This window comes from Gossypium arboreum, chromosome 11, assembly GCF_025698485.1.
Source record: "Gossypium arboreum isolate Shixiya-1 chromosome 11, ASM2569848v2, whole genome shotgun sequence".
NCBI lineage: Eukaryota > Viridiplantae > Streptophyta > Magnoliopsida > Malvales > Malvaceae > Gossypium > Gossypium arboreum.
Window position 1 is genome coordinate 7560310 of NC_069080.1, and position 71064 is coordinate 7631373.

At 34.1% G+C, this 71064-nt stretch overlaps 10 protein-coding genes and 2 pseudogenes across 12 annotated transcripts; 5 read left to right on the top strand and 7 right to left on the bottom strand.

The window, feature by feature from the left end:
* Nucleotides 1-8591: 8591 nt before the first annotated feature.
* On the bottom strand, nucleotides 8592-9239 carry LOC108459086 (pectinesterase inhibitor 9). The gene has a single exon (XM_017758451.1). The coding sequence runs from the start codon at nucleotides 9237-9239 to the stop codon at nucleotides 8592-8594; it is 648 nt and encodes a 215-aa protein (XP_017613940.1).
* Nucleotides 9240-10564: 1325 nt separating this feature from the next.
* LOC108460487 (protein GRAVITROPIC IN THE LIGHT 1-like) lies at nucleotides 10565-13391 on the bottom strand. Its single transcript, XM_017760004.2, has 3 exons — nucleotides 13183-13391; nucleotides 12698-12754; nucleotides 10565-12233 (listed from the first exon to the last, which is right to left on the bottom strand). The coding sequence occupies exon 3, from the start codon at nucleotides 12165-12167 to the stop codon at nucleotides 10899-10901; it is 1269 nt and encodes a 422-aa protein (XP_017615493.1). The 5' UTR covers nucleotides 12168-12233; nucleotides 12698-12754; nucleotides 13183-13391; the 3' UTR covers nucleotides 10565-10898.
* A 1657-nt stretch (nucleotides 13392-15048) lies between these two features.
* LOC108460516 (transketolase, chloroplastic) lies at nucleotides 15049-19050 on the top strand. Its single transcript, XM_017760030.2, has 7 exons — nucleotides 15049-16132; nucleotides 16364-16454; nucleotides 16551-16656; nucleotides 16737-17019; nucleotides 17289-17437; nucleotides 17513-17666; nucleotides 17787-19050. Exons 1-7 carry the CDS (start codon nucleotides 15638-15640, stop codon nucleotides 18744-18746), a joined length of 2238 nt encoding a protein of 745 aa, XP_017615519.2. The 5' UTR covers nucleotides 15049-15637; the 3' UTR covers nucleotides 18747-19050.
* A 2281-nt stretch (nucleotides 19051-21331) lies between these two features.
* LOC108457841 (UDP-glucuronate 4-epimerase 3-like) lies at nucleotides 21332-23676 on the top strand. The gene has a single exon (XM_017757011.2). It carries the CDS (start codon nucleotides 21998-22000, stop codon nucleotides 23309-23311), a length of 1314 nt encoding a protein of 437 aa, XP_017612500.1. The 5' UTR covers nucleotides 21332-21997; the 3' UTR covers nucleotides 23312-23676.
* Nucleotides 23677-25319: 1643 nt separating this feature from the next.
* On the top strand, nucleotides 25320-27488 carry LOC108460917 (40S ribosomal protein S13-like). Of its 2 annotated transcripts, none has more exons than XM_053021278.1 (5): nucleotides 25320-25467; nucleotides 25607-25679; nucleotides 26333-26471; nucleotides 26558-26744; nucleotides 27130-27488. In XM_053021278.1, coding segments are annotated over exons 1-5 (423 nt in total). In that variant the 5' UTR covers nucleotides 25320-25444; the 3' UTR covers nucleotides 27131-27488. The 2 variants fall into 2 exon arrangements, with proteins under 2 accessions (XP_052877238.1, XP_017616110.1); XM_017760621.2 differs by lacking the exon at nucleotides 27130-27488 and adding an exon at nucleotides 26848-27071 and having other exon boundaries at nucleotides 25321-25467.
* LOC108460916 (pentatricopeptide repeat-containing protein At2g45350, chloroplastic) lies at nucleotides 27183-29430 on the bottom strand. Its single transcript, XM_017760620.2, has one exon. It carries the CDS (start codon nucleotides 29292-29294, stop codon nucleotides 27381-27383), a length of 1914 nt encoding a protein of 637 aa, XP_017616109.1. The 5' UTR covers nucleotides 29295-29430; the 3' UTR covers nucleotides 27183-27380.
* A 141-nt stretch (nucleotides 29431-29571) lies between these two features.
* On the bottom strand, nucleotides 29572-32650 carry LOC108459678 (uncharacterized). Of its 2 annotated transcripts, none has more exons than XM_017759076.2 (7): nucleotides 32502-32650; nucleotides 31390-31741; nucleotides 31145-31308; nucleotides 30987-31067; nucleotides 30406-30481; nucleotides 30228-30320; nucleotides 29572-30027 (listed from the first exon to the last, which is right to left on the bottom strand). In XM_017759076.2, the coding sequence occupies exons 2-7, from the start codon at nucleotides 31595-31597 to the stop codon at nucleotides 29867-29869; spliced, it is 783 nt and encodes a 260-aa protein (XP_017614565.1). In that variant the 5' UTR covers nucleotides 31598-31741; nucleotides 32502-32650; the 3' UTR covers nucleotides 29572-29866. The 2 variants fall into 2 exon arrangements, with proteins under 2 accessions (XP_017614565.1, XP_052877237.1); XM_053021277.1 differs by having other exon boundaries at nucleotides 32450-32597.
* Nucleotides 32651-33088: 438 nt separating this feature from the next.
* Nucleotides 33089-36380, bottom strand: LOC108457978 (probable protein S-acyltransferase 14). Its single transcript, XM_017757203.2, has 7 exons — nucleotides 35687-36380; nucleotides 35031-35250; nucleotides 34838-34929; nucleotides 34476-34599; nucleotides 34307-34392; nucleotides 33944-34009; nucleotides 33089-33574 (listed from the first exon to the last, which is right to left on the bottom strand). The coding sequence occupies exons 1-7, from the start codon at nucleotides 35894-35896 to the stop codon at nucleotides 33449-33451; spliced, it is 924 nt and encodes a 307-aa protein (XP_017612692.1). The 5' UTR covers nucleotides 35897-36380; the 3' UTR covers nucleotides 33089-33448.
* Nucleotides 36381-47465: 11085 nt separating this feature from the next.
* On the bottom strand, nucleotides 47466-47903 carry LOC108459085 (extensin-like). The gene has a single exon (XM_017758450.1). The coding sequence runs from the start codon at nucleotides 47901-47903 to the stop codon at nucleotides 47466-47468; it is 438 nt and encodes a 145-aa protein (XP_017613939.1).
* A 4591-nt stretch (nucleotides 47904-52494) lies between these two features.
* On the top strand, nucleotides 52495-53532 carry LOC108459083 (vestitone reductase-like; annotated as a pseudogene).
* An 889-nt stretch (nucleotides 53533-54421) lies between these two features.
* LOC108457919 (ATP-dependent DNA helicase 2 subunit KU80) lies at nucleotides 54422-59410 on the bottom strand. Its single transcript, XM_017757130.2, has 12 exons — nucleotides 59209-59410; nucleotides 58886-58978; nucleotides 58692-58743; nucleotides 58426-58557; nucleotides 57567-57970; nucleotides 56646-56935; nucleotides 56342-56537; nucleotides 56025-56228; nucleotides 55513-55680; nucleotides 55123-55428; nucleotides 54724-54854; nucleotides 54422-54625 (listed from the first exon to the last, which is right to left on the bottom strand). The coding sequence occupies exons 1-12, from the start codon at nucleotides 59221-59223 to the stop codon at nucleotides 54562-54564; spliced, it is 2055 nt and encodes a 684-aa protein (XP_017612619.1). The 5' UTR covers nucleotides 59224-59410; the 3' UTR covers nucleotides 54422-54561.
* A 4618-nt stretch (nucleotides 59411-64028) lies between these two features.
* LOC108459971 (uncharacterized) lies at nucleotides 64029-65601 on the top strand (annotated as a pseudogene).
* The last annotated feature ends 5463 nt before the right edge of the window (nucleotides 65602-71064 follow it).

Here is a 71064-nt window from a genome sequence, read left to right on the forward strand (position 1 = left end):
CCCATGTTCTGATAGTCAGTCTATACCTAGTATAATGTCAAAGTCGCCAAATGGCATAATTAACAGATCAATAGAAAAGATTCTATCCTGCATCATTAACGAGTATCTTCGACATATTTGATTTACTAACATAGTTTGCCCTAGAGGACTAGATACTTCTACTGTTACTCTAGACAGTGCAGGTTTGAATTTTCCCATTTCAACTAATTTTGTATTAACATAAGAATGTGACGATCCTAGATCTATTAAAACATAAACGAGTTCTGAGTACAATAAAAATATACCAGTCACCATATTGTGATGTGATGATCCTGGATCTATTAAAGCATAAACGGGTTCTGAGTACAATAAAAATATACCCGTCACCATATTGTGTACATCTCCTTCTTCACGAGTTCTTTTAACGCATGCTTTGGCGGGGCTCCAGCTTCTGATTGTTGAGTGACAACTTCACTTGTTCTTCTAGCACCTCCTCTACTAACTGAGCCACCTTTGCTTGACCCTCGACCTCTGGAAGCAGATTAAGATCACTGTGATACTTCTTGTGCTATACTTTTAATCTTTGGGCAATCTTTAACAAAATGATCAGTGGATCCGCAACGGAAACAACCTCCAATTAATTTCCAACACTCTTTCCGATGTTTATTTCCACAGTATTGACAATTTGGAATTTCAGTATTCCGAGTTGGTCCTCTGATGCTACTAGTGGAAACTGTCGTCTGCCTACCACAATTTTTGTCACTTCTATCTAATCTAGAACCAAATCTACAACTGCCTCGAAATTCTTTTGATCTCTTAAGTTGTGGATTAGAACTTGTAGTTCCAGGACGCTTTCCAAGTGAACGAGAAATTTCAAGCTTTTTATCTAATCTCAACACTTGTTCAACCATTTTAGCTCTCTCAATTAAATCTGTTAATTCAGTAATTCGGAGAGACACCAATTGTAATCGTAGTTCATCATAATAACCCTTGTAGAAATCGTTTGCATCTGTCAGCTTCAGTCGGTACAAATTCGGTTGCACATCTACTCAGTCTCAAAAATTCCCGTTCATAATCTGCTACGGACATGTCACCTTGTTTCAGCATTAAGAACTCCTGTTTCCTATCTTCCATATATAATTCTCCCAAATATTTCTTTTGAAATTCTCCTAAAAAGAATTCTCAACTTATCTGTTCCTCTGATACATGTTGAGTTACCGATTCCCACCATACGTACGCTTCTCTTTGTAACAAATAAACGACCCACAATAAGCTTTCCTGTGGGGTACATTCAAGTTGCTTCAGAATTCTCTTTGTAGTTTCTATCCAATTTTCGGCTACTGACGGGTCAACTCCCTTCGAACCCAGAAATTCGATAGCACCATGCTTCCGCAACTCTTTAATCGGAGCTCGTCGGGTAGTAGGATTAGGGGTCATAACAGGTATAGTTCCTACTGCTCTTTGAAGGGCATCGACGATCACTCTGAGTATTTTTGAATTATCTCTTTCTCTAGTATTACCCCTTTCAACATTTGATGGTTGATTACTTATTGGGTTTACACTTGGCGTTGCAGACTCTGATTTATTCATATCATATAATTCATCATCTTCATTATACATTTCTCAATCAGTATCTTCAATATTTTCACCAGACATCTTTAACTATAAAACAAAAACAATAAATCAGTATACATATATATCAACATCCAATCCCGACTCAAATTTAACTCAATTATGGCATGTACCTCTAGACTAAATCTCAAGTTCAATTTAATCCTTGACTCAACTAAACTTAAATAGCTCTGATACCACTAATTGTAATACCCTTTACCTCTAAACCGTCGCCAAAACAGGGTTACCAGGCATTACCAGACAAATCGAACAATTTACGGATAATTCTTAATAAATAAATAAATAACAAGCATATTATAGTATAATTATAAAGTCATTCATTCATTTAAATAACAATCAGTTATTCAGTATCAAACAATTAATAACATTCAGTTATTTAGTCCAGTAATACAGTGATTTTGATATTCAGTGCAATAGTTTACACCTATTAACATAGCTCGGACTTAAACGGATACACGGATCCAACCAACACACCAGTACGACACTCAGTGCCTCATCGGCTTTACCGAAGTAAGTAGTAGTAGTACGGTACTTAGTACCTCATCGGATTAAACCGAAGTAATAGTAACAGTATGACACACAAGGTGCCTCATCGACTCGAAGTCGAAGTAACAATACGACACTTATAGTGCTTCATCGACTCAAGGTCGAAGTATCCCTGAACACTTCCAATCTTATGGCATGCCAGTTATATCTGACTCAGTCCGATACAGTTAATAGGGTATTCAATTCATTTCCCAATTCACAGTAATTAATTATTTCAATATCCATTTCACAATGATCACAAAATCACATACATTAAATTCATTATCAAAACACTAATACTTACCTTAATATCTTTCCATACACATCAAATAGTAAAAACAATAATTTAAATGTTAAGTTTGGTTTATAGAAATACAAACCGTAATTCTCGGATTACTCTTCGTCAACCTTCTCTTTTCCTTTCTTTGCGGATATCTCGAGTTCTTTATTAGCTACGAAAATAAAAATATTTTATATTATTAATACAACACTAATTTATATTGAATAATTAAATTTCTATTAAATTTCTATCTTAATTTCAATTTAGTCCTAACTAAATTCATTTATTTTTCCATCTCAATTCATATCTCATTTCTACTCAAATATCAACTAAACTTAAAATTAACTATCTAATTTTCATCATAAATACCTAATTTAGAAATTCTTGCAATTTAGTCCCTATCATACAAATTTTATAACTTATTCTACAATTTAATCTATCTCCCACTTCTAGTTAGAAATTCTATTAATTCAATCCTCAATTCACACTTTTACTCAATAAAATTTAATGTCTAAAATCTAATATCTTTGAAAATTTCAACACATACTTAATAATATTTTGTTCCAAGTTCATAAAACTCAAAATTATAAGAAAAAGGATTTAATTTGACTTACCAATTTAAAATTGAACCTTGAAAACCCTAAATTTCTTATTTTCTTTTCTTTTTTTCTTTTCTTTCTGTTTCGTCCGTTGTTCTGTTTCTATTTTCTTTCTTTTTTCTTTCTTTCGTTACTTTATATACATATATAATAATAATAATAATAATAATAATAATAATAATAATAATAATAATAACAATAAAACATAAATATCTTTGTTATATAATAATATAATAATATATATTAACTTAAAAATATCAGATTTTTTAAAACATAAACTGCCTCAATTTCATGATTTTAATTTAATTACCTTTTTAGTCCTTTTTACTTTCTTTTAATCTACAATTAAACTTTTACCTTTTATTCACTTTAGTCCCTTTTACTAATTACTCTAAATTAAGCTAAATTCACTTAATTAAAACCTTATTAAACACATCCCTAAACTTATAAATATTCTATTAATTATTTATGAACCCATTTCGCTAAGACAGAGGCCCGATTATGTTTTTTTCCGATGCCCGCGAATTTTTGGTCATTACAATATTTCTCATTCAATTTGGTGTCAACCTACAATCCACATTATGCATATAAACAAGTCGTATTATGGCATCCAAAACAAGCAAAATCAACTCTTAAACATATAGTATACTTACATACAACCAATATGCCTTTAGGCACCTCAAATGACAATTATAAACATGTTAATCATGTAATCCATGTAACCAAAAAATCAACCAACTTTTATGTATAATTACATTAACACACAACATGTAAACCATTTACCAACACCTGACATTTGGTACCAATTGTATCACTTAGTCAATAGCATCAAATACATATACATTTACTATAGCATAGTATCAAATCACACCAAGTTATAAAACATACCTCACATGCATATTCAACTACTATTTTACCTTTCATCATTCAACCACAAATCATTCCACACATCAACATTATAAGGCTAATTATGCACACACCAAAATACCAAAACACCAAAACATAAGTCAAATAAGTGGCTTATCTCAACAAAACACATATAGGCCAACATTTATCCAAAATAATCTATACATGCCATTATAACCAAAATCAAAACATCCGAACGTGCTGATAGAATTAATGGATAGTGTGATATAACTCTGACAAGCTTCCAACCCAATTGAGCTTCCGATAATATGTGAAATAAATGATAAACAACTACGTAAGTAATGAATGCTTAGTAAGCTCGTACAAACTTTAATCATAATATTCCAATTCAATAATAAACTTTATATATTAAATATAAAGCTATATCAATGCCTCAAGATTTATCAACTACATAACCACTAACTCATAAATGAGTAAGTCTATCAACATCATATATATATTCATTTCTAACTTAATAGGATTTTATAAATATTATACATCATCATTAACCCTTTCATAAAACTACGAATAACTTCCTTTACTTATTTTTCATTCTATTTACTAAACATAAACTTAAATAACAAATCAATTAACTAACTAATATATTTATTCATAACATGGGTAAGTTCAACCATAACATACGTAATTTCTCATATATAAGTACATTATTCAACTCATCAATCCCTTTTTCATCATATCACATTTCAATTATGAACTTATCGTTTCATTTGTATAATACCAGACATAAGCATATACATCAATTATAATCTCAAGCTTGATATAAGCCTAATCACCATCATACACAAGTTAGTGCATTTATGTATGCATTTATGTATATAACTCATTTTCATGTTTCAAATCACTATCCCATTTTCAATACTCATACAATATCATCCAATATCAATCATAGTACCGTTTTATTCAATTATCCTATTAACACGACTCGGACTTGGACGGATACACAAATCCAACCAACACACCAGTTTGGCACCCAGTTCCTTATCGGATAAATTCGAAGTAATGTGTACCCAGCGCTATATACATTTGACACCTAGTGCCTCATCGATTAAACTAAAGTAAATTGGCACCCGGTGGCTCATTGACTCGAAGTCGAAGAAATCCCTGAACTTTTCTTATCTTGTGGCATGCCATCTATATCTGACTCAACCCGATACAGTTAATAGAGTTTAATTTCACTTCCAAATACAACCAATATCTAATTATCATATTTGCACCTATATACATTCCTTTCAATTCAAATAATCAACACATTCATAATTTATACACCAATTCAATCCATTTCAATTAACTATCAAATGTCAACCTTTTTAATTCATACATATTAGCACATCATTTCAACATCATTTTGTACTATACTCAAATTGCACATGCTAACATCTTTTATTTGATTAATAATGTCCTAATTCACACAATTACTGTATAAATAGCTATTCACATATCAAACCATAATTATTTATACATTGGCATTAGCCATTCAATAATTAACAAATCTTTCAAATTCATTAAAAATTTTATTGTATTGAGATTTTCCATACGAAAAAAGACCTACGGGTAAGAGTACATCATCAACAGAAGCTCATAGAGCTGGTCCACCAGAACACGCTAACAGAAGCTCGTAAGAGCTGATCCACCCAATCACTCCAAACAGAAAGTAAAACATGAGAGTTTGCAACAAATGCTGAACTCCGGTTTATATGCCGATATCTCCCTCCAATACCATCATATACCAATTTACGAATGTACTCAAATCCCGCGTTCCATTCAAACCGAAACCCAATTCAATATTATAATTCCAACAATAATTTATTTCCAACAATAGAATAAATAATATCATTCATCAATTTATACAAAATGTTAAATTTTAACCGTACGAACTTACCTGGCTAAATTGCAAAAATACGAAGGTTCATGGGCATTTTGGTAATTTTTTATTTTCCTCAAATTTGCACCCGATCTTGATCTAAATTAATAATTCCATTCAATTTATTAATTTATACAATAAAACAATTCATTTCATATAATTTGGTCATATTTTACATTTTTACAAAATTACCCCTAAAGTTTTACTTTTATTCAATTTAGTCCCTAAGCCCAAATCATGCAAATTAACTATTTTTAATGCAAACCCATGCTAGATGACTATTCATGGCATCCAATACAACCATTTTTGTAATAATTTCACAACAAACCCTTATATTTTTACTATTTCAACAATTTAGTCCCTAATCGGGAAATTCATCAAAAATCACTTAATAAAGTACTCATCTAAAATTCATAATTTAATAACTAAAATCATATAGATTCGTCAATTGCAACTTCCAAGATTTTTAATAAGATAAAAAACTAAGGTAAGCTTTAGTTAGACCTAATTGTAACAATTTCAAAAATATAAAAATTACAAGAAACGGGTAATAATTGAACTCACATGAAGCAAAATATGAAGAACCAACTTAAAAATTTCTCTCTATGGCAGTTTAGACCGAAACAATAAGAAATGTCTAGAAAGTTTTCAATTTTCAATTTGTTTCATTTTAATTTCAATTAAATTACAATTTTGCCATTGAATGACTTTATTTTATTATTTTCCTTCCTTATGCCGCATCACCCTTTTAATTTTGGTATATTTGCTTCTTAAGTCCTTCCTCTTTTTATTAATCAAGATATTTAATCTCTTAAAATTACAATTAGTAAGTTTTACACTTTTTTCAATTTAGTCCTTTTTAATTAATTAACTATCGAAACATTAAAATTTTTCAATGAAACTTTAATACTACCTTAATGATACTCCATAAATATTTATAAAAATATTTACGACTCGGTTTATAGAAATAAGGTCCCGATATCTCACTTTCTAAAACCACTTTTTACGAACTTACTTGTCGAATTTGGTGGCATTGAACTGAGCTATTATAGTCTCACTTAGAGATGAGGTGAGGCTACGCCAAACTAGAGCACTTAACTAGTGAGCCTCTATTGACGAGATGGCTATCATCTATCACTCACATACTTTGTAATCCATCACATCAAGTCACATAGCTGACCTAACAAAGAGACATCACCTACCTAATGAGAAGGCCTATCTTGCCCTTGAGGGGTAAACCAATAAAAGCTCCATTAGACACATATTTAAGCTTAGGAAAATCAAAGGCCGGCCTTACTTATAACTACAAAAGCCCTTCACCAAAACAGTGGGAACTTTCCAAGAAATCGACATATAGCCCAACCTTCTACCACTAACTCGACTTGCAATAGATACTCTCTCCACTATGTGAACCATAATTCTCTTCTTCCATACTTTCTTTTCCTCAACAAATTTAATTTTAGGTGTGCAAGTTAGTTGAAAAGTTTAATTGAGAAACAAAATTTTCCATTCCTATACCTAGACTCTTTCTATATAACTAATATCTTATTTAGACATCAAAATTCTATAAAATATGTATATATATGAAAAGTTTATACATTCACGTTATAACTATCTATATTTTACATGTATTAAACACATGGAGATGTGAGAATAAATCATAATTTCAATGGTGAATAACTAAATAAATTATTATGTAGGTTTATTCTTCTTATAAAACGTTTAAATGTATGTGAGTTTTGGAAAAAAAACTCCTTGAGTTACAACTATAGTAGTCAATACTGTATCCTTATCGGTTATATCAGTTGGTATGCATCATTCTTATCCTTGATTAGTATCAAATAATCCAAGTTATTGTTTAGTCAAAATTTGATGCATTTCGATTGTTCTAGTGTGTTTTGGCCAATATTAATCTTATTTTAAATATTTTAAAATTTTTATTTAAACTTTATTTTATATAATATTAAAAGTAGGAAATGGGGTGACAGGATTTAAACCAATGTCTAAAAGATGTCTAACGAAAGATTTAATCATCACTCTATACGGTAAAGATAAAATCACATTTAAACTTAAAATACAATTATTAAATTAAATTATTGAACCTAATTAATAATTTTAAAATTATATTTGCATATAAATATATTGTAATTGAGATATAAATGCATATATATATATAATAATTTATTATATAAAAAAATATGTGAAAATAAAAATATTAATAAACTTGAAATTGTATACTAAAATAAACTGATACCATTAATATCATGTTGATTGATATAGTATTGATTACCTTAATTACCATAGAAGTGGTTTAATTGAAAAGTACAACCATTTATAGGCGTAGTTGTCGTTGAAGTTAATAACTACAACTTTTTTTAGTTTACAAATTATAATTAGTGAAATAATCACCGTTCAAATAAAAAGGGAAAAAAAACAAATAGGCCCAACAAGAAAATACAAAAAACCCATTTTATAAAAATCCTTTTTCAGCCAGAGTTGAAAATTGTCCATGTTTATCAAGCCTAGAAGAGAAGAAAATTCAAGGCCCTAAAACAAAAGGTCTTCTTTTTTTCTTCTTCGGCCCGTAACGAAATTATTAGGCAAAGATTGGAACATTAGACCCGACACGCCTATTTGGATGTTAATATGATGGTTTATTTTGAGTATAATTACAAGGAACATATGTTAAACCTAAATTTTTATGTCTCATATTGGGTAATGCCTTTAAATTCATGTTATTCACACTTTAATCCAATAGAACAATCATGTATTCACATCACATTTAGCCTTATGGTTTCTTGTTGGTAGCAGATCGATACCTAGCAGCATATCGGTGAAATAAGGCCAGTGCATTGCTTGTTAGCTGTGCAACGTTCATTACTTTACCTTTAATGGTGGCCTTCATTTTACTCATCCTATGCCCCGGGAACTCATCCACGCAATTGCTAGCATCGGTTAGGGCAGCGCTAATCCAAGTATCAACATTATCTATGTGCCAAAATAGGTCATCGGTCATCCCCGCTTTCAGATCAAACCCGCGGAGTTCTCTGATTGAGTGGCTAAGCTGGTTTATGCTATCATCTATTTGTTGCAAGCAATCTCTCAGGGCTGGACACTCCTTCGATTTTATTGACTCCAGCTCTTTTGCCACCTTCAACATATACGACCTTGTTGAACGACCCTTGTATAGGCTCACTGTCAAGGCAACTTGAGCCAGTTGCTGCTCGTTCCGAACGTTGGAGTTGGCGTAGCGGGCCAGACATTTAATGCATAGGGCCGGATATAGAGTGGTTTGACACGAGACCTCAATGAAGGCCTTGGTATCCGGATGTTTAAAATGTCTGGCTCGAGCCATGGATGATTCAACCGTGCTGAGGTTAATGTAATAGAAGATGAAGAGAAAGAAGAACACCATGGAGAGGCGGAGTTCGGCCATTGGTAAAAAACGGGGAAGCTGATATTTGAAGGGTTTGAACTAAGACTTGAGACAAAGAATGAATGCATATGGAAAGTATATAAAGAAGATTTGTGGCATGCGAAGCCATTGCTAAGCTTGCAATTTACGTGAAGTTAAAGAGCAAATAAACTTGGTGTCAATTTAGCGAAGCAAGTAGAATAAATAAGAAAATGTCTCCCAGATCATGTTAAATCGCCGTTAAGAGCGCATTATTTGAAGCTTCCTTTTGCAGTATATTATGAGACAATGCAAAATGTTGGTTTTTTTTTGGTTGAAATTTTGGGTTATATAATTATGAGTTAGGTTTTTTTTAGTAAAAACAATGTTAAATAGATAAAAACTTTTTTTTAATCCCACCTTATAATATCTAATTTTATTATTTTTTTACACTAACCATAAGTAAACACACTATCTATTTAAAGAAACCCTAAGAAAATATTATTATTTTTGACTTTTTAAGTTTTAATTATTTTAAACATGTAAGTTTTGAGATTTTAATTTCTTACCCCACATTTTATCTACATATGCCCAAAACACCAAAATAAAATTTTTCATCACACTGTTTAAATACATTTTTTTCTAAACCTAAAATTTTCTTTAACATCAAATACTAAACTAAAATTATGATTTGCACTAGACTTCTGACAAAAATGACTGGTTTATCGGCGATGCCTATGGCCGACCGCAACTAGTTAAAGCTTCTGTGGCCAACATGATCCTTCGTTCAAGGGACCCAGCTAAGAACATGCATCTAAACTTCAAAAATTATGGTTAGTTTAAGTTACTTGATTTTATGGCACTCATGGATCATGTGATTGAGTGGTTTCTGCTCAAAATCAAACCCACAAAATCAATCAAATGGTATAGCTTTTCCAAGCTGAATCTTTAAGGCTCGAATCTCTTCACATAGAAATACTAGCACAATCAAATTAATCATATGAGGTTTACAAGGGAAAAAAAACTTTGATTGGACTGTGATTGATCTCAAGCAATTCATAAACATATTCAAAACTCTTTAATATTTTTAAGTAATAATAAAAGAATTTTAATTCAAATTCAAGCTCCAACATAAATAACTGGGTTTGAAATTAAATTAAAAAAATAAGAACAAAACTAACCATGTAAGCTAAAGCTGAGTCCTGGGTCAGTTTTGAATAACAGTAGTATACATGTTAAATACATGCAATAGAATAGATCAACATCTGTTATCTAGGATAGCAGCTTGTACATATCTATGCAGTCACATGAAAAGAACAAGTAATACCATTTAACATGAAAACGGAAACATTGATGATCAAACACCGTTTTTGAGATGAACAACAACGTTTTCATCACCATAACCTCTTTCTTACATCTGCTCTTCAGTAATCTAAGGTCCCAATGCAGCGTAGAGACAGATGATGCTCAAATCATGGACTGTCTGCTGCATTCTTGCAGGCAATCAAACCCAAAAGAACAGTTGAAGCACACAAAGACAAAGGAACTTTGTCAACAAACAGTGAGCTCCTATGTCGTAATACAATTACTACAGTTGCATGACTACAGCAATAACAACAAATCACAAAGACAAACAGCACACTATATTAGTCCATACGTGTATTACTCATCAAACTCTTAGATTTGCATAGTGGTGGTAATTTACTCGTTAACCTTCATTCCGGAAAGATAAACTCGGCTCTGGATGACACTGCCACCAATCCAAAAGCCAGGCATGACCATGAGCCCAACCTTAGGCTTCTCCTCGCTTTCATCCATTATCAAATTCTTCACTACACTTTCCATATAAACCTCTGAATATTCACTTCCCCTTTTAACTTGAAAGACTTTCACGTTAGGGTTGAATGAGTAAGCCAGCCGATGCAAAAGCCAAATAGATTTAGCCAATTTTAGAAAGGCTTGGTAAAATGGAGTCCTAGGATGCCCACCTCCTGTTACATAATTACGCTGGTCTAAATTTCCAAAGAACGAAGCTTCCATCTTTGGATGAACAACCATCAGGTACTTGCTCTGGGAAAATTTCCCGAATAAGGAATCAGGATTCTGGCCCAACATGTCCAATGGATCCATCTCCCTCAGAGCCAGATATTGCTGGAAGAAGCTCTCTTTATTGACTGTAACATTATCCAATTTAATGGAGAAGCTCTCCTGTTGAAACCCACTGAACATCCTCTGGCAAATGTGGGACTCAAATGCATATTTCTTGTGAGCTCTCTTGGCATAAACCACATTGGGCTCAATTGAGTCAGCGGCAGCATCAAGGTCCCAACCAGCAGCTTTCATCATGTTGATTAATGGTTTAGAAAAATCATGAATAGCTTTGTAAGCAGATTCAACAGCTGATGTGAAGAGCTCAGGGGTCAAATCCGCAGGAAAGAATCCATTTTCTTCTCCTGAGCCTTCAGATTCCTTCATAGACAAGCCCCTAAGCTTTATATTCTTTTCCAGTTTCACTCTCTTCTGGTTTGCATCTTCAATTTGCTGCTGCAACTGTCGAATCTCAGAATCCTTGTTCTGAATTTCAGACTGAAATTTCTTAACCATGACCTCATAGGTTTTCAGCAGGCTCTGTTGTTCTTGGATCTCAGCAGCTAAACGAGAATCTTGAGGAGAAACGCACACTGGCTTGGGGTTCTTTTCTCTATAGAAGTGCTTCAGTTCAGATATATTCTTCAGCTCAGATATTACAAGTTTATCAGCAGCTTGAATTTTTTCAGGGTCATAGGGAGTATGAGCAGTTTGTAGCTGAATATAAGCTGACTTGAGGGAGGAGATGTTCGTAAATAATTTGGATATTAGAGCTTCCACAGCTTCTGGGTTCTGGTTCATGCTCTCTTCCATAGGTTGAGGGTGGACTTTTTGATTGCTGCTATCACGGATATGAGTATCTTTTGCCCCAGTCGGTAGCATAGTTGTTACCAACCAAGGGGATAATTGAAATTGAATCTTTCAGAAAGGCTACTGCTACCAGAACACCTGCAAATTTGGACAACATTACTAATGTAAGTAAACCTTATGCAAGTTTCCACGAATATAATATATGATGCAAAGCATCAAAATACAAAAGACAGATGGCTCTCAGCATGATCTGCTATTCTAGACATGGTTAAGATTTGAACGAGTTCTCAAACTGAACATAATATACCAACACGGAGCAATCTCTATATTTATTAAACTCACCAAGTTCTCAGTTAAAATCTAACTTCTGGTTTAACACACAGCATCACTTGACTGATATTTCTGTGCTGTATGGTAACTTGGAAATTATAAACAACAAAGGGTGATCGCTACATTTAACATATATTTCATACACAATAGGAACACAAAAATACAGTTGAAATTTCATAGTGATCCAAGTCATCAGGCACACATCTTGGTAATTGAATACTCTACGGGGACACAAGTAGATATATAAAAAAAGAGTAAGGACCTGTACATACCTGAAAAGATCACAGCCCCTCTCCAAGATATATCCAGTAAACATAATCACCTTCAACCTGAAAGCAATAGTAATGAATAATTAAATTGTTTCCAAGAGCATGATAGATTAAAACATATGCAACAAATAATTAATCATTAATCATTTTGGAAGTTCATCTCATAAGGTACACTACAACCCTAAAAGCAAAGTTTTAAGAAGAAAATGATAAAATTCTGGAACCACTCAGAATTCTTCATTTGGGTGAGAAAACGAGGTAAATAACACATTCTTAATAAGCAAACCGTTCAGCTAAACAAGATTCCAGTAATGACAACAATATTTAGGTTAAAGAGAAAATATCCTTAGTTTAAAGGGAAAAAGCAAGCAACTTAAACTCCAAATCTATGGTTGTACAGTAATATAAGACCTACACTGACCATGGTTAACAAGGTAATTTTTTGGTTTGGTAGTGATTAGCTTTGTCGGGTGGAAGAAGAAATTTACCTGATCGGAGACGGAGCCAGACGAGATGGGGAATATTTTCGGACAAAATTATTAAACAAGTCAGCGACAGAGAAGCAAAGCGTCGAATAGGTAACCTTTTGCTGAAGTTTTTCTTTTTTGGGGGTAGTAGGCCCACGGTCCACCACTATAGAACAAAGCACACCCTATGGCTATGATGACTGATGGGTTATCTTGGAATTCAAAATTGGTCTTTCTAGTTTCCTTTTATCTTCAAATTATAAATTACAAAAAATTTATAAGAAGCTTGTTAGTTCATAATTTTTAATTTCTTTTTACAAGGAAGTGAATCAAGTAGGTCAAAATAAGGAGATTAAATTAGCTGTATTTTGAGTGTATGAAAATACTATAATCATAGTTCATGTCACGCCTAATGATCATCCATCCCACTAATTATTTCGAGTTAGGGAATATGTATGTGTTAAGTATTAAGGGACTAGCTCAAAACGAGAGAGGCCCTAAATATGGGGACTGCCTAAGAGAAATTTCGGCCGTCTCACTATAGGTCTGGTTTCGCTGGTTAATGCATTGGGGGCCCATTTTAAAGCTAGATATGGATATGCCGATGCCTATGCCTCTTGTTTAAACTTCTCAGTTTCCTTGCTATTGTTAGATGTGTGCTTGCCTAATTGGGGTCGATCTACCTGCTAGAACTCGAACATCCGTCTAAAAAACTAGTAGAGATTGAGCAGAAATATAAGTTTAGAAAATGGGATTCGAAAATAGGCCCATTTCTTAAATAAATCAGTCTCGGGTAGAATTTTTTTGTTCAAGTCCGGTCCGAATTAGTTATTTTCTTGTTGTTTTGCTATCATATTGTTATTATATTACTGTTGTTTTGCTACCATATTGTTAATGTTGTTTTGTTGTTATAGTCTTATTTAAGTATAAAAATTTTTTAATTTATTTTTAATTTGTTAGTAAACATTTATTTTATTATATTTGATGTATTATATATATTTTTAAAAAATTTAATACGTGTGGACTGAATCGAATTTAAGTTTAGTATTTTTAATATGAATTGAGCATAAATAAAATTTTATACTTATTTTTTGGGCCAAACCCGAACATAAAAAATAATCTTAAAATTTTGCATCGTCCCGTGTTTATTGTGCCATAGTAACAGTGTTTAACGTGCATGGTGTAACCATGAGGAGTAGGTTCAAGACATTCATGGCCAGTTATTGCAGGTCGCTCGCTTGAAAAATTGTATTTGTCGTGTAGCTTATTTTATGCATTTTTATTCAGCTTGTGTGATGATGTAAAACTGTAGCAACCATCTGCTTTTTGGGCATAATAAAACCAATTACTTATCCAAAATAATAATAAAGTCAAATTGTTTTAATGAAGGACGAAATAGCATAGACTGAGAAATCCTCGCATTCTTTTGAACCACCAATACAGCTAGGGCTTGGAAGATTGAACCTCTAAATGGATGAAATTGATGTAGGATATAGATGGAACTGAAGAAGAGGTACACAAGCCAAAAGGGGAATTATTCTGGGAAGCACTTACATATGTTTGATTTAAGTAAAAAAAAATGAGAATCCAACCTAAAACGTTCAATATCTGTTAGCACCGCAAAATGATATTAGCAGTTGCATTTAAATACTTAAATGCCACATTAAAAATCAAGTTAAATGTGAAACATGAAGATACTATTTTTCGGACTTTTTTTCTTATTTTGAAATATGACTTTTACAAGAATATTGAATTCCAAGCAAGTTAGATGTTCTTGACCAACTCCACCCAACTAACTTGAATTTTACTTCCCACCAACTACCTTCCAAATTCGACCAACTTGATTTCATTTCTTCTTTCCGTTCTACTAAAGAGGTAAATGCCAAAATTGAAAACTTGAAGGGGTAAATGTAAAATTTTCCCTACATTTCCGCTACTCCCGAGGCACAACGGTGAAGCCAGAAATCACTCAAATCAGTTTTCAGTTTTCACTTTGAGTCCTCAGCCACAGCCAGCCGATTATTGACGTCATCATTAGTAGGGAAAATAACTTTCTGATGTAATAAAGGCTAAACTTAAACAATAAAGTAAGAGAAGAAGGGTTTAGGAGAGAGCTGACAGTACAATATTAGCACACTGGCAACCTTAAAAAAATGAAAATGAAATGAGATGAAAGGCGGAGAGAGCAAATATGACATTGCTACCCACAGTCAACGGTTGAGATCCGGCACTCTTCGAATCTAACGGTCAGCTCATCTGTTCTCATTTGTCCCTTTGGGTAGACGAGAAGATCAATGAGAGTTGGTGGCTACTGGACTGGTTACGAGTTACGACTACTTGCCCCCATTGCCTTTTGCATTTGAATATATATTATGAGTTAAAAAGTCTCTCTTTTCTCTTCACATTACCAATAAACAAAGCGGCCGAGGGTCATTTCCTTTCCCTTTCACCAGCCTCTCTATTCGATCGAAAAACAATGGCCTCTTCTTCCTCTCTCACCCTATCTCAAGCCCTCCTTGCCCGAGCCATCTCTTCCCATGGCTCCGCCCAACCCTCTGATCACCGCGTCTCTCTCTCTGCCCTCTCTATTCCCACTTTCTCCGGCCTTAAATCTGCTGCCCCACGCTCTTCCACTTCCCGTCGCCGCCTTCCCACGCGCTCTACCTGGAATCACCAAGTCCGTTCTGCCGCTGTCGAGACGATTGGTACTGCCGCCGAGACTTCATTGGTCGAGAAATCGGTCAACACGATCAGATTCTTGGCCATTGATGCTGTCGAGAAAGCCAATTCAGGGCATCCTGGGTTGCCCATGGGCTGTGCTCCAATGGGTCACATTTTATACGACGAAGTTATGAGATATAACCCGAAGAACCCTTATTGGTTCAACCGTGACCGTTTCGTATTGTCCGCTGGTCACGGTTGCATGCTACAGTATGCTCTGCTTCACCTCGCTGGTTACGACAGTGTCCGAGTAAGTTTCTTTAGAAGTCTTCAAAGAATTCATATTATTGAGAGCTATTTGACTTTGGATACATACTTTTTTTTATCTGTTTGGTGAAAACTGGATCTGAGTTCCTCTTTATTTATTTGATAAATTATTTTTATTGTTGGGTAGTACTTCTTTTTAGGATGATTTATGGTAAAACGCAGTTGATTCTTGCACTAAAGGACTAAACTTTATGATTATCGGATTATCCTTTAGGAAGATGATTTGAAGAATTTCAGGCAGTGGGAAAGCAGAACTCCAGGACACCCTGAGAACTTTGAAACACCTGGAGTTGAAGTCACAACTGGTTTGTTTGACTCCTCTGGCAAAGTGATTTGTATTTGATTTTGTCAATAAAAGTGAAATGTGTGCGCTTATATCTGGCTTTTTCCTTTACCTATAGGTCCTCTTGGTCAAGGCATTGCAAATGCTGTTGGATTGGCTCTTGCTGAGAAACACTTGGCTGCTAGATTCAATAAGCCAGACAATGAGATCATCGACCACTACACGTATACTTGCCAATTCTGTCCTTTGTTTTTTATTGCCTGCATGCTCAATCTTAGTGATAGTTTGGCCTTTGTTGTTGTAGATATGTTATTTTGGGAGATGGTTGCCAGATGGAGGGTATTGCAAATGAAGCTTGTTCACTTGCTGGGCACTGGGGACTTGGAAAGCTTATAGCTTTCTATGATGACAACCACATTTCCATTGATGGAGACACTGAAATTGCGTTTACAGAGAGTGTTGATAAGCGTTTTGAGGGGCTTGGGTGGCATGTTATCTGGGTCAAGAATGGAAACACTGGCTACGATGAAATTCGTGCTGCTATTAAGGAAGCAAAGGCTGTCAAAGACAAGCCCACTCTGATCAAGGTCTGATATTTTCGAAATTCTTTGTTTTGAAGTAATACGCTTGTATTCTAGATTGATGTGAATATTGTATTCTTGAAATTTAAAGGTTCATGATTCTTAGTTAAACTCATTTCTCCGCTATAGCTTTTGATAAAAGTGTGCTGCATCATATTAGAAGCATGAAGAATGCCCTTATTGAAAATTGAAAATTCTTGCGTCTCTCTATGTATTTACACTTTGACTTTGTTATTGAGTTTTTTGAAGTTGCTTTTTCTTCTTGTTCTTTTCAGGTGACAACCACCATTGGTTATGGATCTCCAAACAAGGCAAACTCATACAGTGTACATGGTAGTGCATTGGGTGCCAAGGAAGTGGACGCTACTAGGAAAAACCTTGGATGGCCATATGAGCCTTTCCATGTACCTGAAGATGTGAAAGGGTAAGGGGAGATCAGTAAATACTCCATCTGATTATATTTTGGTTTGATGTTCAAACTTTTCTGCCATTTTTGCAGGCACTGGAGTCGACATGTCCCTCAAGGGGCTGCTCTCGAAGCTGAATGGAATGCAAAGTTTTCTGCATATGAGAAGAAGTACAAAGAGGAAGCTGCAGAGCTCAAATCAATAATCACTGGTGAACTACCTGCTGGCTGGGAGAAGGCGCTTCCAGTGAGTAGACTTCTGATGTCAAACATCCATAATTTTCACAATTTTCTTAATATGATTAATGCTGTCTGATTTTATTGGAATGTAGAATGTCTAGTGACCCTTTCTTTTTGCTACTTCCAGACATACACTCCAGAGAGCCCAGCTGATGCTACCAGAAATCTCTCTCAACAAAATCTTAATGCCCTTGTAAAAGTACTCCCAGGACTTCTTGGTGGAAGTGCAGATCTTGCTTCTTCCAACATGACCTTGCTCAAAATGTTTGGGGATTTCCAGAAGGACACCCCTGAGGAACGCAATGTTCGGTTTGGTGTTAGGGAACATGGAATGGGAGCCATCTGCAATGGCATTGCCCTTCACAGCCCTGGCCTGATTCCATACTGCGCTACTTTCTTTGTCTTCACTGACTACATGAGGGCCGCCATTAGGATTTCTGCCTTGAGTCAGGCTAGAGTTATCTACGTTATGACCCATGATTCCATTGGTCTTGGGGAAGATGGACCAACTCACCAGCCAATTGAGCACTTGGCAAGCTTCCGTGCAATGCCTAATGTTTTGATGCTCCGTCCAGCTGATGGAAATGAAACGGCTGGAGCATACAAGGTTGCTGTCCTCAAGAGGAAGACACCCTCAATTCTTGCCCTTTCCAGACAAAAGCTGCCCCAGTTAGCTGGAACTTCCATTGAGGGGGTTGAAAAAGGTGGCTACATCATTTCAGACAATTCTTCAGGCAACAATCCTGATGTAATTCTGATTGGAACTGGTTCTGAGTTAGAGATCGCTGTTAAAGCTGCTGATGAACTACGGAAGGAAGGGAAGGCTGTAAGGGTTGTCTCCCTTGTTTCATGGGAGCTCTTTGATGAGCAATCAGATGCCTACAAGGAAAGTGTTTTCCCATCTGCTGTAACAGCTAGAGTGAGTATTGAGGCTGGATCAACATTTGGGTGGGGGAAGATAGTTGGATCCAAAGGGAAGGCAATCGGAATTGATCGGTTTGGGGCAAGTGCACCAGCAGGGAGAATATACAAGGAATTTGGCTTAACTCCAGAGGCTGTTATTGCTGCAGCCAAAGAACTTTGCTAAGCTTGGTTCAAAGTCTCTGAGGAAAATTAAGGTTTTCGATTGAAGATGTCGCTGAAGAGCTGTTCCAATTGTGACAGTCTCTTTTGTTTTGTTTTCTTTAATAAGAAACAGATTCAAATTTTCTTTTGTTGCTTATGATTCATCAATAGCAGCAGTGACCAAAAGGGAGGTTAGAGTTTCTTTATGTTTATGGATTTGTAACTCCTCCTGGGACTTCTCCGGATTTCTGCTTTGGCCTAAGATATAAAATGAGTTTGTATAATTTTGCTTTTCAGAATAAACAGTTTGATTCCCCCACACTAAATTGCTTATTTTCTACCCTTTACTTGTTTGACGTATTTTATTGAAGTATCAAGTAAATAATAATACGACCCTACCCGGAAAACGAAAGGTGGTGGGTGGTTGGAATTTGTTGTTAGGTTCCAGTCATTAGAAGCGAAACTTAATGATTCGGAAATGGTTTCAAGCCATTCAAAAGGCTTGGGGATGTTTGTGGTCGTTGGAGATCCTGTCTATCTTCTTTGTCTTTTATGACTAAAAGTTATTTGACAAACAATGGCTTGCGAAAGTAGGAAATTTCAGTCTCTTATTTTCCAGCCGTATCTCAGTTTATTTCCATGAAATTGACTGTCAAGTCTGGTATTGGCATGGGACCTATTTTAAGAACATGGTTTTTGGTTTTATGCATGATTTGGACATGAAAAAGCTACTTCAGCATATTCAGCATATATCCTGATTCCATATTATTTTTCTTCAGCCGCCTTATTATTTTGATGGTGAACCGTGGAAGGTGAAGGTCCACCTACAACACAACTATTGGATTTCTTTTGGCTGTTATGCTCTCTTGCTATAAAACAGATCCAAGGAGAGGACTGTGAAAGAATTCTAATATTGAAATTTTTTACATATACTTGGATTCAATTGTTTTCGTTAATCATCTTTCAGAGATCTTTAGTTGTTAGGAAGGCTAATAAATTCTTTCATTCTTTGCACTGCTTCTGGCAAGCCCTTTGCTCCCTAAGGAATGAAACAACACTTACAAGATTGAAACCTTTGCTGCAGTTTAATGGGAAACATCAAGCCCAAAATGCATTTGATTTTAAAATGATGCTTACTTTTATTATTATCAGTAGTTCTGAGCAATAAGTGATTTCTGGGCATGAACATTATATTTGGATATTGAAATATGCATATTTCTTCTTCTTCTTCTTCCCAACTAAAGACTATTTCCTTGGTTCTTTTCAGCAGCAAAAGGAGACTGAAAGAATGATTGCTGTATGCACAGACACAACTCAGAAGGTAGATTCTAGCTACCTTTATTCTTATACAAATCCTTTAGATTATGCTCGGAGCAAGAGTTGAAGAAGGGCCAGATTATTGTGTAATCACTCCTCCATCCGAGAAATTAAACTAGACAGCAATCGTGATGATCGCCGAATGGCCTTGGCATTCTCTCTTGCAGCCTTCCCTGACTTGATTTGAAGTTGTCGACAAAGAATAACTGAGAGAAGTTCATCCCACTGTCATTAAAACAAGAGAATAAAGCAAATTCAGCCTTGCATTTGATGTCAGCTTTTAATCTTTGATAGTCTCCTATCATGGGCAAGTTGAGTTTGCCATGATAGCTTCCTAAAGTGTAACTCCTTTTTCTGCTTAGAGCGATGGATGACATGGTGTTTAATTCTTGCCATGAAGACTGTAATATTAAACAGAATGAAACTCAACTGAGGATTGATTCATTGAATATTTCAAGGGCTCTCACCATTTTTTTCTTTGAGGCCTGCAACACAGATTTGCCTTCCATGTCTATGAAAACAGGGAATTTTCTTTTATATTTTGCACACATACAATTTCAGTTGAAACATTATTGTGAGAACTTGGAAAAGAAGTTAGTATAATCTATGGAGCGGCAGTTTAGATTGCCGTAACAATAAGAGGAAGAAGCCGACAATGGCAGCGGATTCAGTAACCAGAAGGGAACTTGTTTGAAAGGGATAGCTACTGTTGATCATGGGATAAGCGTATTTTCCATAAATGATAGAAAAACATGCACTTTTTACTAGTTCCTGGTTACATTAACTAGCCAGGCATGGAACTTGTTGCCTATTTGCCAGCTCTAAAGTAAGGACAACTTAAAGACAGCTTCCTTTCCACCAGATCCTCACATGGGGTTGGTGGAAGCCGTGAGGAAATTCAATGCTAGAAATTGTCACATGTTTTTCAAGAACAAGGATGAAGATGAAGATGATGGGTGAAGGGGCAATGCGTAAGGAGGTTTTTGGTCAGAGTTTGGTGTAAATCTTGAAGCTCACTCCTCTTTAATTTTGATGGGCTTGTAAATGAAGTAAAGCTTTGTTTGAACAAGCTTAGTGTAATTCTTTCTTCAGATTTTAACAATGTGAATTGCTATCTACAATCCACATGATGCTAGCTTAGCTTACATAAATTACAATCCAAGATTTCTATAGAAAATTCCAGAGGAAAGTTGGTTGCTTTTGCCTTACACTGCAATAATAATAATAATAATAACTACAGTATTTGTAGTGGCATTATAATGTATTTATATTTGGAGACACTTTGACATCGATTAACATTAGGAAACAAATGAATCAGAATAATGCTGCAAAAAAAAAAAAAAAACCATTTTTAAGTTATTAATTGCATATTTAGGAAAAATCATGCTGATCATGAATGAGATCATCTTAAATTGTTGAGAAAGTTTTAAGTTTTAATTGTCTCTGTTTTTGCTTTGTTTTTTTAATTGTCAAAAGAAATACAAGAAGAAAATGTTTAAACTCCCTAATTTTAACCAAGTCCATTGATTTCTTTAAATTAAATACCATTTGTTTTTATTTAAAAAAACCCTCTTTTGTTCTCTCTTCTTTAATTTTAGAGCCATTAGAAGAGAGACTAAATAAACCCAAACCAACAACAAACAAACAAAACAAACAAACCCTTCCTTCCAAAGATTTCCCATTTCATCACAAAATAAAAAGAGAGCTTGCACGAGAGAAGTCCACCACCACCCCCACCCCCACCCCCAGCCCAAAATCCACCCCCAAAATAATAGCAAGAACTCCCCTTTCAGCCTGTACCTTAGCCGTCGCCGCAGCCGCCACCGCAGCCGCCACCGCCGCCGAAGCAGAGTTATCCTCAAACGATAGATACCCATTTCTCCAAATCCTAATAAATAAAAAAGAAAAAAAAAAGGATATTCCAAAGTCGACGTCTTTTTCCAAATAACCTCAGAAATGTCAAAACAAATGTCTCATCTTGACGACATTCCATCAACGCCGGGGAAATTCAAGATGGAAAAATCGCCGTTCGTTCACAATCGGCTAAGGTGGCATTCCTCTCTTGCAAAGCTCACATTTTGGTCATTTATCTTCTTGGGCCTGATCTTGATCTTCTTCTTTCGATCTCCCTCTTCCAATCCCCTTCCGCAAGATCCTTCCCGACGCTCTCTCCGTACGTACAACTGGGGCGGACCCGCTTGGGAAAAAAGGGTTCGTTCCTCTGCTCGTGTCCGTTCCCACAATGGCATCTCCGTTTTGGTTACTGGAGCTGCCGGCTTCGTTGGAACCCACGTGTCGGCTGCTTTGAAAAGGCGCGGCGATGGTGTTCTTGGACTTGATAATTTCAATGACTATTATGACCCTTCACTGAAAAGGGCTCGGCAAGCACTTCTGGAACGAAGTGGGGTTTTCATTGTGGAAGGAGATATCAATGATTCGGCTCTTTTGAGGAAGCTTTTCGAGGTTGTTGCATTTACGCACGTTATGCATTTGGCTGCTCAAGCTGGGGTCAGGTATGCAATGGAAAACCCTGGCTCTTATGTTCATAGCAACATTGCTGGTCTTGTTAGTTTACTTGAAGTTTGTAAGTCAGCCAATCCACAGCCTGCAATTGTGTGGGCTTCTTCTAGTTCTGTTTACGGTCTTAATACCAAAGTTCCGTTTTCTGAGAAAGATAGGACTGATCAGCCTGCTAGTTTATATGCTGCTACTAAGAAAGCTGGTGAAGAAATTGCACATACTTATAATCATATATATGGACTTTCTTTAACTGGTTTGAGGTTTTTCACGGTTTATGGTCCATGGGGAAGGCCGGATATGGCATATTTCTTTTTCACTAGGGATATTTTGAAGGGGAAGTCCATACCAATATTTGAGGCAGCTAATCATGGTACGGTGGCTAGGGATTTTACCTACATTGATGATATTGTTAAAGGGTGTTTAGCAGCACTGGATACTGCTGAGAAGAGTACCGGAAGTGGAGGGAAGAAGAAGGGTCCGGCTCAACTGAGGGTATATAATTTGGGGAATACTTCGCCTGTGCCAGTTTCAGATCTTGTGAGTATCTTGGAGAGGCTGTTGAAAGTTAATGCAAAGAGGGATATTATGAAGTTGCCACGAAACGGGGATGTTCAGTTTACTCATGCCAATATTAGCTTGGCTCAGAGAGAGCTTGGATATAAGCCCTCAACTGATTTGCAGACTGGTTTGAAGAAATTTGTCAGGTGGTATCTTAGTTACTATAATGGTGGGAAGAAGGCTGCTGGGTAATTCATTCTTTGAATTGCGGTAGGATCCTCCAAATTCTTGTTCATTATCATTCGAATCCTTGTTTTTAACAATTCTCTGTTCGTTAGGAAATTATCGTTGTTTCATACATCTTTAATGATGCCATCGTATAAGGAAGGATATTATGTCCTACTTGGGAGAAGTTTTGTGATAACTGGACATTGTTTGCTGGCCAGGCACACGTTGTATCAAAAGAACACCAGATTTTATTTTTTTTCATTTTTCTGTCCCTTGAAATGTAACTGTTGTAGTTTTTCCGTTTAGAGCTTATGAACTGATAGAGCATATGTCATTGATAATAAAATAGAACTCGATAATACGACCGTTGGGTTGCATCTGGATATTTACTTTGTGACTTTTCTTCTAATGTTTACCAATCCCCAAACCCCAAAGCAAAAGAAAAAAAAAGATGCCCTCTAACTTCATTGTACTTTTGTAAAATTAATATGCTGATGTTGATTCCTTGCTGTTCTCTTTTGCCTTTAAGATAAGTAATTTTTTCTTGACTTTGACACCTAAAAAAGCCAATGGTCCAAGTTTTGTTTATTTCTTCTTTTTTAGTTAATGCTAGATCATTGCTAATTGCACATTTTCATTCAATAGCATAGAGGTATTGCTCCTTTCATATTTTTTCTTAGAGCTTGATATAAATGAATAAATATGATAGGGTTCCTAAGATATGTTTGATTAATGTTTAAGAGCTGGCAATCGGCTGTTTAACTTTAGGACTATGATTTTTCTGTTGCTGCTTGATTTATGGATTTTTTGAGCTTTGTACACAAAGTAGTGTTATCCAACTTGGTCCATGATCCAAGAATCATTTAGGTTTACAAATAGTGGAACACTAGGCAATCCAAGACGATTTTATTCATGGCGTGGTCCATAAAGAACTAAAAGATCCTTATCAATAGAAGCATCTGCTTAAAGCTATCTTTTGATAATTTATTTTAGCTTTGGCATTTTCATGGAAAGTGGTGTCTTCGTAAGTCTTGCAGCGGTTGAAAACCTCATTTTACACGATGTGAGCATATATGTAGCTAAAATGAAGTCGCATGGATTGTTCATCAAAGCAAGATATGGAATACTGGGTCAGACACATCTGAATCAGTAGTTTTTTTCTCTTATTATCTAAGATCGGTTATTGTGCCTTGTGGGGTTGATGCCATTTGTCTACTTTCAGAATCATAAATGTTTTTAGTGTTCCACTGGCAGTGAAAGATAATTATGGGTTCTTTCATTGAAGAATGTACTTTATTAAGGAGGTTGACGAAATTCTTACCGAGACAACTCTTTAATAAACATCAAGCCTATAGTGCTAGTTTAAAGAATTTGATGGAGTGTTAGATTAAATCAAATATGTTGTCTGCTAAACTAAAACTTTCCGAGGCATCTATCGAGTTAGCTTGGCCAAAATGACGAGGCTCCATAATACTTCTTTTGTACTTATCTTACCAGCTTGATTTGTGTTGAATTTTGCTGTTTTCTGTGTCATGGTCAGTAGTGGATAAGGAAAGTTTTTTCATGTACGAAGAAGTCCATTGAAAACATGAGAAGTCAGAATGGCGTTGAGGCATGTGCAGTTGTCTGTGTGTAAGCTGTTGTTGGAATGGGTGTTGCGGAATACGAGATGGGATGAAAAGGTGGTGGTGGTCTCCCAAAGTGGATAACCTTGGCCTTTTTTTCTGTTGTCCCATTGTTCCAAAGCCTCAAAGCTCCAGGATTGGGCGTTTCCTTTATCCATCTTGAACAATGGAAATACTCAAATTTCAGGCTCGGTTTGCATATCATAAATGAGACAAAATACCTCCATAAGGGTAAGAAAGTAATTTGAAGGATTGAAATCCTAATTTAAAATCGACAAAGAAAAAATTGCTGGGTTCATTTTGCCTTTGAAGCTTTCTTGGGCTAATCTACATAAATAATAGGCTTAATTAAAAACTAAACCATCAATGGAAAAAAAAAAGCCCAATAATGAATCACTAACAAAAGGACTAGAAGAATAAAAACCCTAGCCCAAACTTCCGCTTTGATTCTAGGCTAGGGTTTCTTTTCTCTTAGCAATTAGCAGGCAATACAGAATCAGAGTGAAGCAGCTAAGCTTGGAATTCTTCCATCATGGGTCGTATGCACAGCCGAGGGTTTGTATCCTCTTTAGAATCTCTTTTTTTGTTTATTTTTTTCTTTTCTTTCTAAATCTTTTATCATAAACAACCATGTGATTGTCTGGTCGAATTGTACTGTAATTGCTTCTGTTTTTTGGCATGACTGTCTGTGCAGTAAGGGGATTTCTGCATCTGCCCTGCCTTACAAGAGGACTCCACCTAGTTGGTTGAAGATCTCCTCTCAAGATGTGAGTCACTGTTTTAACCATGCCCTGAGCTTTTGCTTCTGCTTTAGTTAGGCAAATGAATGATAGTATCCTTTTACCTTCTTTAAAAGAGATTTCGACTTTTCGTTTCGAAATTGGTTATATGAGAAGTGGAGTTACTCCTTTAATGCCTTATGTCAGTTGAGTCCTCGAAGAACCAGATGCTTTAACAAATGTAACATGGAATAGTTGTTATCCTCATTGGCTGTGATACAATTCAATGCAATGTTATGCTCTGCTTGAAGTCTAAAGTTTTTCTATAGTAATGCATACATTTTAAACTGGTTGCTTTGCTTCATGAAGTTAAACTTGTCAGGATTTATGAAGTAAAACTAAAGATAGGTTCAATAGAAAATTGAAGTTTGATATTGCATGTACTTATGTTTCAGTATTTTGTTTTGACTTTTTTCAACTTTGTGAAATGTGCAATCTTAATAGTCATTTATTCTTTCTGTTGGTTACTTGACATAAGCCTCAAGTTGTTTCGAGCTCAGGTTACTATATTTTTGTGGAAGATATTATTTTGGTTTATATATCCCACAAATGTAGCTGGAAGTTGTAGTCTTGAACGAATGAAATAATAGTAGTTGTTAATCAAGTCTTCCTCAAACCCCTATCTTGATTTCATCTTTTAGGTTGAGGATAACATTTGCAAGTTTGCTAAGAAGGGTTTGACCCCATCTCAAATTGGTGTCATTCTCCGAGATTCTCATGGGATTGCTCAGGTGAAGAGTGTTACTGGCAGCAAGATTCTGCGCATACTGAAAGCCCATGGTGCATCTTTATTCAACATTTTCTGCTATTCCATTTTCCTTCAGATTGGAAGATTAACATTCAACGCATCCCTTTGTCTTTGTCAGGTCTTGCTCCTGAAATACCCGAGGATCTGTACCACCTGATTAAGAAAGCCGTTGCCATCAGAAAGCATCTTGAGAGGAACCGAAAAGACAAGGATTCCAAGTTTAGGTTGATCTTGGTTGAGAGCAGGATCCACCGACTCGCCCGCTATTATAAGAAGACAAAGAAGCTGCCACCAGTGTGGAAATAGTGAGTGTTTCTGTGGTTATTGCCTTTTACTCTCTACTCTCTTGCCATGAAATTGGTTTTAACTCGTAAATTTTAATGAACTTTATTTTTTTTCCCAATCCAGTGAGTCTACTACTGCCAGCACTCTTGTGGCCTAGATAAATCAAATTTTGAACTGTCTTCCTGTGCTTCGATTGATATTCTTCTGGATCGGCTAGGAGGAGTTGGACTTTTTGTATTACGTTCTATTAATGCCGTAAAAGAACTAGTCCACTTAATTTGAAGTTGAGATACTTAATGTGTTAAATCTTATGTTTAGTATATTGGAATAATTCATCTTTCATTTCATTTTTTCATATTTGAAAAGTTTTTTCATAGAGGTTTTTTCTTGGATTTGTTTCACTAGGTAGAATTGCTCCACACGTGAATCAGTGGAAGATGACGACCACAGAAGGGAGGAAAAAACAAAAACCCATTGGAAATTTACTTAAATTAATCAGACGGCATACAGATGAGATCTTTTAATACGCTATCAAATTAAGACAGCCTGGGATGTTGATAAAAACTAGATACCTCCTGGCTTGCATGCTTACATGAAATAAGCTCCTAGTTAAATCTATAATTGACTTGCAGGCTTCGAGGTTGTAAGGTTCCAAACTAGCCATGATGTACGTAAGGTGTGACTTCTGAATTGGATGTTAATAAACTATCCAACAATGAATATATCTCCATAACTTGGGGATGCGACTTATCTTGCACAAAGAATTCATGAACAGTTCCCTCAAGTTCAATCCGGCTGCAACCAGGAATTTTCTTCAAATTTCTTTCTTTCATCATCAACCTGACACTACTAACAGCGTTCCACATACCCAGACCAGCATACATGTTGGATAGAAGTACATAAGAGCTTGAATTACAAGAGTCCAGTGTGATTAAATGCTTACCCGCTGGTTCTCCAACATCAATGTTCTCATGGTTTTTGCAAGCACTGAGCAAACTTCTCCATATCACATCATTGGCTTCAATAGGCATTTCCTCTATAAATTTTCTTGCTACATCTATCTGCCCTGCCCGGCCTAGGATGTCTACCACGCATCCATAGTGTTGCAGTTTCGGTACCATCTTGTGAACTCTTCTCATGATATCAAAGCAAATTAGGCCTTCCTTCACCAAGCCAGCATGGCCGCAAGCATTCAGCACCCCAATGTATGTGATATCATCGGGTTCCACACAGAGCTTTTCCATATCCATGAGCAATTTGAAAGCCAATTCACCCATGCCATGAATAGCTAATCCACCAATCATAGCATTCCAATGATCAACAGTCTTATATTTTATACCCTCAAAAACCAACACAGCATTCTTTATGCTCCCACATTTTGAATACATGTCAATAAGAGCAACGCCAAGCCTTCCGCCCAAAGAGAACTTTTTTTGCTTTAGATAATGATGTAGTGCTAACCCTCTGTCGACATGCCCTAATTGTGCAATTGCTGAAAGAGCAATCAACAATGTGGCACTATCAGGTTGCAAACTACAATTCCTTGGTAGAAGATAAAATATTTCCAAAGCTTCTCCACAATATCCATTTTGGACACAACCAGCCATCATGGCATTACAGACAACAATATCTCTTTCTGACATTTCATTAAACAAAGACCTAGCTAGATCAATCTTACCTACTTTAGCATATCCATTGATCATATTAGCCCAACTGACGACATCCCTTCTCGGCATCTTATCGAACAATATCTGGGCATCTTCCATGTTCCCACACTTTACAAACCCATTAATCATTGAATTCCAAGAAATCAAATCTCTATCAGGCATTTTCTCAAAGAGTCCCAAAGCCAAACCCATCCCATCTTTCAATTGCGTGTAACCACTAATCATGGAATTCCAAGTTATCAAATTCTTATTCTCTAGTGGCATAACGTCAAACAACTCCTTTGCTAAATCAATCATCCCCCTTTTAATATACCCATCAATCATCGAATTATATGAAACAGAATCCCGCATAGACATTCTATCAAATAATTGACGTGCATATCCAATAAACCCACAGCGTAAATAATAAGAAATTAAACAATTTTGTAAAAATAAATCAGACCCAAAATTCAGCTTTCTAAGCAAACCGTGTACCTGCATTCCTTCCCTCAATAAACCCAATTGAGAGCAGGCTTTAAGCACCAAAGACAACGAGAATTTATCAAAAGGAACCCCATTCTCAAGCATCAAACAGAGAATGATAAAAGCTTCTTGCGCCTCACGTCCATGAGAATATGACTTTATTACGGCATTCCAAAGAAAAGGGTCCTCGTCTTGTTTAGGTGAACGAAAAGCAAGGTACGTAAAGAAGACATAGCGAGCGAAATCTACTAAAGGAGTGAAGGGTGATGGAGAGAAAGTGAGGACGATTTTGGTGGTGAGAACTTGGCTTCTGATGAAACCAGTGGTTATTAAACGGCCGTGGATTTGGTTTACGTCGGTCAGAGTCCTGCATTTCTGGAGAAGAGCTAAAGTTGGCAGTGTTGAGTTCCAAGGCTGGTTTAGATTCGCACAGATCAGCATCAACTCTATTCTCTGTGTTTTAGATTCTACAATCCCTTGTTAGAAATTAGTGTGTCCATACTCTAGATATTATCATCTTTAGATATTATTTGAACAAAAAGACAAACGCTTCAGATATTATCATCTTTCAACGGTTTTCAACGGCCAAAATTCGTGGACTATCCAGCTACGATGGAGTGGATTGAGTGCAAAACGACGTCGTTTGTTTCTTTCAAAAGAAAAATGAGCCTGGTTAAAGCCCACAAGTACAATAGCAATTATGAACAATCAAAGTAACTTTTACACAACCAAGAAAGAGCCAAGGATAGACCATAATGAAATTCTGCCCTTTCTTTTCTTTCCATTTCACTTGTATCGCTAGTTTTAATGCAAAACAACTTTAAAATGAAGAGTTTCTAGTGTTCATTTACTCAACTATTACCAGAATCCCAAACAAATACATATGTAGCAGGACAAAATATGCTTTCAACTAAATTGAGAAAAGATCCATGCTTCGGAATTATTGCTAGAACCCTATGAGCACTAGAGTGCAGTGACCAAAGCGGCATAACCAGTATATGCTCATACCTGGTTCATTCTATATTAATCCTAACAACCTTCTTTGTTCTACCCCCAGAAGTGGTTCTTGCTTCAGTGTTTGCTCCTTGATTTCCCATGTTTCGGGCCTGCTCTCTATATGGAAGTCTCCAACTGTCCTTCACTGCCACTCCCATTTGCTCATTAGTTCCAGATCCTACGTTCGCATTGGATATTGAAAAAAGAAAATGAAAGAAGTGATGCCAAACTCATAATCCATGAAAATGATACCTTCTTTGTTAACGATAAATTTTCTAGTAAAACTAGAATAAATGAGTTTATATGCTCAAAAGAAAAAAGAATAAACAATAAGATCTCTACCAATAATCGCTCATAAAGGTTAAAAGAAACATTTACCAGCTTTCGCAGGTGCACTAAATCCATCGCTCCAACCAGTCAAATGACCCTGACTATTACCTTCCCAGGCCTTTTCAAACTCCGCAAGCTCGTCTAATAAGTTGCAATACGAAAAATATCAGTTCCATTCAAGCACAATGTTCTTGAATAATCACGGTAAGCAAACCAGGGAACAAACCTTCATTCAAGTTGTGTAATGTTTGCGTTGTGTCCACCTTACCATCTGAACTCAGCTTCCTTGTAATAGAATGGCCCTGCATGAAGAAAGGAACATTCTCAATCCTAGCAAGAATTAAATGCACAAATTATTGCAAGTGAAGGTTAAATCTTTGTTCTTCCTTTATCATTTCTAAAGATCTCTCATAACAGTGAAAGGTAGCAAACGAAAGTGAACAAATACATGAAATGCAGTAGAAGCAAAACTAACTCCGAGGACAAGTGGTAAGGAAATAAACTGATTCCAAATTACGGCATGAAAATATATCTGATGACAAAAATCAGTTCTAAAGTAGAGCTTAAAAATAAGTCTCATTGTGACAATGAAATAGATAACTGCAAATCAACTAGGTATTTTGATATTGTACAACAAGCTGTACATTCAATGAATTCTGAAGTTCCTTGGAGGATATGCCCTTTCAGAACACACCCAAAGTTGCAGTTATTCAATACGATAATTGACATATATAACTGCCCTCTTTAGCGTCCCATTTTTTAATTGTTCCCAAGAAAGGCTAGTGAGACCACCAATGGAATAATTACCTTATCGTGAATTCCTCTAGAAATCCTATGTGTTGCTTGACCAGTTGTTGTATCTGCTTCTTTTCTCTCCTCAATCACCACCTGAAAGACCAACACATATGTTAGAAACAAGAAGAGTTTTAATTATAATTGAGCATTCACTACAAAGAGCTACTTACTCCATCACTGCCTGTCTTCCTGCTTCTTGTATTAGTGTAATAAGTTCCATCTACACCTCCATATGTAGCTCTGGAGGTCTGAAAACTAAAATTAGGAGCTTGTGCCTTTGAGCCTTTCACCTTGTCATACTCATTCCTAATATTCAAATTCAGAATCTTCCCATCTGTTAAATATACCACCTCAATCATTATGACATACAAAAATACAGGTCTTATGCACTCATCCAAAATAAAATTCCATTTACCATTATCACTATCATCTAGGTGCTCAACGAATGGCTCCTTGTCTGAACCATCATGCTCAGTATTGCCTTTATCTTTTTCTTTCTCTTCCTCACCATCAGAGTTCAGTTCTTCTATAACTATTCCCTTTCCTCCATTGCCAAGTTGTACTTTGATCAAAGATGCTAGGTTCAAATATGCTACTGAACGGACGACTGAAGAAGGGGTCATCAAAAGGATCTTTACCTCCAAAGAGGCTAGACATCATACCATTATAGGATCCAAAGCTACCAAACCTTCGGAAAGCATCAAATGGCTCACCCCTATCAAAGAGGTCATTTGTGCTTTCTCTTCTCCTCTGCATTTGTCTGCTGTCTGAAAAGAACATAACAAGTTTAAAAAAGGAAACATGCTGATAAGAATTGGCAAAGATGGCCTTGAGAAAAACATTGTAATATATATCAAAAAAGAAAATTTCAACACCAACAATTAAAAGTTCGAAAATGAAACATTTTTGAGATATACCAAAAGAAAACTTTTACCATCTATCTATTAGAGAGGATACACTTGAATAATAAAATGAAACCAATCTATCAACTCCATCAACCATCATCTATCTAACAAGTCAAAGAGATAGAGCTCTACCATATTTGATCTCTTAAATGCAACTTAACAGCAAAATAATTCAAAAATAATTAATAGGGCAGCTGTTAATAAATTAATCACATTTGTTTAAAAGGAGATGCTAGTTCCTTCAGATTGATATTAAACTAGCTAACTAAACATGCAGCTATAAGGCTTATTTACGCTCCGTTCTATTGCCTAAAAATACAGGGAAACAACTATTCAAACGAGAAACTTTCACACATGTAATCCTTAAATTACTGAAGTGCTCATTTCCTATAACAAAACCATTTCGTTATTAAAAAAAATTCATCATGATCTCGGAATTCACATGATCATAGATGAAAAAGAATCGAAATTCAGCTTCAGGTAATCCGCATCCAGAATTTGCATGAAAGCTATCATAATTCATAAAGATAGACAATTTTAAATGAAGAAAATATCGAATAGAGCATGAACCTGATTCCCTAACTTCTAAATGCGAATTCAAGAAAAAGAGAGATGATATTACCAGGTGAAATGATTGGATTTCAAATACCGGAAGATATATTTCAAATGAAGCGCAAGGACGCTTCAAGGTTTTTTCTTTTTTCCTTTTCTATTCTCTTTGTGTCGTGGTCAAAATTGCTCTCACTACCTCTGAATTCGGGACTAAATAAGAACGTATGAGAAGGTGACACGTGTCTCACTTTCTTCTCCTAATTAAAGCTAGAATGTTCCAGGTTTTATTAGGATAATGATCTTAATTTATTGGATTTTGTTTAAATTTAAGAGTTATCAAAATGGAGTTTGTATCCAATTTTTTATTTTATATTATTGCGAAAATATGAAATATACATATTCGTGCGTAATCTAATACCGTATTAAAATATTAGTCAATAAAAATATAAATAACGTAATTTTCTTAATTAAAAAGGAAATTTGTTGGATTAGCGTACCACCATAGGCTAGGCTAGCTACGTTTCAATGAAAATTTATGAACTTACATTACGGTAAACAGATACAAAACCCTTGCAAACTTAATAATAAATTTATCAAATCCGTAGGCTGATGAAGAGAACTTAGAAATTATGGAAACAAGAACATAGTATGCCACAGTTGAATAGAAAATGGACATTATCATCCACCAAAAGCAATCTCTTTATTTCCAATCAGTACATACAACAAATCTACAATACAACAACGTCAAATGTTAACATTTCATAAGTAAAGCCTACTGCTCTCCCTACACCATTTTAATCATATGCTGCTTGCTTTCCCTGCTACATATTCTCTCTCTTCCTCCCTCTACTCTTTATTTCTAGGTGAAGAAGATGCCTGTGGGAATCAATGGTTAGAAGCCGAAACCCAACACTGAGCGTGATATACACCTCACAAAGGGAGCGACGCCTGAAGCTTCTGTACCGATAGAGAGTTAGAAGAAAATTTTCCTGCCTCTGGTGGTTTGGTTTTTACTTTTTAGAATTCCTGGGAATCGAAATCAGGCTTTGATGGATATTCAAGACCCTGGAGTGCTGGCATCCGTCGTAAATCCTCATCTGAATAACCGGGAATGAACCAGTATAGCTTGTCTGTTCCAAACACCTATATATATACCAAAACCAGAACTTGAGTAAACTGATGACAGCATGCCAGAAAAGCCAGCTACAAGACCACATACTCCACTTACCCAGTTACAGTGTAAAACTACTAACTTCTAACCAATAATTCAGCACAAATACTAAAAAAGTTGGCCTCCAACAAAAAAGTACCAACTGCCACGAGGACTTGTCGAAGAAACATTAGAAGCAAAACTTTTAAAAGAAATTCCAGACAACCCAAATGATAAAGGACAGTAACAGGGATTAACTGATTTCAACCAGATCAATCATCGAATGACCAAACATCAATGCCTTTTTTGTGCAAGAATTGCATGTAATGGTAAATAGCGATGTATTTGTAAAAAAAATTAACCTGCTCAAAATTTTTCTTTCGACCAAGGTCATAACGCCATTTTGGAGTGCTTTTCTTCTCATATGCCTGTTTCAAAGACAATAACCAATTTTTTAACTTTGAGTCCATTTATGCTGCATTCTAATCATCAAGAAGCGCAATACACCACATGATCTAGCTGAAAGATGGATCTAAATTCTCATTGAGGATATTCAGTAAATTAGGGCAAGGGGAGAGGGGGGAAATTAACACACTAATGATTTTCAGCATGTCTCCCTGTATTATGGCACGGTACTAAAATAATAAATATAATGAAAAATACTAAAAAAACCCAACTATTATGACATGAAATTGAGCTTCAATATGAAGAGAAAATCACAGTACCTCAATGGTAGTGGTATTAGCTGAAACCAAAGATATGTGCATGATCAAAAACCCCAAGACGCTCAATGCAAATGCCAAATTCAAAACTGTGACAAGAGAACATAGTCATACATTTGTACAAAGTCGCAGAAGTTAACTTGGTCAGAAGATCAGTCAAAGCAACACTTACCAAAGGCAAGGAAAGTGGTAGCAAGGGTGCCGGGGGTTCCGGGAATTTCTCCATCACTAAAAAATGCTATGAAATGTGGCAACAAGGCCATAGTCACAAGACTAGTCTCGAGGAATGTGTAAAACTGCAGTGATGGGAATACATAGTCAAAGCAATCCAAGAAAACCGAAGTATTTCTCCTTAACATCTCATGAATTGCAATCACAAAATATATTACTATAATCAGAATGTTAGAGCAAAAAGAAACACTCCAAGGCACAACTTATGTTTCTAAAAGAGACTTGAAAATAGGAACCAAACTTGTAGGATTTCAAAAAGGACAAAATGTATGTACAACTAATTCAAAAATAAAGCAGACATACCAAGAAAAGAAGAAAATACTTGTAATTTTGTGCACCAACACAATTGACAACCCACACACAATGATGGTCCATCTTTAGCACACACCGCCCACCTGAAACAATGATATTAATACGAAACTGGTCATCAACGATAACAACATTATTAGCAAATCAAGAACAATTAACGGAGAGTTTTAGTAAATGAAGAACTTACAAACAGAACAATGATGGCAGCGGGGTGGTTTCAGCTGGTTGCATTTCCGACAATATCGAATTCTTTGATTTAATGGGTCTGGCTGCGAACCATTGAACTCTGAACCATTCAATGGGTCAGCCTCTCCTCTCTCCTCGTCCAAAGCCGGCCTCCAGTTAGGTGGCACACTACCCGGGTCAGTCAAAACAACAGAAAAGTAACTCCATAACAGCATTACCAACTGCAGAATCACATCCAAATTTCCACATTTAGAGAATTAGTTTCCAGAAAACAATTAATCGTCCACAACTGTTACATTCTTATAGAAATGCAATAACATTAATCATTACCCCAGAACCCCAAATACTGAAATTCTTAATGATTCATAACAACTAAGGCAAAAAGGAAGAAAATATAAGATCTAGAAAGACCACTAACTAATGAATAAGCAAACACAAAACTCAAGCTTGGATCTTTTCAGAACCATGTTAATGATTTTAAAAGAAAAAACAAAAAAAGCCGCGTTATTTAGTTGAATTTAATTAATTTAATTTCAACGGACCTGATGTCTAATCTAATTACAAAACCAATAAAAATATGTTAAATGTCAAGATACGTAATCCAGAGGAAGATATGTAAAACCTAAGAAAACCCCAGTAACAAGTTTGGAGACTTACGAAACAATGAAAGAAGAACAAGATAACAGCAGCAGTAAGGGAATTAAAGCCACCATCGTATAAAGCTGGGCCATAATTAGTCAAAACGACAGAGTAGTATGTGACACCCACGACCCCTAAAACCAAAAGGATCATGATCGAGCCCAGAGCCCTCAGAGCCGTGCAAAACTTGAATACATTCCAAGCCATCGTTGCTCCGGATCTGTGCATAATACCCAGCTAACCAATAAGATAAATAAAACCCTTCTGATTCACAGTGCTTTGTAACTCTTTAAAAAACTAGGAGTCCTAATTAAGGTTGTCTGAATGACTTAGAAGATGAAGCAATCTGAGGTTTTCCAATTGAGAACAGTGGAGAAGAAAACTGGGATTACAGTGAAACAAGAAAAAAGAAAAAGGGTTTCTTTCCGAAAAGAAATGAAAGAAAGAAACTTTTTCCTTTCTGCAATATATTGTGAGAGTGGGATTGTGAATCTAGAGTTTATGGGATTTGGTATACACCGGAATTTGGGTTTCCAGGTAAGCTGTGGAATCCATATCTATCTTGCTAGACTGAAGACCAGTAACAGAGGATTGAAGAAAATATCTGGTATTTTCCTTTCTCGGACTAAGAAGGCAATGGGTAATTGGGAAAAAATTAATGTTGCAAAAAATAAAAATACTCAAAAGCTAATTACAAGTGAAATGGGATAAGCGAGATGTATTAATTGTTTGATTGCGTCATAAATCATAATCCTTTAACTGTGGATTAATTGTATACATTACTTAAAATTTATTTACATAATTTTTAGAGATTTGTACTTTTTCACAAATAATTTTAAATAATGGTATTCTAAATTACACCAATTAAATATTGTATATTGCACATTTAGTAATTAAATGTTTTACAAATGAAAGTAATTACTGACATATATATTGTAATGGGCCAATTTAACCCGGGCCCGTATAAACACAAAACCAAAATAATAAAAAGTTCATGAATGTCAAATTACAAGCTCAATATTCAAGACCCTAAAACCATCCGCCCAAATTTGTCAAATTTCAATGGCCCAACAACTAATATTAAACCTAGTCCATAAATACAAGGTCCAAGTGGCCCAAAATCAAACACTTTCGGAAACCCTAGGTTCCTTAGGTGCGCCGCAGCCAAACATTCCCATGTACGGCCTCCGTGCGCTCACAGCCTGGCTCTGTACCCTTCGTCCTCACCGCCAGCGCAACACCGTACGACCACTGAGCTCCATACCTGCGCACAAATGCGAAAGGGACAACACAGCAGAGAGAAAAAGCAAGAAATTTGTATTTTTTTCTTTTTCTCTTTTTCATTTTTCTCTGTTTTCGGCTATAAAGCCAAGAACATGGCCATTGTATAAAGGTTACGAACAAAAAATTACACAAAAAAAAAAGCAATCAAATACAAAAAAGAATCAAGGTGATTTTCCGATTCAAAAAATCTTGGATTTCTTATAGTTTCATTCGTCTAGGTTTCCTTGTTCTGATATTCAAAAGCAAAAAAAAAAGGGAAAAAAGGGGCTTACCTGGGAAATACGCCGCAGACCTCCTTCTGCTTTGTTGAAGTCGAAGCCAGGAGGAGATCTTGAGGCTAAAAAATCATCCTCTGGGCCTAAAGGGGCAGGTTGTTGCCTGGGGAATGGGAATCGGTGGCTTGAGGGGTGATCTAGGGTTCGTCTGAACGAAGGAGATAGAAGCTTTAGTTCTTTTTTTTACTTTGATTCGTTAATGGGAGGGTTAGATATCTGATGTAGGTTTTCTTTAGGCTTAATTATGCAGAAATTGAAACGGCGCCGTTTAAATGGGTGAGGATCCGCGCGTCAACCAGATGTGCAGGCCGAATCTGCGCCTTTTTGTTCAGAATGGGCAATTTGTGCAATAAGTCCTCCCCTTTCACGCGTACATTCAATTGGACCCTTTTTTTTCTTTTTTCTTTCTTTCTTAAATTAGTTCTTTAATTTGCACGCATTTTCAGTTTAGTCCACTGTGTAGCGCTGCGTTTTAGACTCGGGGATATTCCCAATTCTAGTCCTCATACAATTGTGCGCATTACATATTGGCCCTATAAACTATCTCATTTGTAAATTATCCTTATTATTTTTAATTTGATTCCAATTAGTTTTTCTTTTTTTATTTTTTCATTTTATACCTTTTAATTAGTGTTTATCATTATTTATCATTTGCTTACTTTTTGGGGTAATTATATCTTTATATTTTGTACACTATTTTATGAAAATATTTTTATATACACTATTATACACACACACATATATATATATGTACTTTGTATTAAAGTTAATTTTATTTCATATATATATATTATTAACCTCATATTATTTTTTTTACACATATAATTCCTTTTAAATTTATTCTTATATTTTATTTATACGCAATTATATAGATATAAAGATGCATATCTTATAACAAAGTTAGTTTTATTTCATGTATACTAATATTTTCATATTACTTTTACACATACAATTCCTTTTAAATTTATTCTTATATCTTATTACATGATCCTACATAATATCCCTTTTAAATCATTATTATGCAAGTATATATATTTATTGATACCTATATTTGATCTATATATATATTATTAAATCCATGTATTTTATACATATAGTCTTCTTTATATATATATATATATATATATATATATATATATATAAACATGTTCTTAAATCTATTATATAATTTATTATAAAATTAATTTAAGCTTGTATGCATTTTATGTTTTTACAAATAATTATTTTTAAAGTTATTTATGTATATATGTTTTATAAATCTATTGTGTAATGACCGAATTTTACGGATACTGAAAAAGTGTAATTTCGGATATATGTTTATGAAAAATGGATTCGTAAATATTTATCAAATGTAATACCCCATACCTGTACCTGAGACCAGGATAGGATACGAGGCATTACCGAGATTTTCAGAATAATTTCAATTAATTTATATTATTTAGTATTCATTTTCATGTTTCATATAACATCCTTTTCATATATTCAATTCAAAATATCATATAAAATACGATACAATACTTAAATTGTCATATTTACATGCTCATTCAGGATATACGAACCTACCTGACTAAATTGCAGAAATACCAAGATTTAGGGGCATATTGGTAATTTACCATTTTTCCAAATTTCACCCAATCTTAAATTGATAATTTCATTCAATTCATTAATTTAGATAATAAAACAATTCATTCCCTTCAATTTAGTCATTTTTTATATTTTTACAAAATTGCCCCCTAAAGTTTTACTTTTATTCAATTTAGTCCATGAGCTTAAAACATGCAAATTAGCCATGCTAACTGAATATTCATATATATTTTTCTCCTCCTCCTCTCCATTCCACATCCTTAATGTATATAACACACTTGTAAGTAACATTTTCTATAATTTTTATTATTTACTTTTATGGATATTCAAGCTGTTCATCTGTGTCATAGCCACTAAATTATTTATATCTGGAGCTATAAAACTCAAAATTAAGATCCGCTAATTTTTCCTGAAACTAGACTCATATATCTTCTTACCATGAAATTTTAAGAATTTTTGGTTTATCCAATAAGTACAGTTTATTCTTTAAAGTTACCCCTGTTCTGCTGTCTGACAGTTTCGACCCTTCTTCACTAAAAATTAATTATCTCATAGTACAAAACTCAGATAATATTTCCGTTAATTTCTCCTGAAAATAGACTTATTATGGATTCTAAACATATAACTTTAAGCCTCTAATTATTTTTCTCCAATTTTTGGTGATTTTCCAAACTCAGAACAAGAGAACCCAAATTCATTCTAACCTTGTCTCACAAAATTCATTATATCTTATAATTTACAATTCAATTGCTTATACCGTTTCTTCTATAGGAGACTATACTCAATAAGATTTAATTCCATATTTAATTCATCCTCTAATTCAATTTCTATAAATTTTGGTGATTTTTCAAACTTAGACTACTGCTGCTTTCCAAAATAGTCTTAGTGTAAAATGTTGATTTTCTACTTTTAATTTCAATTTAATCTAACTAAATTCACTTGCTTTTCTATCTTAATTCATACTTTACTTCTACTCAATTTTTAGCCAAAATTAGACATAATTATCTATTTTTCATCATAAAGCCATAATTTCAAAATTCTTTCAATTTAGTCCTTAAAGCATAAAACTTATGAATTACTTTACAATTCAATCCTTATATCATTTCTAACTTGAATTTCTATCAATTTAGCCCTTAATTCATCATTTTATTTAACATGGATAATATCTAAAAATCTAATAACTTTCAAAATATCAACTTAATTTCATCAAAATTTGATTCTGAAACTTCTAAAACATCAAAATTAAGTAAAAAGGGCTTGATTGACTTACCTATTAAAGCTTAAATTTAAAGCATCAAACCTTAATTTTCCCTTTTCCCCCTTTTTTTTCTTTTCTTTCTTTCTTTTTCTCACCTGCTCTCTGTTTCGTTTCATTCTGTTTCTTTTCTATCCTCCTTTTTTTTATTCCATTTGTTTTATATATATAATATAATAACAATAAAAATCTACTAAATAACCAATATTTATTTAACATTTGTATCCATTTATATCCTTACATTTGCCTTTCTTTAATCTATTTATTATATAAATATCTTTTACTTAATACTAATATATAATTTAATAATACACTTATATGATAAGTAAATATACATGTATTTTACAATTGTATGTATATTAATATTGCACATGTCACCATATCCATATACACCATACATTTGCCTTTTCTTAATTTATTTCAAAATATAATAATATAATTAATTTAATTTGTAATATAATAAAATAATAACATTAATAATATATTTATAATTTAAACAACATAAAAATCAAAGATTTTTATGTTCGCCTCATTCTTTAGAATAGGCTTAATTCCTATTTAGTCCCCTTATATTCTTTAATTTCGTAATTAAACTTTTACACTTCATTCAACTTAATCCTTTTTCCTAATCACTCTTAATTAAGTTAAATTCACTTAATTAAACTCTAATTAACCACTCATTTTACTTCATAAATTTTTTAATAAATATTTATGAATCCATTTTCATAAATGATATCCAAATTGCACTTTTTCAAGATTAGTAAAATTCGGTCATTACATATTGTGTACATTTCCTAGGATTATATTTTATCATGCATTCTTGCTATTCTTTCATACTACATACATTATTTAAGTTTTATTTTATTGTGTGTATTTTAACAAATATTTTTAACACTTTGTATATTATGTATTTAAAAAAAATTCATTCTATAACACGTTTTCTAATAATTGCATGTATATATCTAGTTTATCTTTACAAATGGTTTCTAATTGATCAATTCACCAATGCATATATCATGTTCATCATTATTTTAAAATTTGTCTTATACCATAGTCTTTTTAATTATCATTTTATGTCTTGTATTGATTATATCATATTAGGCTTTGTATATTATTATGGCATACTATCGTGTGTATTGTTTTGTCTTGTTTTATTGTAATGTATTGTTATATTATTCATTCTTTATTTTGTATTGTTATATTAGTAATTCTCCGTGCATTATTGAAATTGGGTTATACTTTGAGATTAATCATATTTAATTATGTATTTTGTTAGCCGATTAAATAAGATATATTAGGTTTTTACCTCAATATTATAAAAAATTTATACACCAAAATAGGTTGTCACCTTGATTAATAACGAAAATGGTATGTTTTTTTAGGTCGTGCCTATCTGACAGGCACAACCGATTTTTTTAATATTAATTTTTTTTCGTTTAAAAAATTATTATTATATATATATATTTTATTTTTCGGGTTAGTAAACAACCCGTGTATATGGAAGCATACATACATGTTGTGCCTTCTTGGTAGGCACAACTGGTGGGGCCCACATGCTTAATTTTTCCCTATATATTCCCCCGAAAATCAGATGAAGAACATACAGAAAATTTAGCAGCAAAATAGAAGTAAGAAGAGAGTGAGAAGAAGGAAAGAAAGGAAAGCAAGAAGAAGGATAAGGTATTTTAATTTATTTATTTTAAATAGAATGTAGAATTTTGTTAGAAATTTTATTATTTAAAAGTTTGTTAAATTAATAATTTTGTTAGCTTCGAATGAAAAATTTTGCATTAAAAATTTTATGTAACTTTTTTACTATTCAAACTATTTTGAGAATTTTGAAATTTTTAAAGATCTAGTATTGAATATGGAGAATCAGTTTTTCGTATGCGTTTATTTTAATGGAGAAATTTTGACAACAAGCGTAGGATATATATTTGAATGTCGCAAACAAGTAGTAATGAGATTCAATAGAAATACCTCTTTTGATGATATGAAGGAAAAAATTAGTGAAAAAATTTATAAACGTTGTGGAAGAAGGATCTCGAAACTTTTCTACAAGTTCTCAGTTTCGACGGATCCCATAAAATTCACCGAAATGGAACTTGTAGACGATGAAGATGTGGAGACAATGGTCGCTCTTTATTGTGGGACTTGGAGCAACCAAAATGCACCGATTCAGTTATTTGCTGAGTTAGCTGGTGTGGAGGAAACTGAAGATGCCACTCTATTAGGTGAAGAAGATGGAGTTCAAGAACCGTGTATGGTGGTTCCGGTATCATACGTTGGTAGTCAATCAACTATTCATGGGATCGACATTGATCTTAATGCTGCACCCGAGACTGTTGTGGTTGGTGATGATGTATACCATAGTAGTAATCATTCTGATCATGAAGTCGATAGTGAAAGTGATCCCGACGTGGATGAGGTCCCGGATGATATTGATGATGAAGGCGTGAATGAGGAAGTAAATGTTAATGCTTCTTCAGTCGGGAACCAGATTCGTCGTATTGTGATACATAAATAATCTTGGGGTACACATGTCTCGGATAGACCCCGATGCGGCGCATGTAACCGAGTTCCCAGAGTACCCTGAAATACAATCTACTCATCGGATGGCCGTATATTCTGATCTTGAGGAGTTGTTCGTGGGCCAGAGATTCGAAAATAAGGAAGAGTGCGTATTTACCATTAAACAGTATAGTATGAATATATCAATAGACTATAAAGTCGTTGTGTCTAAACCGACATTATATATTGGAAAGTGTTGGAAGTCAGCGGAAGGCTGCAATTGGCAGATACGAGCTGCATTTATCCAAAAGTCACAGATGTGGGAGATACGAAAATTTATTGGGCCTCACACATGCACTTCATCACGTATGACAGAATATCATCGAAAACTTGATTCCAAAACTATCTGTACGTGCATCATGCCAATGGTTGAAGACATGCCGACCATTAAGGTTTCGGTACTGATTGCCGAAATACAGGCACGATTCCAGTATCGAGTGTCATACCGGAAGGTATGGATAGCTAAACAGATGGCAATGGAGCAATTGTACGGAGATTTCGATGCATCATATAATGAGTTGCAGGGATGGATTGCCGCTATGAGGGAGTACGTACCAGGGACTGCTATTGAGTTGCAGACACGACCTTATTATGGCCCGGATGAGTAACTACAACCGAGAAAAAGAATTTTCCAACGGATGTTCTGGATGTTTGATCCATGTGTACGTGCATTTCCCCACTGCAAGCCGTTTGTGCAAGTAGATGGGACATGGCTATACGATAAATATACACAGATTTTACTTCTTACGATTGCTCAGGACGAGAACAATAACGTGCTCCCGATTGCGCTTGCCATCATAGATAAAGAGAATATGGAGTCGTGGGAATTCTTCCTTACAAACCTGCGGAGGTATGTTATTAGTAATGATAGTATTTGCATCATCTCCGATAGAGGGAAATGATTAATTGCTGCCATTAGGCGTTCCGGTGTGCCATGGAGATCTGTTTACTGCATACGGCACATTGCGTCTAACTTTCATCGAGATTATAAGAATGCAGACTGGAAGAGACAAGTTGTGAAAATGGGTAAAGAATAACCTTATCCTTTTAATATATAACCTAATGTTTTGTGATGAGACTGTAACTTATATTTTCTTAATACATACACAGCATACGAGCTTGAGCCACACATTTTCCGGCAAAGGATGACTCGACTTGAGAATGACATGGAAGGTCAAATGAACACATCTTTCCGACAATGGTTGGGTACCATGGAGCCGTGGCAATAGGCTCAAAGTTTTGACGAGGGCTTTTGTTACGGTCAAATGACCACAAACTTGGTGGAGGGCATCAACGCTGTGTTATTGAAAACACGACATCTTCCGATTTCATCTGTCTTCTCGGCTACATTCTACAGGTTGGCTACCTTGATGCCAAGAATGGGTCAGCAACAAGTCAACCAGATAGAGGCAGGACACGTGTTTGTCGAATATGTCAGGGCTGCAATGGTTGCAAACCGTCGGATGGCGAGGTCGATAAATGTAGAAGTATATTCACGACGTAATGAAACATTTCGTGTTACAGAGATAATCAGTCATTGACCCGGTATATCACCTAAGTCCTATGGAGTTGATCTCTGAAATAGACGGTGCGATTGTAGGAGGTTCCAGACACTTCATTATCCTTGTGCACATGTTGTAGTAGTTTGTGCTAAAGTCTCACTCAATGTAGATCAATTTATCGATGAAGTGTATACCCTCGAACGCACGTTGCGTGTATGGGAGAATAAGTTTCTCGTACTTCCTGACCTATCTACTTGGGAGGTTCCTCCAACGACATTCGAGCTTGTCCCAGACAAAGGGTTGCGTAGGAACCCAAAAGGTTGTCCGCAATCATCTAGAATCCGTAACGAAATGGACATTAGAGAGAAATCCGATGGGAAGTTGTATGGAGTTTGCAGATTACTAGGTCATAATCGGAATAAATGCCCGTTCCGAAACTACCATATTGGACAATTGTCGCGATCAGATAAAAATTAAGATTTTGTGTAATAACCCGAAATTCATGGGCACCGGAAAAGTGAGTTATAGGGCCTCCGTCTCAGTGAAATAAGTTCGAAAATAATTATTAAAAATATTTATGAGCCTAGTGGTGTGTCTAATTAGGATCTAATTAGTTGGATTTAGCTTAATTTAAAGTAAGTAATAAAAGGATTAAATTGAATAAAGGGTAAAAGTTTAATTATAAATCAATAAAAATAAAAGGATTAAAATGGCAATTAAGCCATTGACTACAAATGAGGCGACATATTGGTGAAATAAAATCAAAGATTTTTTAGGTTTTATATATTATAATGATTATTATTATGGTTTTATATTAAATTATTATAATTATTAATTAACATTATGGTTTTATATTAGATTATTATTATTAGCATTATTATTAAATAAATTAAATAGTAGATAATTGTATGGTAATAAAAATATACACGTAAAAATTATATTGGTACATTTGTAATTTAAATACTTAATTACTTATAATTTAAGTAAAAGATATTTGTTAATTAAATAATTAAATTATTAAATTATGAGATTTTTGTTTGAGAAACAAATTAAATAATGATAAATGTAATAAAATTATTGGTACAAATGTAGAATTAAATATGTGTACAATTGTAAAATATGTAAATGATGTTAAAATAGATATTTAAAATAATTATATTATAATATATGCTAATTAAATAAGTAAAACAAATAATTGGGAATAAGGTAGGAGTTGTTTAGAAATTTAATTATTTATTATAATTAATGTTGTAAATAATACTGTAAATTACTATTATTTTCAGAACCAACAAAGAACCCGAAGCATCAAGATTGAAAGGAAAGGAGAAAGTCATCGAGGACTAAAACGGAGAATTACGGTGTGTATTACTATAATTCAAATTTTAATTATTATTGATTGCTGAAATTTTAATTGTTATGTATGGTAAATAAGACTTGAGGTAAGTGAATCAAATTGAATTGAATAAGTGAATTATGGAATATGCGATTATTTGAAAAGTGTATTGATTGAAAATAAATAAATTGTGACAAATGTATGGTGTTGATGGTATACACTTGTGTGAAAATTAATTTGTATATGAATTAAGATAATAGATATTTGAATTGAATGAGTATTGAAAATTTTTGTGTAAATGAAATTGAAATTAGAAAAAGTAAAATAATACCTATTAACTTGTCGGACTAGATTCGATACAAATGGCATGCCATTGGATTTGTGATGTGATGAAGAGATTGTAGTTCGCCGAGAAGATGTTTCTGTTATTATATACTTGGTTTATCCGAATAGGCATTTAATGCCTTATTGGTGTGTTTGGGAGGATATATTATACCGTGTGTTATGGAGGATTTACAATATTCCGGTGTGTTTGGGTTGGATATTCGGTGTGTTTGGATGGAATCCAGATTCATCATAGTCCAAGCTTTGTTAATAGGGTAAATAATTGAAATGAAATTTTAAAAATGAGATTATTTGTTTTAGCACTATTGAAAAGTACGAGAAAGAATGTATGAACTAAATTATGAATTGAGTTAGTATGAGAAAAATGAATTATGAATTTAAGATTTATGAAGTAAAATAATTATATATAAAAGTAGTTTAAATAATTATAAAATTTATGGTTGATATTTGTAATTTATTAATGTTAAATAGTCTTGATTTATAGTAATACCACGAGTATATCCATACTCAACGTCACGGTTGTTTCCATGCTTGAGTTAGTAGAAGTCAAGTGTCCCGCTCAAGATCCGTAACAATCCCGACTCCAACACAAACTTGGTGATGTATATTTTTCTTTTGGGTAAAGGTGGCATGTACATAGGTGTTGTTTAGTCACTTGAATATGTATATTACTTTGAGTAGTGAAGGATGAATTATAAGATTTAGATGGTTAAATGAAATGGTAAGGAAAGTACATGATATTTTGATACATGAACATTAAGTTGTTAAATGAATGAAGTTTATAGTCAATTTTGAATGATGCTATGATAGTTATTAAGTTAAAATTATGTTAATGATATAAATATTAGTTATATGAATGTGAAACATTGGTGTTGGTGATTTTGGTTTGAATTTGCGAAGGTTTAGGTAAAATAAGCGAAATGTTTGCCAAATTTTTTATAAAAAAATTAAAAAATTTGGAATACTCGAACAAGTCCCGTTCTACTTTTAATACGTGTTTGAACTTCGAGAGTCCAAGATAGGGACTTAATTATTATATTATACTATGAAAGTTATATTAATTGTAAATTATTCATAAGTTGTCTGATATGTCCGGTAATGCCTCATAACCTCATTCCGGTGACGGTTTTGGGTTAGGGGGTGTTACATTTTGTTAATTACATGTTGGAAGAAAAAGTCCCGCCGAGTAGTATTAAATGGATTTTTTAAGCATTTTAAAATTGATTGTTTTTAATACTCCTCTTTTTTTGCAATTATGTACTTCAACCCAAACAAATCCAAAATTCGCCTTCGAAGCACACAATTTACATACTTACTCCAGGTGAAGCATGACTATTTGTGTTCATACATACTTAACTCGGATTTATTATGTATTTCATTTACTATTATAATAACGTTCTTCAACCGGGGGAATGATAACTATCCTTTGTAATTAAATGATAAAAACTCATTACATAAATAGTCATTACATAATTTACCAAAAATAAATTAAATTTATAAATAAAATGCCAAAAAATTTATTACATAAAAAATGAAGTTATTTATATTACAAAACCCCCTAAAATTGATGGTTTGATGGTGTGGTTCTAGGGGTATATTTTTGTGGAGCCCGACGTTCACGTTGCGAACGAATACGACGATCAACGTTCTATTCATTTGTATGTGGGGGTGTGTGAAACATAGACGAAAAATCATATGTCTCAAACGCCATCGATGAACTTGAGCCGAGAGGAGTAGAATATGGAGGTGAATATAGGCCGGGAGGAGTAGAGTACGGCGGTTGATACGGCTCTGGAGGAGTTGAGTACATAGGTGGATACGGGCCGGAAGGAGTAGAGTACTGAGATAAATATGAACATGGATGACTGGAGTACTGAGGTGGTAGTGGGCTGAAGATATCAAACTCTGAATGATATCCGTGGCCTGAGGAGCCCGAGAAATAGTCATCGCCCCCTAAATCTGGATGATAAGAACTACCTCCAGAGTGTAGTTCCGGCTCTGGCTCCTGCTGTGGCTCCGGCTCTGGTGCATGATTCAGATCTGGAAGATGTTGCACAATTCGTGTCGTATGGGGGGGGACTACCATCGACTACCCACCAAACAAAAATGGTTTTCCTATCTCACAGTACCACTGTAGGTACTGTAACGAGGGCTGAAGATCCAAGCCATGATCCATCTGAGGTGCCCTCTCAAACAGGTTGTTCCACATCGTAACATATTCTTCATGTTCATCTCCCCAATCAAGCCCATGCCTCCCCCTCCTGGTCATCCCATGGATATCCGGCAATCGTACTGGTGGACTCGGGATATATTGAATGCAACTGAACTACCGAAGTACTCGATCGCCGTGATACCATTCCACTATCTGAAAATTAATAACGGGTGCGCTAATGCACCATAAGTTTGAGTGGACGCGGGCAGCCGAGAAAATAACTGCCATAATTTCTAGAATAGAATACGACATCCAAATGAACTGCACAATTAACCACATTTTTTGTATTAACGTAGGTCGAGTGAAATAAAATAATAAAATAAAATTGATATTGAAAAAACTTACCCCCTCTCCAGAATGATTCTCGATCATCAGGCGGTATATCGGAACCGTGTATGACCTTCCGATACCCGAATTTGTGCTCCATCTAAGAAAAAAATTGTTAGAACAACATAATCCGAAAAAAAAAATTCAACTAATTGTTACAATGCATAAAAATTCATCACCTATTAACGAGTGGAATTATATATGATTGGTGACTAATTGATGCCAAGAATGGCATCCGGTAAAGTGCCCACGACTACAGCAGTATGAGGCATCCGCCTATGTCCATCGCAGAAGGATCTGTCATCCGACAAAGTTCTCGATACAACATGGCTAACACTGCGGACCCCCAACTGTATGAACGGGTGTTATGCAAATTAGATAATAGAGGTAAGTACATTAAGTGAACAGTACTGCCGTTTGATTCCGTCATAAGTACACCCCTTATAAGGTGCATAATGTAAGCTCGAACGGCCTGCATCACCTCCCGTTCATTGGCAATACTCGGCAAATACTCAAAATTGGCCTTTAGCCATGACAACCTCAAACTGGCAAATTTCCCCTCACTTGGCGAGCGTTCAAGTAATTCATAGCAAAGGGTTGCCGGCCTAGAGATCGAACTTATGCCCGTGACCGCATTCCCGTCGATGGGGAGCCCGAGCTGTATTGCAACATCTTCTAGAGTGATGATGCACTCCCCGCATGGCAAATGAAATGTGTGGGTCTCCGAACGCCATCGCTCGACTAATGCGGAAATCAGGTCATATCGCAGATCAAAAGTCCGGATCAATGCTACTGATCTGAACCCGGCTAACTCTAAGAACGGTATTAGGCGTTCATCTGGCTGAAACCCTATACTATTAACACGGCCTTTCAATACGCGGTACGACTCTTGACATTATTATATTAGCGAAATAATTAATACAATATAATTTAATTCAACAAATAACATGACTATGAAATAAAAATTTTATTACCATCTCCTTAATGGTACTTGATATGTAATTTGTATTATCAATCAAAGAACCCATTTGTTATAAATCTGCAATTAAAAAAATTGAATTCAGTTTTTCCTATTTCAAAAGATACAATAAATTTTTCAAATTTTAGAAATAAACACAAGAATATCTCATAATTTCTCATTTTTACCTACAATTTTTTATGTTAGATAACAATAATAATATAATTAAAAACATATAAACTATCTAAATATAAAAACATACAAATTAAAAAAAAAAGAACTAGAAACATACCTAATTAGAAGAACTTCCAAATAACCTATAAAATTATGTAACAACAAATTTAATCAACATTTTAATAAATCAATAAAATTATCAAATAAATATATAATAATATAAAATTACATTATATAAAAATTACATTAAAAATTACAAAACACTAAACTATAAACACTAACAATTTATAATCATATACTAACACAAAATAACTATAAAATTATTTTTTAAATACATTACTAAAAAAATCACAATACATTAATACACACTAAACCACTAAACACTAACAATATATAACCTAATCTTAAATTACTAATAAAATAGCTATAAAAATATTTTTTAAAATATATTACTAAAAAAATCACAATACACTAATACACTAAACCACTAAACACTAACAATTTATATAACCTAATCTTAAATTACTAATAAAATAGCTATAAAAATATTTTTTAAAATATATTACTAAAAAATTACAATACGCTAATACTAAACCACTAAACACTAACAATTTATATAACCTAATATTAAATTACTAATAAAATAACTATAAAATTATTTTTTTAAAATATATTACTAAAAAATCACAATACACTAATACACTAAACTACTAAACACTAACAATTTATATAACCAAATCAACTATAAAATTATTTTTTTAAAAATATATTATTACTAAAAAATCACAATACACTAATACACTAAACACTAACAATTTGTAACCTAATCCCATAAATTATTAACAAAACAAATAACTATAACAAAATACAAAAAAACTAATAATTTATAACCTAATCATAAACTACTAACAAAATAATTATACAATTATTTTTAAAAATTTACATACTAAAACTCACAAAACACCATAATTTTATAATAAATTACTAAAATAATACATTACCTTTTTTTTTTTCTTCTTCTTTCTTCTTCCTTCTTCTTCTCCTTCTCCTTTCTCTCCTTTCTTTCTCACAGTCGGTGGATGGGGGGACCATGCTTCTAAGGTCCCCCATAAAATTTTTTTTCCCCATGAGTGATAAGACTCATGCATGAGAAAAATGGGCAAGATGCTGGGGAAGGCAGAAGAATAGGGTGTTGTGCCTACCTGTCAGGCACGACTAGTCGTGCCTACCTGACAGGCTCGACCCTTTTCGGGTATTTTTACCCGTATAAAACCCGTATTTTTACATATATATTAATCTGGCTGACAACCTATTTTGATGTATAAATTTTTTCTTATAATATTGAGGTAAAAAACCCGATATATTATCTTCATTCATCCATCATTGTATTTGATGCATACACATTACCCTATGCTTTTATCTTTGCCTTTGGTTTACAAAACATTGTTTTACAAGGTCTAACTCTTTAAAAATAATTATTTCATTTTATTTCAAGTCAAATTAATGCGTTTTAAACTGGTTTTACAATTATTCATTTAAAAATTCTTTAAAACGAAGGCAATACTTGATGTTTGGCAATTCGGGAATCGTGCCCTATCGTGCTGGGTTGCAATTTCCCGTTTGTTCAAAACAATCAAATATTCCTTTGAAATTTTACTCACGTCTTTAAAAACTCTTCAAAACAAAGGTAATACTCGATGTTTGGCAATTAGGAGAATCGTGCCCTATCGTGCTGGGTTGCGATTTCCTGTTTGTTCAAAATAATTGAATATCCTTTGGAATTTCACTCGTGTTTCCTAAAACAAGGCAATATTCAATGTTTGGAAATTCGAGGAATCGCGCCCTACTGTGCTGGGTTTCGATTTTTCATTAGGACTGAATAATTGGGTATCATTTTGTAATTTTCAACGTATAAACTTTCGGAAATCAAATTTATCGTTGTTTTTGGGGTATAGAAGATTGTTTCCTACTGTGCTGGATGTGGTGCTGCATTCCCCTGAATAAGAGAATTTTGGCAACCAACTCGAGCCATTCAAATGTTTCAAAAGGAATCACATTTCAAAAACTCTTTTTCAAATCTTAGACATAAAGATAGTATTTAATTGATTCGATACCAATTTGGGGCGTAGTGAGGGTGTTAATCCTTCCTCATACGTAACCGACTCCCGAGTCCGTTTTCTCATATTTTCGTAAGACCAAAATCGTTGTTTTAGTAAAAAGAAATATTCTATTAAAATAACCGAATTTCTAGGTGATCTGATCACACCTAAACAAAAAGATTGGTGGCGACTCTGCATTTCCGTTTTCAAAGTCGATTATCCATTTTTTAAATAAAATAAAGATGGTTTCGACATATATATATTTTTTATTTTCTATCAAAACGTGATTTATCAATTTATATTTAAGATATTGTTTTCAATTTTAAATCAAAAGGATGTATAATATAATTAAGATTAATTTTTCATCAAAAGTAAATATATTTATTTTGAGTGAATAAAATAATAAAGATAAGAAAAGTGTCATAATTAATTATAATTAATTTTGCAAATTACGAAAAGGTTTTATAGTAAATTGATAACAATGGACTTCAAACGCATTCAGTAATTGAAAATAAAGAATTAAAATTAACTCAAAGTAATAATTAAATTATTTTCTAGACTTACATGACCATCACAAATAAATTAGAATATGAAATCTTTGGAGTTAACCTTTGATAATTTAACATATCTATCATTCTTATGGACCCAAAAAGAAGCTTTTGCTTTAGTCAAATACGTCGTCATAGGGTACTCAAATTTGATGCCCAATCGTCATTGCATCTTAAGAAAGTAAAAGGTAAGAGGAAGTTGGCCTAAAAACAGTGGCAAGGCAAGACCAATTTCACATCTCTAACTAACTGCCGAAAGAGAAAAGGAAGGGATATGATGGGGAATGGGAGGAGAGCGCCACTGGCTGATCAAGGTCCTTCTTCAGCAGGGTTACTCTGGTCATACCACTATTAGACCTGACCCAGGTAAGGTATGATATTATCTATGTCAAATATTATTTAATTTCTTAAAAGCCTGTTGACATGATGTTCATATATGAGCAGGCAACAAGATGAAAAGCTTAAAATCTTCAAAGCAGATCTCAGCTCTCCCGAGAGTTTCAATGCGGCCATGGAAGGTTGTCGAAGGGTTCTCCATGTTTCAGCTCCCATGGATTTTCAAGATAACGAGCCTGAGGCAGTGTTGACACAAAGGTCAGTCGATGGAGCACTAGGCATATTGAAATCATGCTTGAGGTCCAAAACAGTGAAGAGAGTGGTCCACACTTCCAGCATTTCCGCAATGTGTTTCAAGAAGGAGAATGTGGAGATGATGGATGAGAGTTATTGGACTGATGTGGATTACGTCCGATCGGAACTTAACTCGTACGTAAGTTCTTATGCCATATCCATGACTGAGACAGAAAAGGCAGTCTATTTTGTGACCATCATTCCTCTCATAGTCGTCGGTCCCTTCATTTGTCCAAAGATGCACGGTTCAACACGCTCTGCATTGGCTCCTATCTTTGGTATAAGTTGAAGTTTGTGTTTAATTTGTTACTTATTGATGCCATCTTAATATTGGTATTAAGAGAGTTTATGAGTTTTCATTTGATATGGGTGCAGGGAAAAAGGATTACTATAAACTTCTAATCTACGTAGCAACGGTTCATATTGATGATTTGGCAAGGGCAATGATTTTCCTGAGGGAAAAAGGAGATTTAATTGTTCCTCAGACACAGTAACTATTCAAAAGATAGTTGAAATTCTTTCAGCTAATTATCCAGAATTCAAGCTTGCAGAGTGAGTAAAGTTTTCTCAAACACATTGTTATCTATTCCTGGGACTAAAAGCCTTGTTTAATTCTGGGCATGCAGTTTCGTAGCAGAGATTGAAGGTGAAAAATTGCCTGGTTTGTCATCAAAGAAACTTTGGAATTTGGGTTCAAGTTTAACTATGGGGCGGAGGGTATGTATGATGGAGCTATTAAGTGCTGCAGGGAAAAAGGGTTTCTCTAGGAAAAGGGATATGTCTGAATAAATTGAGGGATATGAAGCTCATTGTTTTGGTCTGTTATCACAGGAAATTTTATGTATTTTCTTTTGAGTCACGAGTCAAAATTTTAAGAACGGCGAATCATTTCATTGGTTAAAATATGTCCAGTCCCTGTACTTTTTTCAAAATTGGAATTTAGTTACTATATTTTCATGAATCTAATTTCTTTATTTTTTAAATTTTAAAATTCAAGTTTAATTTGTTAAGACAATTAAAAATTTTCTATTATATTTGTTGGTGTAACATTTTAAAGTTAAAAAAGAAACATACAATTGGCAGCCATTTAACTAAAAGAATAATATTGGAATTTAATTTAGACTTATATTTTCTAAAAAGTAAAAAGACTTAAATTCCTTGTAAGGAACTAAAGTTCTAAAGTTCAAATGTATGAAAAATACATAGACTTAAAAAAAGAGAGCAGATTTTACCTGATTTCATTATGTCATGTCAGCAAAGACTTTTCTACGGAAAACGTTTTGTCTTCTTCTCATCTCATACATATTTGTGAAAATAGAAATTGGAAAGATCAGTCGAGTATTTTACCTTGAGACAGCGAGAAATAAATAAATAAAAGATTCTCGTCATTTATTCTTATTTTACCAAATTAATTAAAACAAATTATTTTATTCTTTTTCAATGTCCAGGTTACTAATCTACCGTTAGATTATTTAAGATATTTTTACTCATTTTCCTCCAAATTTATATTTGCAAGTTACTACAAAACTATGAAAGAAATACATGGATCGGATATTTTACGTCCGAAATAGGCCGATATTTTATCACCCGTCCTATCGCAATAAAGGTCTAAAAAATTTGGATACGCAACGTCATGGATCTTGAGAAATAATGAACTTGTTAAGCGGAAACAGATAAGCTACATGGATCTTACATGTTGAATATACAGTTCATACTTTATAATCAAAACAGAAGTTAAGTTTACTGCACATAAACTCAGAGCCAACTACAGAAGAAACAGAAACGTAGTAACAACTCTAAACATCGGGTTTTGGCTCCATTTTAACGAAAAAGCTTCTCGCCTCCTCAGTTGTAACATTGCTGCTCAGAATACATAAATAAATGGACATAAAATTAGATTGGCTTATAAAAGTAAGGAGAGCAATTTAAGGCATTCAAAGAACGCAGGGACATGGAACCTGTCTTCAGCTTCTGACTTGGAGATCAAAGTGAGATCCCTGGAAGCAAGGAGCTGTGGCAAACTTTTGATTCCTTTCTCCTCGCAATACTGCCGAATACGGTGCATTAAATCATTGTAGGGTCCTGGCTCCTGCAATGGAAATAAATTTCACCAATGGGAAACGTTAACCATATGAAACCTAGGACCAATACCCAATGAAGTCAACTGAAAAACTGTTGTTTTCTTAAAAGCTAACCTTCAGATTTATTTTTCATTACAAACTAAGAAGATTACAATACAATCAAGCAAAAACACCACAATCATCAGTAAATATCTAGGAAAAAGTAGATCGACAATTCTCGATAGCATACACATGCGCACATACATGCATAGAATAAAGAGAAGAAGAGAGACATACTTGCTCAATGATGCAACCCTTGCGAAGAGCAGCTACACATTCCACTGCTTTCTGATACTTATCTTCTCCATCAGGGTGTATCAATAGAGCAAGTATCTTCTCTCTTAATTCCTTGATTGCTTTCTCAACCCACTCTGGGTTATCTCTTTGAGACATCATGGCTTCAAAATCTTGGACAGGAGTTAAATCTCCAATTTTCTCAATCTTAACTGGTGGTTGATTTTCAATGGAATTGACAGCCTGACCGCCGGATACATTTGATCCAGATTGTTTCTCTTGATACCACTGCCTGGATGATTTCTTCAGCTGCAAACAGATTACAGTTAATACCGCAATACACAAGCAGAAGATAAAATAAATCCTATCACTTTAAAGTTAAATAGAATTGACCTTAGGATTTTGCTTGAGTTCAAAGTGTCTATGTAATGCATCAAAAACAGACTTGTTTTCAGCAACAAGCTCCAGGTCTGGTTCAATGATCTTCTTTAGAGTTTCATCAAGTGGAGGTACAGCTGCATCTGGTTGCTTTGCTTTCAACTCTAGATGACGATAAAAACGCTAACAATGTACAACACTAATGTCAGAGAAACAATCAAGACATTTTAAATGTTACTTATACCTGACTACAATAACTTCAAACGCCTGCCACCTTTGGCAGGCCTTCAACCAGCGTCTATTCTAACTAAACACATAATAACTCAAATGCAGCATTTGGGGGTTGACTGAGTGAGGAAACCATAGCATCGGTACAACCTCCTAATTCTAGTACTTCACAGATACTATCTCTTTCTTTGAACAACATGGGGGGACTTTTGTATTTATAAGCCAACATGTTGCCACTTGCCACGATACAAAAACAGAATCACGTTGTGTAAACACAGATTACATGCATATCTAAGTACCTCCAGAACGGGATTTGGGGTGAACTCAGGTAACAATGCCTCTTTGCCTGATGGAGCAAGATCAAGCATTTGCACCAATTCATCAGCTGCCTTTTGTTGTTGGTCATTAGGTTGCCATGAAGCTGGAAAACTGTTGAAAGAGGGGAACTGATATTCACGAACATCCTCAGCAAAAGGAAGTACATTGAAATAAAACGAATCAGGCTGCACAGAAAAATCAGAGAGCATCACAAGTGTCACAAGGGTCACTGTAGAAGCATGGGTGTGGAAGTAACAAATTCAAGTGAAAGATGCAGTGAGAAGAGATAAAATCCTACAATTTTATCATTTTGTGAAATGTTTGGTGTCAAGACCCCCACAACAACGTTTTGCTGTCCCTGCCTCCAAACGCATCGCAATATTGCAACCGCGTTCATTTCCTTCATTGCTCTTGCTATGGCAGAAACAGCAAGAGTGGCTCTTGTATTGCCCGGTTCAGCAATAAAAAGATAGACATCTTTCATGTAGCAGTGTCTTTGATTAATTGCCAGGCAGGACACGGATACAAAGATCATATAAATAATCAATTGAATCAAATCTAATCAGAATATAACCATCTTTATCCCAGATAAAGCAACTTACCGCTTTACGTTTGAAGCATCAGTAAATCCCAGAACCTTTATACCCTTTTCTGGTTTGAACTTGACAGCATCCCATTCAGCAGTTGATATAGGAACTACTTGAGGTCCATAACGGTAACCTTTAATCCTTTGCTCTGGTGGTATAACTGAATTACTGGAGCCATCAACACTTTTGTACTCATAAGAAATCTTGACTTGATGTGTTGCAAGCTTATTACTTGCTGGTGCTTTTTCTGAGTATTTCTTCAGAGTAGGAAACTTCTCCTCTTGTGTTTTTTTATAAACCCACACCTGTGTGTCATTATATACTTAAATTAGAATCCTTTTTCACAAAAGCTAATGAGAACCTAACATGAAGAAAATACTAGCAGCTCAATGTGGTATGTTAATTGATTGTCTCAACAACACCATGGTACCGTGCTGGAAAAGGCAATATAACCCATCAAGCCACCATCCCATTCAGCCTGAAAGCAGGATGCAAGGAACCTACATAAAGGAGGATAAATGGCATAGCAAGTCTCAAAAAGGCATGACTACCTTCAGAGCCGTTGATGCAAATTAAGATGACAATCATCCATCTATAGCAACATGGACCAATTGTCAGTGTACAAGCAAATGTGCAGCATCAAGTAGAATGCTTCACAAAGCCTAACTGTTGATATTCATGGTTTTATTTCCTTAAAAAACACATATTTATTCTTAAGAGACCAAACACCATCTCTCTCTCTCCATGCATATGACAATCACATAGAGTATAATGCTTGTTATGACACAAATGTGCCAGAAGAATATATGGTAAAAGCAATTATAATGTTGTCAAATGGTATCTGATAGCATCTATCATAAATGAAAAAGGTAGCCAAATACAAATAATGGAAATGTAATTACTTCAAGAATATATGATTGACATTGATAGTCTCACCTTAATTTTCATCTGAGGACTGAGCTCAAGATGACCTCTGAAAACTGTTACAGGAGTTACTCTTCGAGTTTTAAGTGCTCCCAGTAATGAAGTTGGAGTATCAACATATACAGTACGTGTACGGGTTTTCTTTGAAAATATACTCAAGAGATGATCATTCTCATCCATTACTCCCTTATTTGCATCACGACTGAACCTACCCCTCACAACGATACTTTCTATTTTCATGCCTTGTGCAGCCATCTGTTCAGCAATGGTCATGACCTGATCTTCTTTGCTTCCCTCAAAAGGGTCCTTTATAGGATGAATGGCATTAGTAATGAGGCACAGACGTTTCTTTCCTTTGTGTAGATCTTTATATTTCTTTATCAGCATATCCATCCCAACAACAATTGCGTCAAGAACTACCGAAGTTAAAGAACTAACAATGCAGCAATAAGCAGAAAAACAGGCTGCTTGAATAGCATTTTGCCCTTAAAACAACAGTCTTACAAAACTAATTTAGCTACACAAGCCAATAGTTAACTTAAAAGCACAAAAAGATCAGTCAAAATTAATAACAACAACGAATATTACTTGAGTCTTGAAATCACAAAATAATAATAAGAGTAGTAGTAGTAGTAGTAGTAGTAGTAGTAGTAGTAGTAGTAGTAGTAGTAGTAGTAGTAACAACAGTGGAGAATTAAAAGCACTTAATAGTATAAGGCCATCAACTTTATACAATTACCAACATGTCCTGAAGATTTGCATGAGCAATTAATTTTCTATAAGAAAAGAAATTGCAATAGAATGAATGTAAACATTATCCCTTTTCAGATTAGATTATCTTAACAAAATAATCAAGAAAATTAAGGGATACAATCACCGTCCACTGTTCCACGAGGCAGCTTCTGTAGAGTGTCGACAAGATCTCCATCAACAACTTTGATATCTTGCAACACTGTAATATTTTGATATCCACCCACTTCCGTTGTAAGGTCATTGTTAGATTCTGTAATTTACAAGGATAACATAAGTAGTGCTACATTGACATTTTAGCTAAAAACAATTGATATGGAGGCAACCATTAATTGGGCGAAATTAATCCTAAAAGTTACTCTGATTCATTACAAAACTAGGAGTTACCTTCGGTTCCGAATACCACCACTCCCAATTCATCGTATTTGCTGAAAATAAGCTGTGTACGGAAAAGGCAATCAATTTTTTTCCCTAATATTTTTAGTTGCGATGTTTACTGAAAGCAGAAAATATCATCATATTTTGCAAAAGGAGTGTGACTGTGTGAGTACATCAATTGAAATTTGTATTGAAAGCAATACCTTCTTCTCCACTAACATGGAGCAGAGTTTTTCAACTTCTGAAAGAACACCGTGCATCGATGGACCGACATCAAGCAATAATACTAATTTCTCCTGTTCCAAAATAACTACGAATTCAATTACTGAAAAAATAACCATAAAACCTAATAAAATTATCCAAAATGGTTAAAAAATCCAAAAAGGAATATGAAAAATCAAAACCGGGTAGCAAGCGAAAAAGGAGTGAACCCAAGAAATATGAACATGCAGTGTCAAACGTTTTGAAGGAAAATGAAGGTGACACAGAAAAAAAATGTTCGAAAGAGAGAAGTGTAGAACTTCACCTTGTTTCGAGCCATGGCATGGGTAGTGAGGTAGCCAGGCTAACCAGGAAGATATAGACAGAGAAGCTTGTGGCGGAAGCTTGGAATTTGAAAGAGAAAATGGGGAGGTGGGTTATATAGTGTGTGAAAACTGTTGACCATTTCTAGTAATTTCGTTTTTCTTCCCGCCTAGGTCAGCAAGTTTTGCTAAATTACATAATGGTCCCTTATAAATCCGATTTATGGAAGAATTTTGTTTTCCTTTTTGGTACACGCATCGAAAAAAGAAAAGTCATAATTTTATTGAGAGAAAAAAAAAAAAAGAACATCCATTTCTTTTAAATTTTGTTATTACAAAATAGCAAAAATATGTAGTTATTAGTCCTAGTATATTAACAACTTGTCTTTTAAATCATATTATAATTAGTATAGCTCACCCATTTTCGCATTAGGTTATAATATTTTTGTACCCAATTTATCAGTACTATATTAGTAGGCGTATTGTTTCTATCTTGGTATTGTCATGTAATAATATTGGCATATTTCGTGTACTATTGAGTTTATCAAAATTTTTAAATATTTTTATGCATATACATATTTATAGTCTAATTTTTAATTTTTTAATAAATTATATATATTTTCTCACAAACACATATATGTCTAAGTTTTAATTTTTCATAAATTATAAGTTGTTTTGGCAATTATATATTATATACACATGCAAATATATATGTATTATATGTAAATATAAGTTTTAAAATTATTAATTAGGTTGAATAATTCAATTTAATAATTTTTAATTTTAAATATAATTGTGGAAATATTAAAATGGTTAAGATAAAAAATTTTAAAATTAGTTTAAAATGTCAAAATTTTATACTAATCAGTATGGGTAGGAATGCACCGGTACAAATCGTTATTTGATCGAAATGAGCCGAAATATATCAAAATGGTTGAAACGCTCCAAAAATTTGACCAAAACAGAACATAGATTACCAGTATCGATTCAAGACCTAAACAGTACATACCAATACGGTACAGACTACCATGATCTATAATATAATTTGACATAATTATAATATCATGAGTTAGTCCAAGTAGTTGACACATTTAATTATTTCAATTAAAATGTTGAGGTTGAATTATTTCTTAAAAATACACATTTCAATTTATTATCTTGAAATAGCTTCTTCTTCTTTTGTTACGAAGGTGCTTTTAAAAAATATTCACATTAGCATTTTAACCGGAACAATAAACATTAAATTATTTGAAAGTTTATATTTTTATCATTCAACTTTAAAATTTTATAAAACGACCACCGGAATATTTGAAAGTTTTCTTTATGTCATTGGGTTGTTAAAATTATTGTTATATGACATTTTTTGTTTGCACCACCTGTATCAATCAAAAGCTCTCATTCCCTATCTCTTCTACAATTCAGATTTTGTTTTCATAAAACATGTAGCACCCCAAACCCGGCCCAGACGTTATGACCGGATCCGACATGCCACATCGAAGCGTTCAAAACATTTTATATTGTTGATCCGTAAAAACTTACTTAGTGTTTTAAAAGATAATTTTATTATAGGTTAAAGTGAATGGAAGTCGTGCACGGTAGGAAACCGAAAAGAGGTGGTGAGTCCATCTGACCGCTTAAGTACCAAGCTCCTTCGGATCCAATCCTAGACATGCATACCGCCATTGCCACACCTTAACGTCATGGATATTTCTAGAAACCGATTTGATTAAGTCATTTTAGGAAAAAGTGATTAATTTTGGAAAATACTTTCATTGCGGAAGCTTTGCTTGTTGTCGTGTTATTTTGAAATCAACTGTTGTTTTTGAAAACACACCCTAAAGCTATCCAATTTCAACAGTTAAAATAAGTAATACCTATCTTAGTAATACATATTAAAACCATCAAAAATAATTAAGCGGCCTTATTACATTTAAAAACCCAAAACTTCAAACGTAAATAAAAGGATGTCCAGTTCACGTAAGAAAATCAAACTTTTAGAACGGTGGCCACTCAATTCAATCCACAGCTCCAAGCCCACTATGGTTAGGGATTTCTGCGTGGATGAAAATAAAAGGGTGAGTTTGGGGAAACTCTGTGTAAGGAAAACCCATTCAAAGCCCAAGTCAGCTCAAGCCTATTGGGCCTAAGCCCATTCAGTAATAAAGTGGTAATGGACCGAGCCCTTTTCAGATTACAATAAACCGGGCCTTAGCCCCTTATTCAGATAACAGTATGGCCCATAGGCCCATTTCAAAATACATGCAACATCAATAAATATATGCAAGCCCATTTGGGGAGACTACTCAACCCACCAACCACTACACTCCACCCGTACCAGCCATACACTCCATGTGGGGAATAGCTCAACCCACCCAAATTTCAACAATCCACATTCTTAACCTTGCTTTGCTCGATTATCAAAGAATTGAGGCAAAGCCTCCAAGACGTGGACAAGCCACTTTCAAGACTTCCTCGTCAATATCCTAATCCCATGCATCAGATAATAACAACATGGCATGCAGTAAATAACAACAGTCAAACATGCATTTAGGTCAATTTAACCCTAGGGGTATTTCAGTAATTTTGCACCTAGGGGTATAACAGTAATTTTCCATGCATAGGGGTATTATAGTAATTTAGCTGTTTTTAGGGTTTTCATGCATATTCCTACTTTTCACGTACTAACAGAATCGCGTACCGAGGGTTCTTACCGAATTGGGCTTGTTGGCCCATCATTCAAATTTTGGCCCATTAAGCCCAAAAATATCGAGGGCACAGAAATCATGCACTTTGCAGTCCAAATTTTGCAGCTTACCAAAAACATTAATCGATTTACCTCACGAGCATTCGCACACTCGCAAATCTACAAAATACCGATTTTCGGCATTTCGGCTTTTTGACTTTTGCCGATCCAGACTAAGAAAGAGGGTGTTAGTTACACACTTGTTTACGACGATATGCTGACGAGATCCACACACGAACCGCCTACAATTGGATTACTAACACGTTATCTAACTATTCAAATACGAACTACGTATTAACCCCTTACAATATTCGGCCAACCACACCTACAGATCATAGTAAGCTTATAAGAAAACAATAAGCAACTCATTAACAAATTTTTGTTAATATTTACCACATAATCATAATTTCACTGCAAGCTGTCTTCTTGAGCAACAGTCACTAAATTATTTATAACTGGAGCTACGAAACTCCAAATCAAGTGCCGTTAATTTTCTTTGAAAATAGACTCATATATCTTCTATCCATAAAATTTTCAGAATTTTTGGTATGGCCAATCAATACCAGATTTTTCTTAAAGTTTCCCATGTTTCACTGTTTGGCTAATCCGACCACTCTGCATTACGAATCAAATTTCTTATTGTACAGAATTCAAAATATGTTCTCGTTTATTCCATTTGAAACTAGACTCATTAAGCTTTAATTACATAATTTATTCAGCTTCTAACTCATCTCCCACAATTTATGGTGATTTTCCAAAGTCACGTTACTGCTGCTGTCCCAAGCAGATTTATTACCAAATCACTCTTTCACACATAAGTTGCATGCATGTTTTTTTTTTTAAACATGTATATCACCAATCAATCGTCACATATCTATGATTTTACTTAAGTATAATCTCCATTTCATCATTTTAAAGCACAACATATTAGCCGATTTTTCCCCTTAGCATCTAAGCACATGCATGCTCATTTTTTTGGCTCAACTTCACATATCTTCCATTTTTCATCAAAAGAACATGAAACAACAACCATTTCCTTCATTTTAATTCATGACCAAATGCTCACAACACAACCAAAAACCAAAATATGTTTCAAGAGTTAAGGTAGAATCAAGAAGAACTCATGAACATAAAGATAGAAGCAAACTACCATGAACTTACCTTCAATTTTCTTCCCCAAGTGACCGAACATTCAAGAGCTTTCTCCCCTCCTTTCTCTTCTCTAACTTTAGGCTATGATGAACAAAGATGGACAAACTTTGTTCGTTTCACCCCTTTTTCTTTTAATAAAATTTCATATTTCATCCATTTAATTCTTTAACACAAAAGACATGAAATTCCAATCATGGAACATTTACCTAACACATTATCATGAAACATTTACCTAACCCATTATCATGAAACATTTACCTAACTCATTATCAATTTGTATCAATTTGTACCATAAATTATGGATATCAAGTGCACATTTTGTCTACAACAACATGAAGGCTGGCCACTTCATGTAAAATGGGAGGTTTGTCATGCAAATCCTCCTATTTTGCACTCCTATTTATTTGGCCACTTCAATTTAGCCTATAGCATTTTCAAACATTTTCACATAGGTCCTATTTCATAATTTCACTCACAAATGACAAAATTAAAGCATGAAATTTTGCCAACATTCACAGAATTCCCAAAAATTGGGGCGTTACAAAACAACTTTGAACAACAACTATCTGTAAACAAAAATCTAAACAACTTTCTTCCCTAATCTTCGACACTAACCGTCATATCAATTTGGATCTAAATTATGTTCTTCTACTTGTCGATGGTTATTAATCCATTATATCGGTCGTCGAATCATCACTTGAAGCTTATTAGTTTGACTTTAAAAAAACTTAATAATCCAATGACTTAAATAATTTTTTTGAATAGTTCAGTAACTTAAATGAAAAAATTTAAATAATTTAATGATATTTTATAAAATTTTAAAATTAAATAATCAAAATATAAATTTATTAGTAATTTAATTACCTTCAATATTGTTTATCCTTAACTTTTGGAAAGAAAACTACAATGAAATAATAATTTAGATACATAAGCGGAAACGCAGTCGTTGAAAAACGTGGTGGATGGCATTCTGGCGTTTTATTATAGCTCCATAAAAATGCTAAAACTAGCAACCAGGAAGCGAGCGAGTGAACGAGACAGCGACATAATAAGGAATTAAGGATGGCATCAATAGCATCTCCAAGCATATACTCCTATTGCACCAGCCAAGACCACAACAAGAGAATCTCCACGGTTCCACACATCGCCCTTTGTCAGCCCCAGCAACCCCACCGCCAAATTCCTCGAAGGTAAGGACTGCTCTCTCGGTATAATTCGTGTTAGAATTCAAAACCAAGAACTCAAGTTGTAGTTTGCTGTAATCTTAAAGAGAGATAATATTGAGAAGCAGCGAATTAGCTATTATTGTGGCCATATTTAGTTTCAGGTTCTTGTTTTTATACCCTATCAGCATTTCTAAAACCTTTGAATTTGGGTTCTTAAAATGGCTAACAAATTAGTGAATAGTGATACAGTGGCAAGCGGCCAGATTATCTGGGAGTTCAGAAAAATACGCCAGCTCTGGCTCTTTGCCCTTCTACCAAGAACGGTATTTCAACATCTGAGAACGTCAGCGATATCACCCACTACAGTCCTCTATGGTAAAGCTCTCTCCATTGCCCCCCCTTATTTTGGTCGATTAACCGTAAACGCATGAAAAATGTGAGTAGATTTTTTTTTTGATATACATTGATTTTTGTTATCTGAACAGGAACTATAATGGTGGGCGTACTAGGAAAAAGCCTGTGAGTCGAGAATGGCAATGGAAGAACTTCTCCAATGGGTAAATTTTCAACTGATTATAAAAATATATACATATATATACTCTGTATTTTAGTGACTTAGTCCATGGCTACCGCATATTGTAGATAAAATCAACAAAACCAGACAAATATACTCCCAAAATTGTGGAGAAGAAAGACGATTATGTGTTGGTGGAATACGAAAGTCCCATAATAGGGGTAAAATTCAACGTCTTTTTCTTCTTCTTTTTCAATACCAAACATAACGCACACGAGACGACTTGCAAAATGGGTTTTAACTGAAGATTCATGTATTTGTTGTTAACCAGATTGTGGATGATGTGGAGTTCTGGTTTCCACCGGGGAAGAAATCAATGGTGGAGTATCGATCAGCATCAGGGATTGGAAACTTTGATTTTGATGTCAACAGAAAAAGAATCAAGTTAAAGTTGTTAATCTCTTAAATCTTTTACCAAGTTTTTAGTCGTCAAACAAACTAAATGCTACCATTGTTTTCCTTACAGGCATTGCGAATGGAGTTGGAAAAGAAAGGATGGGCTTCTGAAGCATCATTTTGAAGGATAACTAATCAGAAGAAACCAACATCATACTGTTTGATTTATGTTTCACAGATACCGTATTCCCAGCATCCTCAATTCTTAAAATCATATTTTTCACCCATACTTTTTTGGGGTCAATTGCACTAGATATCCCATGTAACACTCTCTACCCGTATTCATTGTCAGAATAGGGTACAAGGCATTATCGGAGTTTACGAATTAATTTTTTTTTAACTCAATATAATCCCTTTATAGATATCGAACATTCGCTGTAATTTTAAACTTAGACCAATCTATATCAATCAATCCAATTCAACATATTTTCAAGATAGATTCGTGCATATTTATAAGATAATCTCACCACATACCAAAACCAAGATTTGTTAGCATACTAATGGATGACCTTACAATTATTTCACATTAACATTTACTTTATTAACTTATACATACCATTGATTTCCAAAATAAAGTTTCTTTATATACCGAAATCTTGAGGTTGATAGTGTGATGTGTCTCCGACAGAATCCGACCTCTAAGCTCTTAACACTATAAAAACAAGGGAAAAGGAAACAGGATAAGCACATTGTGCTTAGTAAGCTCATGTAACAAGAATTATACTTACCTAATATTTTCAATACAATGCAATAAACATTCAAATACCATTCAATGCATTATTACCCTAACATGCACAAACTCAACATTCAAGTAAGTACAATGATTTTCATGTATCAATAATATATACCATGATTGATGAGCTCATCAATACCATGATTTCCATTCCTTTGTTATTTTTCCATATTTATCCCGTTGCATTTCTCAGAATTTCGATGGATTTTCATAGGTACACTTTTAGTGTAAAATTCTGGGTCTGTCAATTCATATTAATGTACGCACATTTCCATTTTAAAGAGCACACTCCCGCGAACCTCATTCTTACAGCGAGATTACCAGTCGAGGCTAAATCCCCTATAATATAAACTTATAAAGTATTGTTGGGATTACAAGTCTAGGCTAAATCCCCTACAACGATAATTACTCTAATGAGCTTGGATCTGAATTACCAGTCTAGTCTAAATTCAGGCCCTAATTTGGATTATCCGTCCGGGATAAATCCATTTTCCATATATTCTTCGGGAGGACTATATCAAGATAGGATCACCCGTTCGGGCTAGATCCTTTTTACCGTCAATTTCTTTTCAAAGATCCATCAAATTTTCCTTTCATTCAACCGGGATTTATTCCCCTTTTATCAAATATATCAATGTTTCATCAATTTTTATATAATGAACATTCAAATCATATTCACATCAATAACATATATTTCAAGCATTTAAGAATATAATTCAAGTTACACGAACTTACCTCGATACTTGTTCGTATACAAAAATTTACTAATCCCGATCTTTTTCTTTTCCTCAATCTAGTTTCGTATTTGAATTTTCTGAATTTGGTGCAAAAATTATGAAATACCAGTTTGAATAAACCTTTAGGACATTTTTGGCTGATGATAATGAAGAAAATATGAAGAGAATTCTAGATATTCCAAATTGGTCCCATTTTTATTTTAGTAAATTTTGTTATTTTCCCATTTTGCCCTTATTTCACCAATTCTCCTGATTTTTCTCAACTTATGCAGCCCAAAATATCTCCTTTTGGGCTTATTTGCAATTTATGTCCCTCCTCATTTAACAATTGAGCTATTTATCCTTTTAGTAACTTTTACACCATTTTCAATTTAGTCATTTTTACTTAATTAACTACCCAAACGTAAAAATTTTCTAACGAAATTTTAATACCATATTACTAACATTTTATAAATATTTATAAAAATATTTTTGACTTATTTTTACGATATTGAGGTCTCGATACCTTGTTTTTACCCAATTTCTTCAATAATTTCTTTTTCTAACTAACCACTAAATTGGTAAAATTTTTCTATCGATATTTTCATACGATTTTCCTATCATATCAATATTTATGCAAAAATATTAAAGTAAATTTCTCTTTAAATCGAATTTGTGGTTACGAAACCACTGTTCTGATAACCTTGAATTTAGGCCATTACATCCCAAATTACGGCAAAAAGTTTTAAGTTGACATGTTTTGAATTCATCAGGTCAAATTTTAAACATATATACCCTAAATAACTTAGATCGGACTTGAAAAAGAAAAACAATACAATGGGCAACAATGTGTTTAAAATTTGATTAACTTGTTTTAAATATGCTTCTTGTTCGATTCGAGCTAATATTCAACATTCAAGTTGACGGAAATACTAATAGAAGTATTTGATCGATTTTAATACTTTGAAAACTTAATTATAACAATTTAAAGTAAAAGAGTGAATTTAAATTTAGATAATAATTTGAGGATGTTTGATGTAATTAAGTAATTAACATTAATTTTTTGATCTGGACTATAATACTAAAGTGGGCTTAGAGGTGCTCATGGGTCGTGTCGAAACCATTTTTAATTTGAAAACAAAATGGGGATTGGCTATAAAAATGAAAATGTGGAGCCGCCACCAATCTTTTTTGTTTAGGTGTGATTGGATCACCTAAGAGTTCGGTTATTTTAATAAAATATTTCTTTTTACTAAAACAACGATTTTGGCCTACGTAAATATGAGAAAATGGGTTCGGGATTCGTTTGCGTATGAGGAAGGATTAGCACCCTCATTACGCCCAAAATTAGTACCAAATCGATTAAATATTGTCCTTATGTCTAAAAAAATGTTTTTTGAAATGTGGTTCCTTTTATAAACATTTGAATAGCCCAAGTTGGTCGTCAAAATTCTCTTGTTTCAAAGGAATACAGCATCACATCCAACACGATAGGACACGATCCTTTATACCCTCGAAAACACTATAAATTTCGACTCCCAAAAGTTTATATGTTGAAAACCGTAAAAGGATGCCCAATTATTTAGTCCAACGAAAAAAATCGAAACCTAACACAGTAGGGCACGATTCCTCGAATTTCTAGACATTGGACATTGCCTTATTTTAGAATTTAGAGAACATGAGTGAAATTCTAAACAAATATTCGATTATTTTGAACAAACAGGAAATCGCAACCTAGCACGATAGGGCACGATTGCCCGAATTGTAATACCCCTACCCGTATTCATTGCCGGAATAGGGTACGAGGCATTACCGGAGTTTACGAATTAAATTTTTTTTTATATTCAATATAGCCTTTTTATAAATATCTAACCTTCCCTGTAATATTAAATCGAGACCAATCCACATCAACCAAATCAATTCAACATATTTTCATGATAGATTCATGCATTTATATAAAATAACGTCATCACATATCTATAACTGTGTTTGTTAACCATACTAATGGCTAACTTTACATTCATTTCACGTTAACATTTACTTTGTTAGCTTATACATGCCATTGATTTCCAAAATAAAGTTTCTTTATATACGAAATCCCGAGGTTGATGATGTGATGTGTCTCCACCAAATCCGACCTCCGAGCTCTTAACACTACAAAACAGGGAAAAGGAAACACTTTGTGCTTAGTAAGCTCATGTAACAAGAATTATACTTACCTAATATTTTCAATACAATATAATAAACATTCATATATCCATTCAATGCATTATTACCCTAACATGCACAAACTCAACATTCAAGTTAGTACAATAATTTCCATGTATCAATAATATATATATATACCATGATTGATGTACTCATCAATACCATGATTTTCATTCCTTTATTATTTTTCATATTTATCCCGTTGAATTTATCGAATTTCAATGGATTTTTAGAGGTACACTTTTAGTGTACAATTCCAGGTCCGTCAATTAATATTCATGTGCGCACATTTCCATTTCAGAGAGCACACTCATGAACCTCAACCTTGCGGCGGGATTACCATCGAGCTAAATCCCGCAATATAAACTCATAGAGTATTGTCTGGATTACCATCCAAAGCTAAATCCCTCGCAACGACAATTACTCTAATGAGCTTGGATCTGAATTACCAGTCCAGGCTAAATTCAGACCCTAATTCGGATTACCCGTCCGGCTAAATCCATTTTACACATATTCTTCGGAGGGCTATATCAGATAGGATCACCCGTCCTGCTAGATCCTTTTACCGTCAATTCCTTTTCGTAAATCCATCGAATTTTCCTTTCATTCAAACGGGATTTCTTCCCATTTTATCAAATATATCAATGTTTCATAAATTTTCATACAATGAACATTCAAATCATATTCATATCAAAACATACAATCTTAAGTAATTTAAGAATATAATTCAAGTTACACGAACTTACCTTGATACTTTTTGTAAATAGTAAAAATCTATTAATCCCGAACTTTTTCCTTTCCTCGATCTAGCTTCAGATTTGAATCTTCTGAATCTAAATAAATAAATTTAATTATCAATTTAATACATTTCATGTTCATATGCAACATTCTCTATAATTCAACTATTATTTATAGTTCATTCAAAGCTGTCTACTTGAGTCATAGTCACTAAATTATTTATAACTTGAGCTACGGAACTCCAAATTAAGATCCGTTAATTTTCCGTGAAACTAGACTCATATATATTTTTACCATAAAATTTTCAGAATTTTTGGTTTAGCCAATCAGTACATTTTATTCTTCAAAGTCACCCCTGTTCTGTTGTCTAACAGTTCTGACCCTTCTTCACTAAAAATAAATTATCTCTTTATACAGAATTAAAATGATGTTCTTGTTTGTTTCTATTAAAAATAGACTCATTCAGAATTCTATACATATAAATTTAAGTCCCTAATTATTTTTATTCAATTTTTTATAATTTTTCAAAGTCAGAACAGGGGAACCCGAATTCATTCTGACCTTGTCTCACAAAATTCATTATATCTAAAAATTTACAAATTCATTGCTTACAATATTTCTTCTATGAGAAACTAGACTCAATAAGCTTTAATTACATATTTTTTTCATCTTCTAATTCGATTCCTACAATTTTTTGTGATTTTTCAAAGTTAGTCTACTGCTGCTGTCCAAACTGTTTTAGTGCAAGCTGTTTATTACCATTTTTCCCCTAAGCTTTTAATAAATGATAATTTCGTCCCTACTCAATTAGCCTCTCAATTGAGCTGATTTTTCTCAATTAACATTTTATTATATCACCTTAAACTAGTTTACAACCTTTAGGAATCAGAATTTCAGCAATAGACTTTAATTCCAAACATTTTCACAATTAGGTCCCAAAAATCAATTTCCATTGAAATTGCCTAATAAAATCATCTCATAAACAAATTAAAGCTTTAATTTCATTCTATTTCATCATAAACTTACATAACTCAACCAAGGTGACTTTAAATTTCATCCATGAAATCAAAAACTAATGAATTTAATAGTAGGATCTAGTTGTAAAAGTCTTAGAAACACAAAAATTACAAGAAAAAGGCAAGGATTAACTCACTTGGTGCAAAAATTATGAAATACCAGCTTATAGAACCCTCCTATGGCGTTTTTAGCTGCTGGAATTGAAGAGAAATGAAGAGAAATCTAGATATTTCCTATTTAGTCCTAGTTTTATTTAGTTAATTTTGCAATATTCCAATTTTACCCTTAATTTATCAATTTTTCTGCTGATTGCATACCCTTGCCGTCCAGCCCAAATAACTTTTGGGTCTAATTGCCTTTTAAATCCTTTCTTATTAGACTAATAAGCTATTTAATCACTCTAGCAACTTTTACA

Coding starts and splice junctions, on each gene's coding strand:
- LOC108459086 (XM_017758451.1), bottom strand. CDS start 9,239: ATGGCCGAACTCCGCCTCTCCATGGTGTTCTTCTTTCTCTTCATCTTC.
- LOC108460487 (XM_017760004.2), bottom strand. CDS start 12,167: ATGCTACCGACTGGGGCAAAAGATACTCATATCCGTGATAGCAGCAAT.
- LOC108460516 (XM_017760030.2), top strand. CDS start 15,638: ATGGCCTCTTCTTCCTCTCTCACCCTATCTCAAGCCCTCCTTGCCCGA. Junction 17,020..17,288: donor ACAAGCCCACTCTGATCAAG/GTCTGATATTTT, acceptor TGTTCTTTTCAG/GTGACAACCACCATTGGTTA. Junction 17,438..17,512: donor GTACCTGAAGATGTGAAAGG/GTAAGGGGAGAT, acceptor CCATTTTTGCAG/GCACTGGAGTCGACATGTCC.
- LOC108457841 (XM_017757011.2), top strand. CDS start 21,998: ATGTCAAAACAAATGTCTCATCTTGACGACATTCCATCAACGCCGGGG.
- LOC108460917 (XM_017760621.2), top strand. CDS start 25,445: ATGGGTCGTATGCACAGCCGAGG. Junction 25,468..25,606: donor GGTCGTATGCACAGCCGAGG/GTTTGTATCCTC, acceptor CTGTCTGTGCAG/TAAGGGGATTTCTGCATCTG. Junction 26,472..26,557: donor GCGCATACTGAAAGCCCATG/GTGCATCTTTAT, acceptor TGTCTTTGTCAG/GTCTTGCTCCTGAAATACCC.
- LOC108460916 (XM_017760620.2), bottom strand. CDS start 29,294: ATGCTGATCTGTGCGAATCTAAACCAGCCTTGGAACTCAACACTGCCA.
- LOC108459678 (XM_017759076.2), bottom strand. CDS start 31,597: ATGACCCCTTCTTCAGTCGTCCGTTCAGTAGCATATTTGAACCTAGCA. Junction 31,309..31,389: donor CCTAGATGATAGTGATAATG/GTAAATGGAATT, acceptor TATATTTAACAG/ATGGGAAGATTCTGAATTTG. Junction 31,068..31,144: donor GGAAGACAGGCAGTGATGGA/GTAAGTAGCTCT, acceptor TTGGTCTTTCAG/GTGGTGATTGAGGAGAGAAA.
- LOC108457978 (XM_017757203.2), bottom strand. CDS start 35,896: ATGCACAGATCCGGAGCAACGATGGCTTGGAATGTATTCAAGTTTTGC. Junction 34,600..34,837: donor AGTATTTTCTTCTTTTCTTG/GTATGTCTGCTT, acceptor CCATCACTGCAG/TTTTACACATTCCTCGAGAC. Junction 34,010..34,306: donor CTAATACCACTACCATTGAG/GTACTGTGATTT, acceptor TCTTTGAAACAG/GCATATGAGAAGAAAAGCAC.
- LOC108459085 (XM_017758450.1), bottom strand. CDS start 47,903: ATGGTAGTCCCCCCCCATACGACACGAATTGTGCAACATCTTCCAGAT.
- LOC108457919 (XM_017757130.2), bottom strand. Junction 57,971..58,425: donor TGGAACAGTGGACGGTGATT/GTATCCCTTAAT, acceptor TAACTTCGGTAG/TTCTTGACGCAATTGTTGTT. Junction 55,681..56,024: donor CCCCAAATCCCGTTCTGGAG/GTACTTAGATAT, acceptor GTACATTGTTAG/CGTTTTTATCGTCATCTAGA.